Genomic DNA, 60,948 nt, shown 5'->3' with positions numbered 1-60,948 from the left:
AAATACTTTATTATCAGACAATTATTATTTTAATTCCCTTTCCCTTTTAGGATTGGTAGAAATACGTACATAGCTGATAAATTTGATACTTACGGTAAACTACGCTACATATTCAACGGTAAAACATTATATCATCCTAGGCATTATTCACAGATGATCATATTATTTTTATTAGTTTTCGTGATTTAGTGATTTTCCAAATAAAGGAAAACGAAAGTGTTCAATAAATAAATGAAAACAAACGGGAGCTACACTGTTAAGTAAATTATAAAATGGTACAATTACGTCACCTTACTTCGATCGTACATTAAATATTTATATTTATTTATGAACTAGGGACCTATATACCTTATATTATATATTACATAAAGCAATCCAGCATATCCTTTTAAAGGACGCTACTGGCTTGTATTATATATTTAAAGTATGTAGCTAAGTTATTAAGTTGCAATATATTTTGACCAGTGACCTCGTTCAATTCATATTTTCATTCGAACACACACTCGCAGAAATTAAATAAATATTTAAATCTGATATCAACTGGAGTGTATAAATACATTTATTTATCGTTGATTTTACGTTTTTAGGTTAATAATTTATTATGTTACCCTCCAACAAAGTGTTGAATTTCGTTATATAAAATAATTATAGACTTTCTATAAAATATCAAAAATGAGTAGGAAAATTGTAAAATGTACTATATAATAATTATATAGAATTCTGAACACCAATAGTTTGAAATGTATAAAATAATTATACATTATAAAATGGTCAGATAAAAAAACTTAAACCGACAGAAGTTGGTGTTACAAATCGAGTTCCAGTGCCAAGTGTACCTGGACAAAGGTCACAGAGATAATCGAAATGTTTTAGCTGTTGTTATAGAAGCAAACATAAATAATACATAGTCATTAAGTCATTCGTTCATATTTTATTATTTATGATAATTTTTATATTATTTTAGGTAACAATTGATGAGTATTATCGTCCAAAAAACTAGGGCAAAGACTTAATAAAAAATACATTTGCTTTACGGACAAAAGTAATCTAAAAGTATACGTAAACTGGACAATATTTGGTGAAAATGTCAAAAAAAAAAAAAAAAAAAATGTTTTTGCATAAAATATAATAGTTTGTGCAGTTCAAAATGTTCTGCATCGAGTGTATGCTCAAATACATAAGTAATATAATTAATATAATTAAATAATACACACATATTAAAAATAAATTAAAATAGTGAACATTTGTATTGATTAAACATTATTCAAAACTTCATACTGTACCTAACGTAGCATCGGCATTCAACAGAAATCCTAGAAAACGTATGTATGTGGTCTATGCATAATTGAAATAACATCATATTACAATTGAATACATTACCATACAGTTAAAGGGATTCTATAGAATGCCAATGTTTCAACACTTTGCCCATAACATAAATATATATACCATAGGGCAGAGGTAAGTATATTACAAGCATAATATACGTCGTGTATATATTATATTATTGTATAAACAACTGCTTGATCGAAAAAATAGAATTTACGAAATGTTTACAATACAATACAATTAAAGAGAAGAGCAGAAGAGTCCAAAAAGAAATATAAGTTAAATGAATTTATAACATCTGCATTATTATAATAATATGGGGGACGTGCCATATTATTGTTGTTGGAAATCGGACAAGCGCGTGCAACCATGGCAACAATAATAATAATATATTATACTGTTTTGTACTCACATTATATTATAGTGTACATGAACAAAACAAAAAGTCTAATCTCCAACAACAATAATAATTGTTTTCAAAAACACCGTTCCGTTGTTATTACTGTAGACTAAAATGTATTTTCCGATAACATTCGTGGATAATATATTAATGTATATATAGATTCGAAATAATATTTTACATTTTCACATTTACGCAGCAAAGTTACAAAATATGAAATATATAATGAGAACTGGAAAAATATAATAAATGGGTTTATATTGTTTGTAGGCATATTGTTCTTATCAGCTCATTTTCTTGAAAATGGAAATTAGTTCAACTATTTTCGAATATTAGCAATCGGTTGGTTAGAACTTAGTTGTAGAACACACGTATAGGTGTTCGTGCCTCTCTCGTTTATAACTGTGAATTATTAAGTTTTGCAATAAAAATAAGCCATTTAAAGGCTGTTGTTGAGCACTCATCTTGATTGCAGGTCACCTTTCGGTGCAAGAAAATGTGTTATTATTCTTTTAAAGTTAAAAATGATCAATACTTTTTTTATGAAAAAAAAAATCATCTTAAGTAAAACACAGAAAATTTTAGTGTTTTTAATAATAAATTAGATCTAATTGGTACTTTCGGGGAATCAATAGTAAAAATTTCCCAATAGTTTTCTTAATAGTCGTGAATCTAGTATATAGCAGAATAGCACCAACTTGTCCATCTTTTAAAACATATTTCGAATAAATTAGTGTAAGTGTAGACCACTATAATTTTTAAAAATTGAATTTTAAATATATGAGTTGTATCATTAATAATAATACATAAAGATTCGTTTAATATTGTTATAAAACTATGGAAACAAATTTTTAAAAACTAATTCGTTATGACATCTTATATGATCTTAAAAAAATCTTGTTCAATCTTTAAATATTTTATGCTAAATTAGATAATGCTACATTGAAAAAAATATTGTTAAAATATGAAATGCTTATTTCTTATATTGTCTGGTCTGATTAATTTTATTACATGGACATGGGTGAAGATAGGCCCTTTCAATTTAAATCCCTCAAAATTCACTCTGTACTTATAAAGAATAATTGAATATAATCTGTCATAAAATATATTAGTACATATTTATTTATTTATTGGTAGACTAATTGGGAGAGGATACCCCATAAAATTATATTTGTTTTTTAAGTATTTTGATGCAACGTAGTTATAAGAAAATAGTAAGTTGTTATATTTACTGCGAATATCTTTTGATAACATTGCGCACATTAAATGCAAACATGAAAATATTAATAAGATTGCAACTAGGATTTTGTACAAATAATTATCATAATTTATTGATTTGTATAAAATATGATAAATAAGTCAATATGTATGAAAATTTTAAATTGTGGTTGTAGTATTGTAATCTATTGGCTATTATAAGTTATAATAATAGAATATATATCTATATATAATAATAAAAAACAAAACAGATAACCAATTTAGTTCGTGGAACGTTGAGATTGAAGAAGAAAAATTAGTAAAAGCTTTTTTTTATTTATTTGCCAAGTCGAAAATTGTTATTGATTAGTCATTAAAATAAAACGCAGTAATATCATATATTTGCATAAGAAAGAAAATAATTCAAAAATTAGTACAAATAATGATAATTAAACTCATTTGCCAATTACTTAATGTATTAACATTTGAAACATATTTTTTAATAATGAATTAATATGAAAGAAAAGGAAAATGATTTAAATTAAAATGTACTATAGAGAACTTTTACTTTTTATTCTCACAAAGAATAAGTTTTTTGGGTTTAAAAAAGGTATTATTTATTTATTTACGATATATATTTTTATTTATTTATGCGTCATAATTTATTTAAGCAGTTAATTAAACTTTTTTTAATACAAGTTATTTTAATAATCTATTAAAAAGTAAACATAGAAACTTATGAAAAATTTGAGCTGGGACTTCAACCTCAGTTTTAAATAAATTGATTAAACTCCGCCCACATTCTACTCGCATTTATTGTTATAATATATTTATAATTCTCTGTAATCTTCGGGTGTGCAGAATATCTATATTATAAATTAAAGTTGATTTTATTTCATCCTCAACTTTTTTATTAGTAATAACACATGTTCGACTGTTCCACTCATCGTAATTTATAATGATCCTAATCGGTAATTTATGCAAACCTACCTATTGACATAATTTAATTGATAAAGTAAAATGACGCAAATATAATGCAATTTGAACGACTTTGTAGCAAAATGCTTTTGACTAGATTTGCATGTTGAACTTATTAAGTAAATTACATTACAGTATAGTAAGCCATCTGGTTCTCAACTATAAACAACTTATCCAGAGGTTCGTTTTTAATTAGTAATAATATACTATATAGACTTATGTACTAATTGGCAATTACGTTCTATGTCCAATCTCGTTTTAGTTGTGTCTCTATAGATACTGTCTCCATTTCTATTTTTATTTCCTACTATTTCTAAATTACGTTATCAATACACTTTTATAATGGTGCTATATTTTTTTACGATTTTACCGACAACGAAAGACTTCACGTGTCCATTAATTATTTAAGTATAATTGTTATTTGTAAACTGCGACATAATGATTTATTAGTAGAGTACCAAAAAGTCCGAGGTAAAAAAAGTTCTAGGAAAAAAGTTCGAAGCATAAAAAACTATCATAAAATGTTCTGTAACAATAAAACCCATATAATATATTATATAATTATGAAAAAGAAAATTTATTTGATAAAAAATAATTTTTAAAAAGTTAGGTAAGTGAGTACCACTTTGCAGGTATCGAGTGGGTCATCGTGATGGATGTGTTAAAATTGAATTAAATGTTCAATCATTCTATACGAAAAACAATTCTGAGAGGAAACTGTCTGTCAGCCTATAATATCACCAATAAATTATTATATTTCTTGTAATATTTTTTGTTATTGGAATTAAAGTAATTTTTTTACTATGCGTAATACCATAAGTTGAATTAATTTTCATCAAAAATATTACATTTTAAAATGTGTATAAAATATAAAAATATATATCAAAGTTTTATAAACCCACAAATAATGATTTTGAACTATAATAAAACAATGAATACCGTTCTATTCATAGTTTAGATATGCAATTTCTTCCAAATTTAAACTTAAAAGGCTTATAAAAAAATGTATGCTTTTGGTTTTAAATATTTTTAAAGATCTATGCATGAACAACTTATGTGGAATCTTGAATAAAAGTTTCACTAACTAAGCAATTTTATAAACATGTTTTAAAAAAAAATTAAATGACTAAAAAATATATCTAAAAATTTCTCTCTCTCAAAATTTAATTTCAAATGCTTATAAAAAATTAATGCAAATTTTCAGAAAATTTTTTTTTATTGTTTAAGTAGAAAAACTTAAATTGTATCTTAAATTAAATTATCTATTCTTTGATCTAAAATAAAAACAAGAATTTCCGACAAAATAATTTTAAAATTTTCGAGCTTTTATGAATTTCTTAAAAATCCCAAATTAAACGTTTATTAAAGATGTTGTCATTATAAATTCAATGTTTGGCTAATTAATAACTTTTGAGAAGTCTTGTATTAAATTTTCAAGCATTTTTACTCAATGAATAATTTTTTATCGACATTTATAAAAAATAAAATGGAAATATTTATAAATAGCCCAATTTAAATTAGGATTTTGATTTTATTAAACTTCTAAAAATATATACCGGGAAAATGTTTTTATGGTAAATTGGAAAAATTGGATTGGGAATATTAGATTTGGGAATAGTGAAACTGGGAAAAACAAATTGGGAAAACTGTGCTACAATCATATAATATATATATATATATATATATATATATATATATATGTGATATAATTTTTAAAAAAATATCTAGGGGCTTGAGCCCTCCCTCACTATTTTTCCTATTGGGTCCATTGCTGTTACTTAAAGTCACATTTTTGTTGAATAAGTATCTATAATATAGTTGTTTGACTGCGGCCAATTAAATAATCAAACCTATAGTACTAGGATTCACACATATTATTATTTATTAATTATTTGTGGTACGATCACTGTCACTTATCGTTTCATAAATCTATCTCGTCGGAAAAGTAGTATTATTTTTTAAACTTAAATTTGGTACCGGCTTGCGGCTCTTGCTTTTTTGAATGGTCCATTTATGAGTTAAAATATTTGATAAGATATTCTGGTAAACAGACACTTTGTACTTACTGTCTATTTTTTGATTTGCATACTGCGAACATTTAGCACTATGTATATTATAAATAATCGAAAAACGTAGTAATTCATATTATTTTGAAATAAGCAGCGTTGAAATTGGAGAACTGAGTGAGGTTCCTCGGCCCAATGGATGTTATTTGATATTGACTGATAGTGATTAAGGTTACATGTTTATATCAACTAAATTATTAAATCAAGAAATATTTGATATTTTTATTTAAAATCGTTGTATACGAAAAAATAAATACAAATTATTAAGTAATTTGTTACAATTATAGACATAATACTTAAAATATTATTTCAACTTAACGTAGTACCTATTATTATTTTTCAAATTAACCTAAAAAGAAAGTTATTATAATGAACACTTTACCTAATTATAAATTAAGTTGTTAAGTTAATAAGACAATTAGTTACGATAATCGACGGAAAAAAATAACTTTTAACAAATTAAATCTCACCTTTATTACTATACTCATTTTATCAGTATTGATTTGTTATTTGATTACTAATTGTTTAGTTTTTAAATAAACGAAAAATATCTGAGATCATTATTAATATTGAGTTCAGCGTTAAAATGTATAGTTTTATTATTTGGGGTAAGTATAAATACTATAAATTATAATAAATTTATATTTTGATATTTAATATACTATAAACACCTACCGAATTTAACGGTAAAATAGGCACTGAACTAAAGTTCAATGGTTATAGTTTATTGTATAATATTATTAATTAAATTAAATTTCTTTATGTTATTCTGATCACTTACTATTTTATTGTGGTACTTACCAAAATTGTATACGTCCGTAGTTCAATCAAAGAGTATTAATACACTAAATCAAAATTATCAACAGAAATAATATACAAACTTCGGTAACTTAATAATTTGACTTCAATTTAATATACTTCGATTACATTTAGATATCACTACGTTAGTTGCGTATATTATACTTAACTCATTTCTATATAAAGTCTACCATTAAAGAATAAAATCCATTTATTATTCGTTTAGAGTATTTAGACAGTAAAAACCTTTTTGTTTTATTTGTAGAAATTACATTATTTATTTATTATATTTTTATTATTTTAACACTATGTTATCTTTTGTTATAAATAGTATTTCATTTTATGTTTTCAAAAATGTAATAGATTTTAATGCTTTCATTTGAAAAAAAAATAAACTACAACGTATAAAAAAAAAAAAGGAAATAAACGCTCAAAAGAAAACTATATCTTTACTAAGTATAAAAAAAAATAATGAAACAGAAATAATTTAAATCATAAAAATGTTTGTTTGAAAATATTTCCCTTTGGCAAACACACAAAACACACAGTAGTAGGCGTTTATAGAATACACGGGAGCAATCCATTACAAATCACGTATTCTCGTTTACTATAAGTGTTTTCAAACATAGATCTCTCAGACTTTTGTTTTAAAATGTTTACTATGAATCGCACGCACATAAAGATAATGGCGTACTCTTTGTAATAAACAAAAAAGTACTTTTTAAAAACATAAAAAATTAACAAAGGCAGTTGTTAAATGCTATCTAAAATTAGTTCTAAACTCCTAAATGATTTATTAAAAAAATTAACTATTTTACTTTGGAAGAAAACGGACGTTTTGGTGGTTGATCCAAAACGAATTTGAACACGAATATGGGGTCGACATAAAGAATTCATTCGTTGAACAAAACAAGTATATTAGTATAGGTCCAATTCGAAATAGTTTTTGTTTGTTCTTATAATGAGTATAATAATATGATTTTATATCAAAACCAAGATATAGTGTATAGACATCCAAGGGCGTAGCCAGGGAAGTTTAGGGTTCAGACCCCCTCTCGAAATTTTTTCTTGAAATAAGATTGAATATGTTTAAATGCCTATTATATTTAAAACTTGTATAATATAACATATTTATACTCTAAACAGTCTAACCCCCCCAAATATTTTTCTGGCCACGGCCTTGTAGACATCCACATTAAAATACATCAACTAGTTCACTAGTTGTTTTTTTTTTTTTAATGTTCAAATTTCTACGCTTCTCCGGACTATAATATGACAAACTATTCGTTCTTGTTATAAGGCCATTTTTACACCACAGAAATCGTATTAATACGTTTTTCACATTTTAAAATAATATTATATGAATAGACCAGCAGTATACGCGAACTACGCGGCTGGTACATAATATTATGAGTATATTATTATATATTTATACAATATTGTTTAGTGTTGTCTGACCGTAACGATTTTTCATGTCTTCCGGAGGTTTCGTGAGGTTAATTTCATTACGCCTGCGTTCAATTTACTGGTCACGCAGATTTTATAATATTATTGTGTTTGGAAAAAAACACAATACACAATACCATTCGACTAAAGAGCTGTTTTTTTTTTCGCTTACTGTATTGACTGTAATGTTGTACCTATTACGTTATAATATTACGATAGTCAGCAATACGCGCGCGTATTACGATCGCAGCGTATATCCTATACGACACAGTGCGTGGGCGTGCGGCGGCGTAGTTTGAAAATGTTTTGCAGTGTTTTTTTTATGGAACGTGTTAAAATATTTAAATGCTTTTAGTTCGGTTAGAAATCGTTTAATCGGTCTCAAATAATATGGGCACACGTCGTGAGTGTATAGTATCTTAGAGTAGATATATTAATTAGGTACCTCACATTTTCAATGGTGGCCGAGTCAGAAAAAATTACACTATGATTTATAACAACTAACCGGAAGATTTTTTACACTTATGAATTTTATTATTTTGTTTATGCGTTCGTTCATAGATTTTGATTATTTCGACGAGTAATATTTATAAGTATAATTTCTTCTGGATGTATACATATTTCAGTTTTCACGCATCATTCTTCGTCGTGAAGACGGTGAGCAGCACAAGTCTTTTGGATTGTCGCGTTCTTGTGATAACACAGACTTCAAAGAGCATCTTAAAAATCTTATAGCTTTTATAAAATATTTTTGTAAATTTAACGATGCTCCAAGGTAAACTATGAAGCAAAATAACGAAAAGCAGCATATAAGACACATTTTGTTACGTTACGAATAAATTTGTTTTTTTTTTACAAAACTTAAAGAATTCACTAAATGAATTAAACAATAATATGTTGTCAAGAAGATTTTTTTGATTATAATTTATAATAATTCATATTTACAAGTTAAGCCATCTATATATCTTGAAATACAATTGTATATAACAATATTCTATTCGTTTAAGACAAATAATTGACGTCAACTGATAATATTAATAAATATTTTGAATAATTAAATTATTTTTTTGATTAACTAATGTTAATCAACAGATTTATCAGTAATTAATAGGTATTCATTAATTTATAAGTAGGTAATGCTACCAATAAATAAACCGATATTGAAAATACGACCTCCTTATAAAAATATGTTAATAATTGTTAAATTTATTTTTTATTATTGTGTTGTTTTCTGATAAGTTATATTATGGATATTATTTTAGTATATTGAGTATTACTACCTACTATTAAATAGATATTACGTTTTTATTGTATCATTTTATTTTAAGTTTCAACTATATTTTACGTAGTAAGTATAGTTATTATTATGATATAAAATAATTGTTTTTATGATCTATAATTATACATTTACGTGTACTCGTATCCATATATTAAAAAGGGTTAGATACAAAATATTTACAAAAAATAAAAATTAACAATTATCCAATAGAATATAATAGTTTAAACCATATAAAATAACTTTTCAAGAATTTTTCAGTACTTTTCAACCAAGCATAAAGTATAACACATTTTTGTAAATTAACTAATATAAAAGAGAAATAATATTTGAAACATTGTCTAATAGTAAATACCTTCAGTCCCATAAATACTTTATAGATAACTCTGTATATCCCCGTTCGCATCGATTTAGTAATAATAAAAGATATCAAAATCAAATATTTTTCAACGTTTGTTTTGTACTTTATAAAACTCGAAAAAAAATAATTTAGTTAAGGATTTGCTGACATTTGGCTTCCGATCCCTCTAACCACCACTCACTCCAGATAATTATAGGCATCTGTTATATTGCAAGATTTCCTACAATATTAATTATTACATTCTATTATTATCTCATTATCCTGTCACACTGTAAAACCACGTAAACGTTGAGCTTTCGCGTTCATCGCCGTCCGCCGATATACTACCAGTACGCTCACAGTCATACAAAAGATATAAGAATGATGCAAAAACCGAAAAAACATAATATTTTTTTTTTTAAAATAAAATTTATAATATAGATAATTAAACCAATTAGTTAATAAGAATTATTACTGTGCGTTTTATTTCATCCTGTTCCTTCTGGAAGCCTGACATTGTATAAGATATAAGCGTTGGGGACAACGATTTAGAGAACCTACAAACAAGGCGTATCTCGTATGGTCGTCGTGTAAATAATAACCTATAACTTATAACTTATAAGTATATCTATAGTATATCTAGTACATCTAGTACTATCTATAGTAATAAAGTACCTACTGCACATATCAGTGTTATACCTACAGGTTTTATACAATTTATAAAAACTAACATTTTGTTCGATAGAAATTCGCGTTCCTACGTGTTAACGAAACACGTAAAATGTGTTCACTAATGTATCATCCACCATTGTTGTCCGCGAAAACCCTTTTCTATGCTATTGTCACGACACCGTTATCAGTGTGTTTGGTTGCATGCGTTGTTATAAGCGCCTAAAAAACTATGTACTTTCGTTCCGTGTATAATAAAAAAAATATATGATAAATTATACTCAACAATAAAGTCCTTTGACTATTATATACCCATCATGATGTGAAGCTTAAAGGGAGGTAATGTATAACGTAATCGTTATTTGACGAGATCAACGATAAATCAGAGAAATCGATCTTATCAGTTATCCTACAAATAATAGGTATAGACAAGTGAATTCTGTTTTACGAACAATTACGTGAATAATGTGATTATGTAGGTGGCTTAACCGGAAATATTATAATCAAGGTACCTCCTATGTGTTGTAAATTGTAAGTTGTAATTATAAATTTGTAAGCGATGAATCTTCATAAATAATTAATAATCAACATCGTGGATTATTTACAAATTAACCACACTTTACAATCTTATTACGTTTGACTGCGCTTCTTGCATAGACAAAAATGTTCGAATTCATTGCATTCGGGTTAAAACGATTAATATAATCTAATATATTACAACTTATTATTGTGAATTATATAGTTATAAATTAATCGTTATAAAAAAAAACCGGCTTTTCAGCTGGTCAATTTTTAGCATTAATAGTTACACCATTGAAAAATGTATTAATTTATAGCCATTGTAGTTAAAGACTGAAACAATAATAATAATGTAATATATACACCCAACACATTTAAAAATATTGGACTTCATCATTATAACCCACTGTCATAGATGTACTTATTGTGTATTTATATTATTACTTTATAAGTAATGCGGTATGTTGAATAGATTTTCGTCAAAAACGTACATTATTATTATAATAAACTTTGTTCCGTAATTATAAGTCAATGGAACATCAGAGATCGGTCCGATTTAAATAAGGTTGCGGTATAACTAGTTCAATATTAATCTAAATTAATACTAAATTTTTAGTCAAAGTTCAAAGTTTTAAATTCAAGCTTTCAAATTGATGAAAATGTTTTTTTTAATATTTTTAAATTACTAAATGAACAATAATTGATGAAGAATATTATTTTAAATTATCATACCTTCTAGCTGAGCATTTTTATTAATACTTATAGAAAATACTTGAGATAAAAAATTGAGAATTTCAAATGTTTATAATCATTAATGCATCATTTTTGACCTGCGGTTTTAATAGGATCATTCAAATAGTGGTGGTCTAAAAATGGTGTTTTGAAAGTTTCAAAATATTTATTTATACTTATTTATATTTGTAAATTGTATAATATAGTAATATGTATAATATTACAGTACATTAGTATTATACACACGCCACATGCCCTGGAGGTTTTATTTTGTTCTCATAATATTGTGTTCATGACAGTGATTACCTACGTGTGAATTGTAGGTATTCCGATTTTCGCTTACACTCGGTACTCAAGAGTTTTCATGTATGCTATAAGGTCAAGTGACAATGAACTATACTTTATCCACTACAAGCAAGTCCAGCAGGGACTTTCAATATTACGGGCCTTAAAACCGATACCTTATAATGTTATTTGTTGCAGTTGTTTATGTTCTACGCTGTGACTTCTACTACTGCGTCACATATACAGGGCTCCGTCAGCCGAAATGTCATAAAAGATTTTAAAATATTAGAAATTAATCTATTGAATTAAATTAGTTGGTTAGTCATGAAGATAAGGTATCAACTTCAGCTTAAGGGCAATACGTATAAAACTGGTGTACCGACCGTTTTCCTTGCAACGTTGTATATTTCAATGCAATTTGTTAAATTAACAATAAACGCAAGTACATTATTAGTACATAGAAATACCAGAAAATCGTCTTATGATTCAAATTCTTGTTTTCACATTACGTAACGGTGTATAATATTGAGCTACAGGTATTGGATTTTATTGAATTGTTCACTATATAATATAGTGGTAACAACGAGTATAATAAAGGCTTAATAGAGTGTCATAGAACGTGCATAATGGATAAATTTTAAATTGTGATTCAGTTTATTTATATATTATCCCATCGTTTAAATGTAAGATGCGCTAAAGATAGTTTTTTTAAGTGATACACGTCTACTCCTTTGTACCTATAATTTTTGGCTCTATTTATATTTATTTATTATTTCAATTCAATACATTGTCATATACATAAGTAGGTATTTTAATTAGTATCTATTAAAATACCAATAATCTATTTTTCTTGTTTATTTTTTATTACAGTATTATAACAATGCTAAAGTGTGCTGATATCGGGTGCTCGAACTCATATAGAAAAGGGTTTCTTCTTAGAACCGATTAGGAGGAAGTGACTTGTGGTTATCAAAACGAGGAGAGATTGGGACCAAAATAATTACTCATGTTTTTGTAAAGTATATGTTAGATAAAATATTCATCCTATATTGTATTTATTTTTAATTCAATTCAGTATAAAAAATATATAATACACTGTTTTCAGTTAATATAAAGTTTTAAATTATATTAGGTATTTTATATTAGATACAATACACGTATCATTAGAGCCTAAATTAAAAGTTACAATTTTTTCTTATTACAGATTTAATACATTATTTTAAAGATACGTTCTTATATTCCTAGTTAAACTTTATTATTATTATTCATTAAACTTAAAGACTAAAATCAGAAATTTGTTATTAGTCAAGTAAGAATTGTTTTTTTTAAATATCCTTTCATAATCTATTTGTGGAAGTTAGAAATTTCAATAAATGTAAATACAATTTTTGTCAATGTATAGAAAGTACATTGTTGTAAAAAGAATATTTTTAAAATAAAAAAATAATATTTCACCATGTTTGTGACAAAAATACAAAAATTCAATTCCTATTAAATTAGTTTTTTTTTTGATACATTTTTATACAGGACAAAAAAAAAAATTATTGTTTTTAAAAATTATTATATAATGATAATGCCGATAGCGGTAACAAATAAACATTATTTATTGTATAGCTACTTAATTAAAATAAAATATTTTTAACAAATGCGTAAGTTAAATAAAAATAAAAAAAAACAATCTGAGTATCATATAATACCTATTAAATATGAACTACGTATTAATTCATTATGTCTATTAATGGCGGAAAATGTTCTCAATCAGTTCATATGGCGACACTTTTTTTATTAAGGTAAACTAGTGGTAGATAGTAAGTACCCACTGCGTGTAAATAATGTATTGCCGTGCATGCAACAACACTATCAAGTAATCCTTGTCTGTTTTTTAGATTAATATCCTCAAAATGCGTGTACCTAATTTTATTTAGTAATTAGTGAAATACATTTTAAAAACAAAACATTTTCTATTTCATTGCGTGATTATTGTTTACGACGCCGAAAAATTGAACAAAGCAGAAATAGTGTTTAAAAAGTTAAGTTATTTTACAATTAAGATAGCCATCGAAATGTTCGTAATTGCGTACAAAAATTAGTAAAATATATATAAATCGATAGTCCATATCGTTTTCAACGCCCATTTATAAACAACATTTTAATGGGGATTATAATAAAATATTCTTTTGGTGATTGGCGTGAGGGTCAAGGCACGTATACAAGGGGAGGGGGTCAAATTGTGCGGCCGGCGCATATCAATGCGACGTTTTTAGGATTTTTGGGGGATAAAATTAAAAATGAGAAAAAGTTGATCTCAATTAGATTTGACGAGTTCAAATTTGTATTTAGAATTCTTATCGCTTCATTATATCAATCGGTACGTTGGAAATAGAACACGTCTATAATCTTATGTTGCGTGTATGTTAGACAAAGACAGAAAATCACCGTTTCCAATCCCCTTAAATAATATACCTAAATCTAAAAACATGCGTCAAATACGCTGCGTACTGTACGCACGTCTGTCGCTTTGATATGGACCCTTAGTTTTTACAAAACATACACCGATACTGCTGTTTACATACATATTTAATATAGCATATTTATCGCGCAGGTAATATACTACGTGCAATGCTACGACTATTTTATATTATTATCTAATATCAATAATTGTAATATCTATAGTAAATATTGTACGTTATGGGTCATTGTAGTTATTGATGTATTATCTATGTATTATAATATTGTGTTGTGTTTGTGTTAAAAAAGGAAATTTTTTTAAAAATAAAATGTTATGCAACATGGTCGTAAAAAACTAAAAAGAAAATGCTTATAGAATATTGCTTAAATGGAATTCATATTTTGTTATTTTGAATAATTTATAAATATGTACACCGTTTTGAAGATTACTCTACCGTAGTTAAAAAATTTGAGTCAGTAGTGCAACAGCAGGAAGAAGTTTCAGCCAGCTTGTCAAAACTTACGTTTGCTTAACTATAATTAAATACCAGCTATAAAATTTGGCAATATTGAGCATAGAAAGCAACATAGCACAAATAATTGAGTTTAATAACATAATAACTAGGCACATTCATAATAGTACTTAATGAAAAATAGCAGAAAATTATTTTAATGTTCTTTACTTTTACTTTACTTACTTTTATTTTTATATATTGTGATAAAAATATAAACTTTATAAAGTATATATAAGTATTATTTTTGTATTGAATTATAACTTAGAACCACCTTCTATTCTATTATGGAAATGAAAGCAGTCATTGAAAACTAATATTAAATGAATACACTACAATATATTATACAAAATTAAAATGACAAACATGTAGGTATAATCCCTCCTCAAAATATTATCTAAAATAACAATTAATGAATTATGCCTAAAGTTTGTAACTATAAGTTAAATTGTATCATAGTTTATCATAATTTATGACTAATGTCTTATAATCTTATATTGAATGTTGGCATCAAAATGTGATACAAATAAGGTAAATCACGAGCGCAGCAAACGACTTTGTAATACATAGTTGATTCAAACTTCTACAAAATGGCCTTTCGTAAGTGAAGCAGACCCACAGTACTTATATTTAATCCTGGGTCCGCCACTGATACTATACCTAATTATATTATATGAATTTCGTTTCTGTGCGTTTGGGGAATAGATTAAATTATATTGGTTATTGAATTAGACTCATCAAATGATAAAAAATATATCATATTGTACATATTATAATATACCTATGTATAATGTATTAATGTGTATTATAATACGTATTGTGTCCCGGTTTTTCTATGCGATTATACTATAATTATTAATTACGCGTCTCGATTATCTGATATCAGTGTACATAATTATCTAATTCAATAATCAATATGAGTAATATGACTATTAGCTACCGAATAATACTTTGAAACTTATGAAATCCTTATGTATATAATATATATAAAAGAACAAGTTTTTTTTATGTTCCAATTTTGTAACGACACTATATTTAACATTTTTCAAATTTTTTTTTCACAGAGTTGTTCCAAATACCTCGCTGATTTTCATCACGTCACCCGAATTTTCATTTTTTTTTTTGTCTAAGGGGTGGGAGAGGAGGAATTGTATTTAAAGGATACGGTTACAAATTATAATTTTGATTATAGAATCATTTTTAATAATAATATGTGCATAGAACCATTAGAATCATTTGTAAATATTATTTTTATTATTATTATTATTTTTTTTAAAAAATTAATTCAGCTATTAATACAATTTATTTAGCATTTTATTAAATAAAGTAAGATACATTTTTTTTCTTCCTTAGAACACATCAATGTCTTACACATCAATGATTTAAGACTTTCATTTAGAAAAAAATTATATACGGGCGAAACCAGGTAATTCAGGTAGTAAATGTATACGAATACGGTTGGTTATATGTTTCGTTTGTTCGTTGGATCAATAATATTGTATTTTTAATTTTTGCAATTACTCACGTTTTTTTAAAAGAAATTTGATTTTGTAAAAACCTACGCAGTAATACAATATAATCTTACGTGAGCTACGTATAGGTATAAAGAGCTTTTGATTTATTATAAAATATATTTATTATTTAAGTATACAAGTAACTTTAAATATTTAAATTAAACAACATTTTTTAGTTACTTATCTACTTTGTTGATATTTCCTGTACTTAATTTGCATACTACTGTCAAAACGAATAGAAACTAATTATATTACTATTTTTGCCCTCAAATAAATTCGTAGGAAATTTTAAATATTTTATTATTTTTCATTATAATTTTTTACTTAATAAATTAGTTTTATATAAACTGTATTTTTCTTTTTTTTCGTGGGAGGAGTGGTTTAAGTTATGTTATTGGGTGGAGTGCAAAATTATGTTGCCCCGGGGAGTAACTTTTTCTAATGCACCCCGGAACCCGACGAGAATAACGTACATGCAATATAGACAAAGTCGGTCTGCCCCACCCGGCTACACACGACTACTTGGGGGTTGCACGCGGTCTTAGATAATTTTCAATATTCGATTGTGATAACCAAATGGCCAAATATTATAATCACATAGGTATAAGCTTTGACTAAGATATTCCAAATTGTTATAGAACTAATAACTTCTTATTATAGCATTCAATTGTATTCTAATATTCAACTATATGTCTATATGTACTTAAATGTTTCTTGTAATGTAACCATCAGGCTCTCAGTTGTACTCTACACTAAATAAATAATATAGTCTGGTTTATTAAACATATTGTACATATGATTCAAATAAGTTCCGTGCACACAATTAGATAAGTATGAATGAGTATTTTCGAAACTTGCAATTTTAAAATCCAAACTTAAATCATCGACAGACGATAAGCCAACAATATCTGGATCCTTAAGCTAATTAATTAACTAATTAAAACTTGTTTTTTTAAGAAGATATCATTAAATTTATAATTATAAATAAAGATTGAGTTATTTATATAATATGATCGGTCAAAATTTAGATTCCTTTGAAAAAAATTACAACACAATTTTATATTTTTTAAGCTTATACAAAATATTACGACTTTATAATATTCATAACTTATAAAACTTCCTTTAAAATTATAATATTAATAAAATCCCGTGAGATGATTAAGATAATATTTTTGTCTTTAAGTCTTATAATAGGTAGATTGACTCTTATATTAAAGCTATCAACATAAAAGAAAATCTGCTGAATGCAAATTTGCTATGTCCTATGTTGCACGTTAGTACGCGCGCGGAGGCAATGTGGGTACGACATTCATTTGAACATTGCTTAAAACTTATTAAACATATATTAATAAATAATATCTAAGCTTTATTATTGTATTTATTACTATTAGTTAAAACAAGCAATAAGTGGCTAGTAAGATCAATCTTTAGGATTAAGATATTACTCACAACAAAAATAGTGTCACTAGCATACCTTTCTATTTATTATTTTTTATTTTTATTGTTTTTTTACGTTCGTTGTATAATTAGAAAATCAAGTAAAATATATCAATATTTTCAATTTTGCTAGGTAAACAATTTATAAAATTTTATACTATCCTAAAAATCCCGAATTTTGAAATATAAAAAAATTTTTATTGGCACTTATTTGTTCAAACGCCTTGACATGGAATTGATTTCAAGTTATAAAATATTTAATTTAAAATTGTATATTCAATTATATTGGTACAATAGTACAAACATATTGTAATATATTTTTTTATAATGATCATATTTGATAGATGTTTGATTCATATAAATAAATTTGGCTCTAGTTATGACTCGAGACGATAGAAAATTTCGTATTACGGTCAACCACGAGGATGCGTCGAAGGCTGCGATCGGTGGCTCGGCAATAATATGGTAGCGTAAGCGGCGTAGGTGGACACAGCACACTGGTTTTTGCCACGTGCCAAATACATGTAACCGTTGTCACCCCATTTCGAGCTCCACCAGTTTTTCAAAATCCAAGCGTTCTTCGTGTACCCGACCAGCAACATTGCGTGGTTAACGATGCTGGACGAACAGGCTGGGTCGTCGTAAACTCCGGATCTATCAACATAAATAGAAATGTATGATTGTCATTGTTGTATTTTATGATAGATAATATCGATATAGTTGTGATTAATTGTGTTTGGCAATTTAAAAATATTTTCAAATTTAAATACATTGATTTACCATGTTTAGTTTGAATTTTTAAAGTTCACTCATATCCATTTGTTATTTACAACTGTTTAAAACGTTTAGAAGATATAGGTATAACCACTTAGTGGTAGAAATATCTATAGTGACATGTCTAGTGATAGATGTGTATGACACTGAAATCAGTTACTACAATAATTATTTCAACGACGTAGTACTTTCAATGTAGACTTGTTGCGTTGTTAAGAAATGTAGGTGAAAACGGAATTTAAAAATATATTTGTACTGTACACAGGGTTCGTAGTACATATAATATTTTTTATCATTTACTTTATACTGTATAATATATTTATTAAAAGTGTAAAACCGAAAACTGTGTTTGAGTATTGTTGTGCAAGTGACTGAGCGCGGAATTGGTTGTTCTTTGCCCTTTTATAGACATGATATGCCGCCTTTGTGATAGAATTTGGAGATTGCGGCGTTGCTCATCATCAGTATCTTATTTACTAAATAGCCCATATTTGTACAGCTACAATGATTGTGATTATTTTTAAGTCTAAGGGTAATTTAATTAATTGTAATTTTATCTTATAGTTGAATAATTTAGTTCACAATAATATGTATTTGCTTAGTCTACGTTTGTGCAGCTTTACTGATATTTTATAAAAATTTATATAATAATATATAATAATGTATATATCATTACAGTACTTAGTTATATCAATAATCTTCGACGAAAATTGATACCCGTTTTTGGGAATCTGCTTGTGGTAGATTGGATACGGCGTTCAGTATTAAAAGGTATATAATAATGTAATGTAGGTAATACTATATTTTCTGCTTCTCTTTTGAAGTATTTACACACACACCATATATAGTCCTTTTTAGTAAAAAACCGACTGATACGTACTTTTTAATAACATTTTTTTACTATTACAAGATAAGTATAATTTAAGATTAAATGAGGTTTAGCACAAAACAATAAATACGATAAAATATACAATGCAATTTATTAAATCAAAAATGTATATAAAATGTGTATCATTTATCGCAAAGTGGCAGGACGTATCGACATTTTCAAAAGTCTTTGCATAACCTTCACATAAATTAAGTTATGGATCTATAAAAAAAGATACCACTTAAAATGGACATTTAAAAAAAACATTTTTGAAAATTTGAACGCTTATACATAAAAGGAATAACAATTTAAAAATAAACTCGTTCAATTTTACACATTTATTTTTGATGGAGTTTTTATTTCTGCTACACAAAAGTTTAATTAATTATAATATGGCAAATAGATTTCTTGTGTTCATTGTTAGAAATATCAGAAATTATTCTAAGCCATTTGATTTTTATTTAATAACAAACACTAAATTTAACTATTACCTATTCTATATAGGTATTAATCACAAAGCTGGGGATACTAGTCAGGTATGAGTATTCGATAGAGATTAGATTTAATAGAAGTTCTATCAAATCAACGCCCTGAAAAGAGTTTTGTAACGCAGTGAAAAATCCTTCAAAATTCGGATTAAAATCTTAGTTTTACGAATATGAAACATGAAACTAAAAAAAAATATCCCATCAATTGAAATTGATAATTGGATAATGCCTTTTTCTGATTTCAGGACTACAACTGATTTTTAATCGACTATTGAAAGCTAAATTAAAATATGTACCTACTTCTAAGTTTTTTAAAATACGATAACTTAATCACTCGTTTTTCTAATTGATTGCCTATTTTAATAATTTTTAAAATATATTATAACGTTGAAAATAAATTTGTATTAATGATTAATGAGTCAAAAGAAATTTAAAAAAAAATTATAAGTTTACGTGATACTTTTAATAAAGAACTTTGTGTATATCAAAAATCAGATGCTTAAAAATATGTATATAAATATACTTACGAGTACAATTGAAATGTTTTTGGATTTGCATTCACTGATACGCTGATTGGTCCTATAAGCGCCACAGCTACTTTCAGCGCGTGTTCGTCGGATGGTGGCAGTATTGAAATTTTTGAAATTTGAAGTACTGCTCTATATTTTTTGAAATGACACAATGTTTTCTGAAATGAAATTGGTAAAATTAAAAATGTGTTAATAATTTACTTATGGCTAAGTAAAAATACAGCCTAATATTATAATAAGTTATTGTTTAACACATAATTATGTACTATATTTTATGTATTTCTTCACACTAACATTAATTTCTAAAAAAACATAATTCAATAAAAATCAATTAATTTATTTAATTTATATACAGTACACTTATTTTTTATTTAAATCTAAACGAACTAAAGCCGCAGCAAGTATTAATAAGTTTAATTTTTATTAGTTATTTCAAACTTTAATGAAACATCACTTTTTCTCATTTTTATCAATTATTAGATTCATATAACAAAAAAAAAAAAAAATAATAATAATAATAATAATAATAATAATAATAATACAATAATATATTGATACATTTAACGATTCAACTCTAATTTCGGATACAGACTACCCAATGTATTTAGACCAATAAAAAAGAAATGTATTAATTTTAAAAATTAATAACAATATTGTATTTGTATAGAAAATTAGAAACTAAGAAAAATAATATTGATATTTGAATTTAATACTTTCAGTTCACTACTTCTCAAATTCTTGATTATTTTATTACCTAATGAAGTATAATGGATAATAATAATAGTACCTAATAAAAACAGTCAATTTTGAATATAGTTGGTTTAGGCGATAGCAAACAAATAAATCGTTTATAAAATAATACTTTACAAAATTCAAATATTGGAACATAGCCAAAGCTTTTCTTTAGCTTCTGTTATTTACCTCTTATAGTGATGCTTTATACGTAATTTCTGAAAAAAAATAATAACAATTGTTCTCACAAATAAATTGATTTTCAAACTATATTCTGAAATCTAAAAAAAACACTCTTATGTCGACTTTAATCCAGAATTGTGAATAAGTAAAATTATGAGAGCCAAAAGTGACAATCGGTACCAGTTTAGAAGAAATTTAAATAATATGTATAACTGTACATATCCCACACATACACACACACACACACACACATACACAACACAATTATTAAAATTATTGTACAAATTTGTTTTAAAATTAATTTTGAAATCATTTATCTATAAATTCAAAAAATATAAATCAATTTTGTGTGAAGAAATATCAGTAAAAAAAAAAAAAAAAAAAATATTAAAAATAACATCATGGAATTAACATTGAATTTATGCAGTGATATTTAAATAAACAAGTCAAGCGGATTTGACTCAGTGAATTTATAAACAATTATTATATTTTATAATAAGACAATTTCATTCAATAAGGATACAATGGAAAATGTTGCGTAAATTAATGAGTTGAAAAAAATATTTTATAAATCTGCACAAACCAAAATTATATACAACATAAATCAATACTTGGAAATATGGGTAAATGAATTCTTTATCTGTAAAATATACGTCAAGCTTATTTATTTTGTATAAGTTACCTAAAGTACCTAACTGTTAGATTTCAGTAGTATGTTAAACATAACCTAATATAACCATTATATCATATTATTCATATTTAATGTGTCGATTATTTACGGTTATAAATAAATATAAGTTAATTATAAACAATTTGCATATTTAACATTTGTATAAATTAAGTGTTAAGGCATTTAAATATGTATGAGAGGTGGGCACAGTCACGCATAAAAATATTGGACATTTTGGCTACGGCAATATTTTGTCCAGCCTTAGTTTCTTAGGTATATTATGTAAATATATAACTCATAGGTCGATGTAATTGTATTTTTATAAATATTTTTGCGTGTATCATTATACATAAAATTGTATCAATATTATTTTATTAACAGCGAATATAAACAATTAGTTCACAAACGTACTATCTAATAAGATAGAAGGAATGAGTGAACTCCAGAATTTGGTTTTTATTCACTTTGTCTTAAACAAAATGAATATTGACTTTGTTTAAGTTCGCTTGTTTTGGTTTATTATATAGTGCTTCTGCAGGAAAAGTTAGCAAAAAAACTAAATTATTGTTTTACAATAATTAAACATAATTAATTTTAAAAGTTTCTTGAAAAGAAATGTAGTTATGTAATTTATTAATTAAAAGTTTATGATATTTTTCATTTAACTCTAACTTATTGTATTATCTATAATATTATACAAAATTTAATATGCAATTAAACTTTTTATTATTCTTCAATAAATTATTGTCTAATATATTTATTAGCTAGTATTCTAGTGCTATAATCATGAAACAAAATATAAAAATAATTATCTATTTAAAATTTAAAAAATAAAAATACATTAGTATACTGGTGTCTTAGAAATCCTGTATCACCATCATAATTATCCCAATAGAATTTCAGTATATTAAAGTAAAAAACAAATGGTAGGTTATGAATTTATGATTAGACAATATCGATTATAAAAAGTTACATTTTTCCGATAAGCACGCCTCAGAAATATAGTTTTACTAGATTAATGAGGGTTTAAATCGTTATCAAATTTATAGATTTTATGAAACTTAAAATGTAGAGTTCAGGTGCGATACAACATAATATTATGTTCCTAATTAGTGATATAAATATTCCTTAATTGCAATCCCAAAACATTAAAGTTTTCATGATATTATAATTTTACTCGAGATACAATATTATATGATACATTCATAAGAATAATAATAAGAACTATAATAAAAGCATAATAATGTATCATTAATACACTAACTATATTCAAAAAACATAATATATATTATTATAAATCAATTTCAACGTATACAAGTATTAAAAATCATAAACATTCTCATATTATATTAGGTATTGTATTTTATTTTTATATACTTTTTAAAATATAAAATCTTCAGTTAAATTGTAAAATTAAATATGTTATCACTTTTTTTCCTTCACACAGTATAATATATTCAATTAAAATAAAAATAATAATAAATAGGTACATATTTGACTATAAAATAAATTGGTAGGTAATAAAAGAATAACGTGCATATTATGGAAAATATTATTTATGCATAAAAAGTATACAATTTTAGATATAGGTAGATATGCACTTTTTTTTTCTGAAATCAACAAAAAATGCAAAAGTATACATCTAACAAAGAGTTAAAATTATTCAGTTTTTTTTTTTATATTTTTATTTTAAAATGAATTATCAGCATTTTAGAATTGTAAATGGTATTTGACACATAGTTCGCTTTAACATTACAATATAAAAAAAACGAAACCTCAACAGTTTAAACATTTTAATTCACTAGATATTATTATTAGTTTTAACTTTGATAATAGGCCAATTCACTAAATTATTAAACATAACAGAGTTATGTTATGTTTAAATTTTTTAATGTTACATGTCATTTTTTTTAAATTTTGCATTAACATTTTTAACAGTATTATACTTATGTATTTGCATTGTCATTTGCTACATTATAGTAATAAATACTATAAAAATATAGTATAATAATTTTTTCTACTTATTAGATAGGTATATGTGCTTGTTTTATAAATGTATATTAAGTATAATACAATTATGATCTAATTTAAAATATTTAAACTATTTATTCAAACACCTATTAGCTCTAACACTTATCATTAGTAGTAAATTAGTAAATATTTCTGTAAATAAAATTGCATTATACTATACAAATTAAATCCGTTATGATAATTAGTAATAATTAAGAAAGTTAAAATCAAGAAAAATTAGAATTTTTAGTATCAGTAAGTCAGCCTACTTATTAATGGTAATTTTTTTTTAATTTCAAAATAACGTTTTCAAAATGGAGAGAAAAAAATGAAACAATCTATTACACTATGTTGTAATAAAACTATTTTTGAATAAACCAAAATCCGCTAATTATCGTTTTTGTACACTCGTATAATTAGTATTTTTTATCTCTACATGTTTACTAGAAAATAGTTAACAACTATGTTTATCGAATCAAATACACGCCTGTTGTAATTATCAAAGAACACGGAAACGGAAAATAATGAATAATAGTGCCCGAAGAGAAAAGAGCAAACACAACCTTATTGATATGACTATAACTTCATGCAGAGATAAACGCAAAATATCACCTATGACCAAGTGGTGTAACCAGAGAACAAGTAGGTGCATAATATAAGTGCTTTGATAATAAAAACCCAAATCGCTTTGAGATTATAATCAGATTTTTAGAAACTAAAGAGTGACTAAGCGACGTGCCAACGTGAATACGTGATGTTCGTGATTGAGAAATGGTGCTTTGCGCCAATTTTAGTAAATATAATTATTGCCACTAATAAATAGGTACATTTAAATACGTATGTAATCTGCACCAAGATGTAAAAAACAACTCGTTATTCGCGCCAAATCTAAATATTAATTATTCACGATATAAAATGAATTAATGGTTTAATATGTATCAAACTTTCAATTATTTTAAATGTTAGAAATTACCTGATAAATTTACCAAGCTCAAATCAGTTATCTATAGCACATAGAACATGAATGCATAATATTGACTATTAATAGCATAAACAGCTTAATAATTATTTGCCTATAATATTCACGATTTTTATATATTTTATTATTAATAGAAATATTACTCATTTAAGTACGTATACTTACAATTATAATTAGCTTAAATTATTTTTTTTTACTTTATGTAAACAGTTTAATATCTTTTTTGAAATGTATCTATTAAAATTAACTGATCGATCAATGATTTAAAATACATATTGATAACTGATAAGTTAAAAAAGTACAATATAATGTATATAGATACAATTTGTATATGTAAAAGATTTCACAGATTACACAATGTCCTTGTCCTTTTATTTAAATTTATATGGTACAAATAGCCAAAATGAATTTAATTTTTAGCTGCGACTTAAATTACATTACTTTTGTGCAAATTACATAGGTATGCTCATATTTTATAGTTACCTAATCTATTTATATATTATTTTGTTTTTTAAATGTAAATTTTTTGATGAATGGATTTATTTATTACTTTTAAGGACGAAAAAACAATACACGTCTAGTACCTACATCTGATAAAATAACCTACTCATATTGAAATTCCTATCAGACTAAATAGTTACTAGACATTCAAGATAGACACTGAAATCACTGTCATCTATTGTTTATTTTTCCCTTCCGAAGTGATGTAAATTTTTTGTGTAAAGTATTACAGCTTAAAGCATTAAGCTTTTAAAGTGTTTATGTTAAGATAGTTAAATCTTTAAATAATATAATACAAGTAATGAAGTAGTAATAGTAACCACAAAAACACTGAGCAGTGATGCATAAAACATTAAGACTATAGTAACCAATGATCTATACTAAACGGTTATCATTAATTTGTTTATTATTCGTACAACAAACAATTATTATTTGTTCGAAGTCCACTTGTGCGATAGCATTATTCCGAAATTATTAAAAAAAAATTTAGTTTAAAGAAAGTGGCGATATATTACATTTATTAGATACCTATAATTCTCGTACCTATATAGCTGAGTGATAGTTGTTTAGGATCAGTGAGAGCCTCAAATGTATAAGACTTGATTAATAAAAATTATTACAGTTAGTGTAATGTGCTTTATTGGTTGTAGTACAGCTTGTATGTTTATTTTTATTTTCATAATATTTTAAAAAAATAGTATAATTTTGGAAGTTTACCATCCATCGATAAAATAATATAAAAATAATCATTATACAATTCACCTCCGATCCAATAAAAACTAAAACATTTATGACGAAAAGTTAAAAATACTTTTTATTTCTGTGCGGGGCTTGGTCAAACAACCCTATATATGAACATTGTGGCGTATAGAGTAAACAAAAATTGTTTATACATCACTCTGTTGTAATATTATTGCTGTGTTTCCACAAATACGGCCAACCAGGATGATGACAATAATTAAATGTACACGGCGGAGATCAATAGCGGTCTCGCACATTTATCAACAACTAATTTCGGTACATATTGCGTCAAATCCGATTATTTACACTGTTGAGCTCAGAATGAAATTGAATTCAGATTTATGAACAGGGATGGATGGTCCCCGTTATCGAATTTCGTTCACTTCTGGCAGGTAGATATTTTATTAAATTATATGTTTGCAGTGATGGTACATGCACAAATAAATTTATTATCACTCATATACATATCGACAATTATTATTATTTATAATTTTGACTTCCTCCGTAGTGATGACACATCTATCATAGCCATAGGCGTGCGCAGACTCTAAAAGCGGATAGTGTCCATATTTCCATCGGCCTTCTGATGTCTGATCACTGTTTTATAATCCCCTTTTCATACATAGTTTTATATAATTTTAAATACTTTATACTAAACATGTACTAGAAAATTAAAATAAAGTATAATTATCTAACAAATATTAACTATGAATTATATAGTTAGAAATCATAAATATATTTTATGTATTTAGAAAAACATTCGTCTATTACCCATATTATTGAATTCATATATTACTACATTTAAATCTACCTTCGATACCGTTTTTTGTTCTATGAAATGCAGTAATAATGACTTCAAACGTTCATGACCCATTGTAATGCATAATTTGTTTTTACTATGGTTCATTTTGAAAAAACGTGTTCACCCGTAGATACAACTAGTTACATGTATGATTGTAAACATTTTTAAAGTTTTAGAAACACAAGTATATACTGTTGAATTTCCAGTTTTTTTTCAACCTATGAAAAAAACTAATAATGATGATTTTCTTTACCCATTCATAAACAGATTTACTAATAGCACGATTTAGTTGATAATTTTTAAAAATTTCAGTTCAGTAAATAAATCTTCTTCTGAAACCTTAAATGAATTTAATTATTTAGGTACATTGAAGTATAGGGCGCTTCGGTCCATGAAAAATCACAGAGCGTGCCTGGGCACGCTCGGCACGCCCTGTGCGCACGCCTATGATCATAGTGGATATCGATTAAAGTTTTCAACTTCAAACTTGTCATGAAATGCCTAAAATTATGAAGGTCGCCGGTATATCTACCCGCCTATAATATATTATTAAAATAAATAATATTACAATTAGTAGAGATTTTATTGATGACAGGATAATAAATTTAATATTAATATTTTTTGTATATTTTATCATATATATATGCGGCTATATACCTATATGTAGCCTGGTTCTGTAGAATAAATTAAGCGTTCTATGTATACTCGGTTTTTCGCGATTTTTCACAATAGCTATCTTAAAACATCAAAGGTTTATAGCTGTAGGCAACTCCGTCTGAGTGATTTCATTAATTTAATAGGTACCAAAATAACTTATCTAAATAATTTTCTTTCTTATGATTATTTATATACACATTCCAAAGTTTATTTGCTCTTGAACAGGTATCTAAAAAGCAAATTTAAAATTTAAAACTACAACTGATCGATTGAACTTTTTCTTTCGAATTGTACGTTTTAAATTCCAAACGTTTAGGATTTTGAGTGTAGTGCGATTACTATATTTATTTAGATAATGATTTGTGTCTGAAGAAACTTTAGAAGAAAAAAATGTTCTGATTATCAACTTCAATGCAGGTTTCAAGTAGAAAATTGAATTAATTTTGTACTTTTGATAAGATTTTTGAAAAATTCGGATAAACTTAAAAGAAATACGATCATTTTGTTAATATTTTAATGTTACTAAAATAATATCTATTTGATAAGCTCGGTTACCAAAAGTTGGATATTTTTTGCTTAGATCTGTTTTTCAGTGTATACAATCATTTATCATTGAATTCAAATTCGATACATCCATTATAATATAGTGTTTACTCAATGATTAAGTATATCCGACTACATAGACCTTATATTTGAGTATAAGGTTTCTGCTCAATTCCTATACAGAATGTAGGTACTATACAACAGAACGGTTATATTCTATCCCCCTTTTGTTGGTATTGACCACGTACATATTTTTTTTGCCTGATTTATTTTGATATGATATGAATCAACAAAAAAAGTAATATTTTATATTCACTTCGATCCAAGATCACAATAATAATAATTATTTTTAATAATGCAGGTACAGAACTGATTTATTCTGGACCAGCTATAATTAATAACTTGTTAGTTGATTTTAATTCCGTTATCAAATTTGCTATAATAATTCACAAATGTTTTGTTTACCTGCATAATGAATTGAATTGTATTAAAACGTAAATAAATTAAAGTCACTCTACACTGAACTGATAAACGAAAATTATATCGACAACAAATATAGGCTACTCTTATCTGAATGCAACTATTATTGTAACATTTCGCATACCACAACCTATTTAATATTTCATTCATTTTGAGCACTTTCATTTGTTTTATAATAACAAATTATTAAACAGACGTAACCCACTACGGTTTTAAAATTATATAAAACGTGTTAATAAACAAAAAGCCATATCGGATACAAGCACCGGGTGTGTTTGGCACTATTGTCTCGTTTCGCTCACGTTGGCAGAATATTAAATCTGAGAGCAATAATAAATTATCACATTCCAGAAACGATTTTGATTAGAACCCTGTTGAAATTGCTTGCTGGCATTTATTTTTAAAATTTAAACCCTAGAACCGTAATCATAAGTGGTAGTTATATGCTATTTAAGGTTATTAATAGTAGTAATAAATTGGATTAAAATTAAATGGTTCTAAATTTTAAATATCAGATACTTCAATTTGAAAATGGTGATTGTTATATGACTTTACATTGGACGAGTCTTACCGAAACCATTAAAATTTTATAAGTGAAGTAAATACAATTATACAATAATAATAGACAAGTCTAATGCTTACCTATATAATATGTGATTAATAAAAATAATGCTTTAAACTTTGAAATATGATAGAAATAGTACTGCGAATAAAACATAATATGTCAGAATATACATTTCAAAATTTGGAAGAGATGTGAGATTTTTTTTTAATAATTATTATACAAGTATTTTATTATACATTTATGGAATTGTGTACATTTTTCAGTTGACAACCTTATTGTACAATAGTTCTAAAAAAAAAAAAAAATCACAGAACTAAGAACAACAAATACACTCTGAAAAACTGCCCTAAACGACATGAAAAAAAAACCAAAAATCATTAAAATCGTAAACACTCATACTTGGGTAATAAAACATCATCATTTTAAAGCCAGCAACAATAAAAGTTTCAACATTTTTGTAGACCAACTACAAATTTATAACAGGGTCAACCAGTTATAATCGTTTAGATAAAATATAAAAAGGGTTTAGTATAAAATTATAACTTTTTTTATTCGTCTTTATTGATCTCTTCTATTTGTGTGTTATTCACATGATTTATAAATAACATGTTTCGGGGAGAATGGTATTTTTATTTATTTATATTACAATTATTATTATATATTTTTCATAAAAATAATTAGGTATGAAGTATTATTAGTAGAGATTAAAATTATTGATAGTTTTGAAATGTTCTCTACTGCACTACAAATACATCTGATATACTACATATCAATTTTCGTACAGTAATTGTGGCTTCCATTAAACTAAAATGAACGATGAGATCGGTTATTAAATCTATTATCTATATAAGTATTATAATATTTGTTGTCATTTTTTTTTTTTTTTTTGTAATAATTTTGGTCCTGTTCAACACTTAAGAAAGATCTACTATTGGTGATATAGGTGAAATAAATCAGATTTCTTAGTCAGTTTTATGTAAAATAAATTGAACAATTAATAATCGAGTATACTTTGAGATTAATTATAAATACATTGGTCGTATAAATATTTGTTTATTATTATTATAATAATACAAGTAAAAGAATTGTTTCTGAGAATAATTGATAATTTATACAAAGTAGGTAAAACTTTATTCTAATATTATAAAAATATAATATTTATACAATTTAATAAAGTTATTAAATTAACGTATATAATCATTTTTGTTTTTACTGATTTCATAAGTACATATTTAATTGATACATTCAATGTTTTAAAATTTACGATATCTGCTGATGCTTCGGTGATTAACTGTAAGCTATTTGATAATAAAAAATCTAGTAAAATTTCGTTAGAAAAAAAAAAAGCTTATGTAGGAATCTGACCTAATATATGTCCCCTGTACCTATAACCAGTTTACCGTACGTGGACCAAACGTGATGAATAATTCTTTGGTTCGCGCAGTAGAATAATAATGTATTCGGTCGGAACGCATTTCCATTCGGTCGCGGTGTGCTGCAACTAGGAGGGTAGTTGAACGCGAGGCAATCAATAACCCGCAGCCGCAAGGAAAACAGTACATCGCCCGCAGCGTTTCTGTCCATCCTTCGTGAAACCTCGCACCCTCACAACTTCTAGTTTACTCACACCCCAAAAAAACTCATCACTGAAGGACTTTGAAACATTTGACACATCGTCTCGGTCATTTCGTGGGTCGAGGAGGAGGTTGAGGGGGAGCAGGCATGATCGGCCAACGGTGGATTTACGTTCGTATATACACCTACCACGAGTATATGCGTTAAGGGTAGGTGCCATGTCAACGGTCGGCTCTGTCAATTGCACCCTCGCGATGCACGTACGCGCGTTTCCACACTCCATCACCAATCGCGACCACTGCTGCTGGCATGCCATTATTATTACAGTTGTTGTTGTTGTTGTTGTTGTTACTGTTTGCTGTTATATCATGCCGTCGTTATTACTGTTGTTGTTGTTTGTTGTTGTTATTTTTAGCTGATGGCCCAGCTGCGAAGTTACGTCTAACGCCGATTCATTGACGCCCGCCCGACATGATTTTGTAGCACAAGCATATTCAACTTATATGGGTAGTTTGATGAAATTAAGCTCGCGATTTTCAAAATTTATTCGTAAGGCGTTTTTCGAACGGTAAACGGTAAAAAAAAAGTCCAAGAAAAAATGTATTGTCAATTATATATTTACCATTGTTCACCAAATTATTCGTTAAAATCATAGTCCATAAAAAATATTTTATTATTTATTATTAAAAGTCGGTTATATAGCCATAATTATTTATATTTTGGAATATAAAATATATCACTCTGAATGCTTTAAATAAATCAACTTACTTGAGACAACTTTATTGTCTCAATTCATCCATGGATAAATAAGATAAATACGATATAGAGAAAAAATAAAATATGACAAAAAATAAGTAATAACATTGCAAAAAAAGAATTGATTGAACTTGGAGAAAAATCTACAGAGGAACCAAATCGTATAGAAGTTCGAATTCGAGTGTTATTTCAAAGAGCCGATAACGAACCACACTAATAACTGTTACAAAACATTTCACTCAAAAAGAGGTTATCATTTTATAATAATAGTTGTAAATAATGACCAATGATAATGGTAAATATATTATTAATAATAAAACATAAAAAACTTATTTTTTTTAAAGGAACAATGATTAATTTAATAATAATATAATATAGCTATGAATGTTATGATAATGGTAAATGTATAGTTACCTTAACTAATAATAAATATAATAAAAATAATAAATAAATATAATAAAAAACAATAAATAATTTTTTTCTCGGACTTTTTTTCGTAATATTCTATCATCCAATCAAAACATTATAAATCAATTACCACACAAACGTTTTTACCTGAAAAACGACGACTCGGCACATATACAGTTGAGAGCGATAGGGTTATTATAATTAGTAATTATACATAAAAAAAAATAATTGGAAAAGAAGAATACGTTGGTAATTTAAATATATCAGCAGTCTTAATAAGTAGTGACACGGTACACTTCAAATACACCCAACACGTCCACAGTTGTAGAGTGTTCTGTGCATAAAAATGTATTGATACCCAATAGAAGATTATTAAAGTTCAAAAATATAAAGAAATCATTGTCCAACGGTTGCAATGTAATTCTTATTTTGAAGATAAATAATTTAATAGTTTAAACACTTATAGCTCAAAAAATATAATAAAATTTCTTTTTTTTTCTGGTGGCAAAGAACAACTGGAAGATTAATTATATAAATAAAAATTTTTTTTTATATAATTTTTAATTATTAATTTCAAAATTGTCTTTAATATAGACATTTTTATGCAGTATTTTTCGGTATTTTGGAATTTTTAGAGCATATTTAACACATTTTTAGTGCATCAAATCAATAATCCTGATAATTACCAATATATTATTTACATTGCTCTCATTTTTACGGTGGGTTAAATCATATATATAATAGAATTAGTAATTTATTTTATATATAACAATGTGAATAAATTAATTAAAACTAGTTTGGAATCCGGACAGGTATTTTGAATATGTAGAAAACGATAAAATATATAATTATGAACATTTTTTCAATTTAATAAGTTAAGAACAATAAAATAATTAAAACTGTTATTGATTTACTAAACAATTTGAACTCATATAAATTAATAAAGCTGTATTTGAAATAAAAAAAATCATGTAATTGATCCTAAGACTCTTCAAATTTTTAGTTTCAACTTTTTTAAACCTAACAAACTACACCACTCCTTTATGAGGTATTTCCAGAATATAGATATTTAGAAGTAAACTGTAAACATTTTTTAAAGTATTTTAAATGATATATATATATTACTCATATAGCCATCGTTCATTATGACTAAAAAATAACCCACTACAGCTAACACGTCCAAATAACAAATAAAAATATCAAATATTATTCACAGAATGTCAAATGTCTATACTTAAATTACGAAATAATAAAACCATACATCCGATTAGTTATTAAAAAACCCCAAGATCCCAAATCGAATAGACAAACGAAATAAAAAAATACAAGTTGACGTCTTCAGCAAATGGAACTATGCAAATTCAAATCAACTTCGATTTTTTAGTACCTACTAATAAATCATAATGGAAATAAATGGAAAAAGCTAATAGCCATTTTATTGAAGATTTTGATTATATAAAAATTAATCACGATCATAAAATAATATCTACAAATATTAACTATCGCGTTCGTACAAAGATAAATATTTGAATGATTATATGGTTTAAATAGAAAATTAAAACTTTATTCAATCATAAAACAAATTAATTTACACGAACTTTAACAATAAGTTATTATTCAAGTACAAGACATTAAGCGACATATGATATTTCTGGTTAATTTGGTTCAATCCATTTCGAAATTTCAAAAAATGTTTGTTCGTGCGTTTTAATTTACCCGCCTATAGTATTCGTTTTATTCAACTTCAGCATTATATGTCAATATTGTTTAAAACTAATGCTAGTTTATTAATATTGAATTATTGACTAGTTATTAATTAACTTTATTTGTATCCTGTTATACTCATGATAAATTATTAATCATGTAATATTTTCATTCGGATTACAGTTAATTCAATACCATTCGAGCTGTATGCAAACTTTATAGTTTATAATTTATTTTACGGATTATAAGATTTTTGGGATCCATAGATAATTCTTCTAGCCTTGTAGTTTCGTAAATACTAAGTACAGGGCGGCACTAAGTAGATAAAAGTACTCAACTAATATAATTTAATTTTCAAATAATTTCGAATGGACATACAAACTTGTATATTAGATGGCGAAAAGAGTATTTAATTTGTTATCTTACGGTTGTTTTAGTGAAACTGATGATAAATAAATTTTACTATTTTTTACAATATAAAACTTAAACACACTAACCAGCACGGTACATTTGTTTTAATAAGATGTCACATTCCTATCGATTTACCTATAACTTTTTGTTTTGTCTCCAGTTATACACGCGCCTTTTCTTTGTATTACATCCAGTAAATATTGTATTTTACCAAGTATACTAATACATTAATTGTGGTTAATAATCTAAATGTATCTTTACTTATAAGTCTATTTAAGTATAAGCGAACACTGGCGTATAATAAAATCATTATTCTGAACGCTTGTCGGTTGGAATGTTGGATTTATTTAATTCGATATAATTTGAATTGTTTTAATTAAAGTTTAATGTCACTCAGGTAACCAGTGGAAAAATGCATGTTGTAAATGTTATTTACGAACATAGCAAATGTAATTTGAAACTATAATCTGGCAGACAGCCGGCATGGTTTATTATGGACTTACAAAATATGTACGGCCCACGCCATTGTTAATTAAAATAAGAATTAAATTCGAGATTCGAGAGTGTCTTCACGCCCATAACTCAAGATAATAATAAAAGTTTACAGTAAATACAGTAAATATTTTTACTACCGAAGAAACCGCGGTGGTTAACATATAAATCGGTGTAGGTATAATATTTAGGTGTCTAAGTTAACGCTTTATAAAATAAATAATAAAAATAATAATGATAATAAATGAATACCAATGATGCTAGTATACATTTATTTTATATAGCAATTATATTTATTGGGTATTTGGGTACCAAAGAACTAAGAAATATTAAAAAGTTCTCGTCGTTCACCTAATTATCGATAACAAGTTGTATTTTATCACCAGTTTATAGGGTAATTATTTGTTTTATACATTTAATAAGATGTCTGAATTTCAAACCCTTCCTTCAAAAATTCCAGCCATTATATAGCTGAAAATATTTTAAGAATGTTGAAATAAGTAATTTGAAAACTATTTGCATAACGTGTTAAAATGATAAAAATATACATAGATCTCTATTAAGTCCACTTTGAATTTCCAGCATCATATTCTGATAATTAATATACATTTTTACTTTTAATTTTTATTATGATAATAATTATACAATTATATTACAATGTATGTTTTTATCAATTTCAGAATACAAAGAAATATTTTTGATAAATTTGAATCTTATAAAAGAAAACCAAAATAAACGTAATTTAATACTATTGACTTTTGTTAAATAATAATAATCATGTGTATTTTAAGTAATTTCAGAAATATGTAGATAATAGATGTCTGTTTATGTTTTTAATTTTAATTTTAATTTAATTTAAACTAAAGCTAGCATTTGACATCACAGTTGATCAAATTATATGTTTTTTAATACAAATAATATTTTTATGTTCTTATATATATTATAATTGTAATTATAGTATAATCATTATTTGAGAAAATGTACATTGTATCTAAAATTAAAAATTGATGTAGCTATAGTATCTTGTATCTTGTCATTTGGGTAATAGTCTGTTAATCTTTTAAATAAATTATTGTTGTTGTTTTTTCTAAGAATAATAACTGGGTAAGGTAAACTGGATATAAATGCATATTTATATATATATACCTTTTTACCCCTGTGAAACGTGAAATATTTAAGAGAGTATTTTTTGTTATGTAATTTTATTTGCACATTTCTAAAATGTTAATGAAAATTGACTAATTAACGTGATTAATTTATGTCAATATTTCAGAAATTGAATTATTAATAATTTCTATTATGTATTTAAATAGTTAGGTACCATGAAAAAAATTATTTCAGGAGTGAAGAGTGTATATTTAAAATAAGCAGATGGTTATGTTCCAAAATAAACACTTGCTACATAATATAGTGCAATGTTTTGTTAAAAATATATACACATACCTATAATCTCAGGATACTTTTTTTTTTTATGTTACCTAACTCTCGTCGTTAAAATATTATACTTCTAAAAGGTTAAACAAAAATATAATAAAATCATTCAAAGCCTGGTTATTGCACGGTCGCGATAAAACGGCCACGCCATATATATTATATTCATGTATACCGTATATATATATATTTATAGTATATCTCACCGTGTTTGTCCACATCAATACATATTTCAAAATTTGAGTTAGGTTCAACAGTCTTGACATTTGTGCTTAACTTATTGTTATTCTGTTGGCCGTTCACCGTATAAAAGTTATTTCGTTGAAACAATATAATTTTAATTTAAAATATTCAAAAGGAAAATTGTTCTAAGAACGTTAGTTATCTGCAGTAAATAGTACAGTTAATATATTTAAAACTATTTGAAGTTTATAGAGGTAGATTTAGTGAAACGGAAACTTTAGAATGACAATTAAAAAAAAAGTGAACTGCGGTAAAGCATCAATCGTGTATGTACGTGATTTGTACATCTAATTATGTGTCTAATAATGTGTTGTGTAATATGAAAATAAATGTAAAATATTTTTGATTGAATAAAAGTTGAACAATATAAAATGGCGAACGGTAATTGAAAATAATATAATAAACTGAATTATATATCTCTTGAATTAATTTTTCATGCAACAATTTTCACAGTTATTTTCAAAAAGTCAAAAATAAGTTAAATTTAAATTTGAAAAATAATTGTCTTCTGTAAAATGTACATGAACTATGGAGCTTAACTTTACCTACCTATTCGTGATTCGTCATAAAGGTACATTTTAGTGTTTTACTAAGATATTTAATTAAATTTATTAAAGCGATGGAAAGAACTCGATGTTAAAACAATAAGTAATTCAGAAATAGGAACTATATTATCCAAGGTTAGGCCCATCAAAGAAACTAAAATTACAAGTTTAAAAGTTAAATAATAATAACTTTTTAATATTTTATGAATTACTGTTTATCGTCAGGAACTTGACATACCTACCAGTAATCTGAAACCAGTGAATCACCTTGTTTTACTGATCAAAGCACCCGGAAAAAAAATAAACATGAGAAATAAAAAATAGCAAATATGATTTACACATTAATTTACTTTTGGAAATTAAGCAAACAATTTAATTTTATAAAAATGAATGTGATCGGACGGTATGTAATCACCTGAATACCGTTGTGCATAAATATTAAAATTAAACATTTAAACCATTTTGTGATTCACATAATAATATAATAATTTATATAATTGGGTGCCTTTATAATTTTTCTTGTATTATTATAATTCATAAGCTATGAATCGCTGTGAGTGTTTACGTTATACTATTGTAAATAAAGATACAAATGAACAATACATTCTATAATGTTAATTTTTATTATTAATGTCTACCAATTAAAAATTTTACTTTTTAACTGTTTTTTTTAAATTAAAATTTTTAATTGGTAGACATTAATAATAAAAATTAACATTATAGAATGTATTGTTCATTTGTATCTTTATTTACAATAGTATTAACGTAAACATTCACAGCAAGAAACCAGCAACATACCTACCTACGATAATAGTTATACGAACATCGTAATATTATATTACACAGGATACAATGTAGAAAGGTACAAGAAAATAAAGAATGGGATGGAAGGAGAGAGATTATTTAGTGACATAGATAACTCCAAAAATGGAATATTTATTTCTTATTGGATTGGATTTTCGAGTAGATCACGATTCACGATACCTACCTTAATCGTTTTAGACTGGCCTGACAGGTAAAGCAAGTGGAGACAGCCACAGAAATAGAAGATAAATTGAAAAGCTTTGTTGGATAAAATGTAAGCTTTTATATACTTAAGACTTGCTCGTACAATAGTAGATGATCTTAAACTTGCTATTATTTTCAAACTCTCAGGTCTTAAATACATAATTTATAAAATTAAAATTATTTCTTCGCGAACCGTCGTTTTACTTCATACCTTTGTGTTAATAATTACCAAAACAAAAACTTTAAAAACTTTAAAAAAAGATTTACAGCTTAAATGTTTTAAATCTATTCTATAAATAAAATAAAAACAAGCAACTGCACAAAAGGTTATTATCTTTAATCAACGAAAGTTAAAAGGTAATTAATTTTGCATAATACAATTTTAAATGCAAAATATAGGATTTTTTTATGTACATTATATAAGTCGATAAATTTGACAACATTTCCTACCCAGTTAAGCTAAATTCACTCAAAAATATATCTTTTATTCACTCAATGTATGTGTATAGAAACTAAAAAAACATACATTTCTTGATATTATACACATGCCTAATGTCCATGTCATATTTATTATTTGTTAGTGTTTCTAACATGCCAACTATAGATGAAAATTTGTTTTATTTGGCGGAAAATTAAAAGTCACAACAGTATTAAATAATATTTTACAACTATTTATTGCAATTTTTATTAACGCAGTATAATAATATTAAATTATTCGGCTAGTTACTACCGCCTACTTTATAACACGGTAAAATGCAATAATTAAATTAATGAAATACTGCGTGAACTTGTTTCTATCAGCGGACAGCAGTTATACATAATTTAGGCGTTTTGAGGTTCAAAAGAAAAATGATTCAAAACGAAATTGCAGTATCCTAATGACTACACTACTATACATGCATTTTACATAAGTATGAGCTTTTAATTTATATTTAATTAAAGTCGAGTAAACTATATTGCATACATAAACAATCAAAACGGTTTATTTATATTTGATTCTGTTTAAATATCATTATATAACTTGCGTCGTGCTCTAACATCAATAAACCACGTAATATAACATTTTATAATGTCAATATGTCATAATATATATAGGCAACGTTATTTGCTATGCTGCGGTATTTTGGTAAAAGCAAGTATCTACTTGTATTTGTATTTTCGTATAACGTGTAATAAGTTCATATCATGGTATTACTTTGCAAATAATTTATACATTTATTAATATTAAAGTGTTATCATTTTGCAATGTAATACTTCATTTATATTATTTAAAATCTATGACAAATAGGGGCCAATAAATTAATTTTCAATTCACACCATTGAAACAGAAATAATAATTGTTCAAAGTAGATGATTTCGAAAAAAAATTGTATTTTTTCTTTCAGAAAATAAGCCGCGACTAATTGACCATTACCAAACATTTTATATACATTTTAATTATAATTGGTGCTCTAAATAATAATAGTGGTTAAATATTAATATATATTTATAATATGTTTTGGATTTGCTTACACATAGTATAGTATTTTGTTACACTAAGTTTTGAGTTTTCAATATTTATTTATTTTATAAATAAAAATGTTTATTTGATGGCTGTTTTGTCTTGATCTAGATATTTAATTATATGTTTGAAGTTGATTTGTGTTTCTATTAACACATTATTTATTTTATTATTTTATGTATCAGTTGTAATAGTTTTTTGTTTCTGTTAAAAGTATTATTGCGACCGAAATTGAATATTGTTTAGTAAGTTGATTTTTGGTTATGCATTGCATTAAGACGGCCAATTTCTGTAAAAATGTATTATAACTCTAATTTAGAAGTAATTCACCAGTAATTATGTATGCACTTTTTATTGAAATACTTTTTAATATGCATTTGGATTGTTTTGGTGTAATGAATTTGTTTAGTACTTAATGTAATGTTTGGTTTTGATATGTTTTTGTTATCAAAAGTATTATGTATTTTGATTTTTCTAGTGATAAAGAAAAACTTGATTTTTTTCTCATTTGTTTAGATCATTACAGTGTTCCTTGTACAGTGTTAGATTTTGTTTTTTATGTTTTTAAGGCATTTACGTATAAACCAGACGTAGCTGTCGTTGACGTTCAGGGACATTTTTGCTAGGTATCTGTTTAATGATGCTGTCGGTAACAATTAAAAGTAGTGTGGTGCTGATAAGCGAACTTTGAGGTATTCTTTTTCGAGTAAAAATCGATTTGAGTAAAGTTCATTAGTTCTAACGTCGAATCTGTCATTTAAAACATATTTATATAAAGTACATTATATTTTCTATAGTCCCCATTTTTTTTAAACTGTTTCAAATTTCTAAATCTCTATGTAGTGTTAAAACTGGCGAATTTCCGAATGTAGATGAGAAACTCTCCGAATAATCAACCAATCCCACGTTATATATGAACCGAATACAGTCACTGGGACATTACTCGAATTTAGTCTACCGACTTCAGTAGATACTGTAGCTAACAAGCTTACTCGTGATAATGGCTAGATTATACTTACACCCTACCTACCACCGAACAAAAAGCCCCACGTTACAAACTTAGGGGAGCTCCCGTCGAAGTGAAACTGCAGTCTACACCTCTACACAAAAGCACCTCTGAAATCAAACTATCAGTACTTACTACTATCCCGTACATACGTCGAACAACAATGTGTATTTTTATCTCTAGAGTAGTGGTATACTATTACATGCGTGGCTATGATGCGCGGATCGCTAGTGTGGTTTCTGTCCTAATACGTTATAATTATGTAGCTATCTGTTTATTGGTCATGACTATCAGTAATTCACAAGTATTGCATTTAACTCCCTCAGATTTGACGATCTATAAACAAAATTACAACTGGAATATTCTTACTAGAATTCCTAGCTCGATACATAAAACTAGATTGATAAGTCGTATTAGTTAAACAATAATTGTTATATACCTACAAATTAAATATATTTTTTTTAATGAAAAAATAGATTCTTTAATATCTACTCGTTACGGTTATAAGTAAAAAATCAAATGATATATTTACTGGGATATTGAAAAACTAGAAATTGAAGTCGGGGTTGTTTCGAATACGGTGTCTAGTGATTTTTCGAGATCTACATTGGCTGTATTTTATTTCACTACATTATGTATACACAGTAACTTACACTAATTATTTATTGACCAGTTACTAAATAATATATAAAGTATAAGCTATCTCGCCGTAGTTTGTATTTTCATCCTCCTACAGTCCTACCCATAAACTCCTAATTATACAAACATGCTTTATATAAACTTTATAATTTACTCAACTATTTGAATACTGAGAAATGAATGATTCAAATTTAAAATATTTACATAAATTAGTTATCTTAAGAAACACGAAAACAAATGTTTGCATTTTTTATTATAATTTATGATTTTACGAGATTTTAAGTTGAAAAAACACTACTTACAAAGTATTATAATAATGTTGGGTTTCTAAAATATAAGAATAATTTTCCAAAATCATTTTTTGTAATCAGTAATAAATTCAAAGGCCAACAAAAATACAAATACTTACTCCAATCTCATGTATTGCACGCACTATACTCACGATCCTGTCCGTGCCTATCACCCAAATTTCAGATAATTTTGATATAGCCTCAATGAACTCGTCACACCCTGATTGTAGACTTGGCCTCGTGGAGATACAACCGTATACACACCCCGTTAGTAAAACATTACAAATATTTACAAAACTTATACACCTCTTTTTATTTAAGAAGAATCTTTACTCTACGCGGTGATAACTGATGAGCAATTGTTATACATTATATAGGTTCAATCAAGATTTTCGGTTTTAGCCTAAATTTTGGATTAGGATATTACTTGTTTTATTTTATAGTCTATAAGGGAGAATACTATTACTACTACTACTACTACTACTACTACTACTACATATTCCTATTGATCAGTACGACCTACCCAACTGGAAATCACGTACACGCTAAAAGCCCCTTCAAATTGTTGGGATCCCCTTTATTTGTTTTCCCGTTAACGTTCGTTAACGTTTTTGTTGATATTTTTATTCACGCGAATCGGGTGGCCATTCTGTTTGACGTGTTTAAAATATTTAATGAAACCACTATGTACGCATATAATATATAATTAGCAATCAATATAATTAATTCATGAAATTGCACCTACACGTATTTCTCCAATATTACGTGATATCTAAAATCATGTACAATAATGTATTTTTATTATTTACTTTTTTTTTTAAATAATATTATAATATAAAATAAAAATCTAATTAAATGTATAAAATACAAGCTTTAGTTTTTAATTTTTTTTATAAGACACTATACTCGTACATCCATTCTAGGTTAGGCAGTATTAAGCTACATTCATGATTAATGTTTAGTTAAATATATATATATACATATATTAGTGTTTATTTAGATTTATCAAAGGCAATTGATACTATTGAACATACTATATTAAAAGAAAATTTTAATAAATTTGGCATTATAGGACCATATTATACGTTATTATATGTTCATACTTATCGAATAAAAAACATCATGATATAAAATAAATAATTCTCAAAACACTTTTATTAAGCGGTTTTTTCTCAGGGGGTTACATCATCTCGCACGCTCTTTAATTTAAAAATAAATCAAATAAATGATTTTAGGATTCTTGGTAAACTAATTTGTTATGCAGAATACAGAGTACTTTTTAATGAAGGTAACTCTTGAGAAGAGGAATTTTCACATACATACAATGACTATAAAAAAAATACAAATATTACTGTGTATGAAAAACTTAAAATTCTTACATTTAGAAAAACCTATGTTTAGTTTTATCTCATTACATAGTTTACTCTAGTCTACAAAATTTAAAACAATATATAATTATTAATTGCATATTTAATTGTAAATTTTAACTCGTGGTCCCCCTTACAAAATTGTTCAACAGATCTAACCAATTAATTCAAATACTACATAAAAACTGCATTAAACATTTTATGTAGAGTAAAAAACATATGTCAATCACTAAATCTAAGCAAATTGACGAGCCGGTTGCAATAACGGTTGTTAAATAAAAATGTTAAAGTTATCATGGAAAAAAAATATGAGATGATCACATTTAATAATATCCATGTTTGTCAATAAAATTACGAGATAATTAATATTTTCCTTTGACTAACAATAAAAATAAATTTCATCTATTGAAACACGTTAAGTTTTATTGAATAAAAAAAAGTCTATACATTATAATTACTTGGCCGTTTTAATGAAATGAAAATAATTGTAATATGATTATGAACTATCAAGTTTGAAAAAAATGCAATAAGTAGTGAAATACCTACGGTTATTATAAAAATATTGAATTTTATTAACATACGAAATGCGTGATTTATGTACAAGTCTACGCCTTTTTACAGATTACGCAGACTAATTAACCAAATGGAATGAGTATTAATATTAAAATATTAATTATTATAATATAATTATACATTTTTATTTTGTGATATTATCTTGAGGAAGTGCGTATTCGTTTATCATTCTGGTATTAATAATAATATTTCTATCGTAACGTTGGGGAAAAAATGCAAACAATATACGCCCCCTTCGCATAATTTTGGGACCACTCTGGAAAGACGGGCGAGCGACGGGAAAAATAATGTATAGTATATATACAGTATACGAACATAAATATATATAATATGAGGGTTGAAATAAGCAGCTGGCCGACTAAACAACGTTGGAAGTTTTGATGGGGTTCGAGCTTTATTATTTTAAGCTACGTGGTTCCTCGAAGCAATGCTTCCAGACGGATATAGTTGGACATATGTATGCATACAGACGTATAAGTTTTAGTCAAATATATGTACCACCTCCTATACATGTAGGTACGTCTACTACCTCAAAAACTATAAAGTAAAATACAGTGCTTAAAAGAATAAACGAAAAATATACGAATATTAATCGCACTAATAAGTATTTTGTATAGGTTGCAGCGTCAAGGAAAAAATTATAATATATATGTATTATAATTTATAATTTCATTTTTTTTTTTTTTTTTTTTAAGTAGAAATAAAATCTATAACACGAGGACACGACAGTCAATTTACTTGATTATACACTTTTTGTCAATTGAAATATTATGTTTTTACTTTTTATAATATTCTTAATACTACATTAAAGTTGTCAGTAGATTTTAGAATTATCTTGGTTCACTTAATTTCCTTTCTTTTTAAAAAAAATAATAATAATAAGGAAAAAAGGTTTTTTCCCGCATTATTATCATTTTCACAAATATCGATGGTAAAAGATAATAAATAAAACTTAAAGTATATTTTCAATAATATGTATAGACATGTAGCCTTACCGTATCAATAACTTAATGAGTTCATTCTAAATAAAATTATAAATAATATCACTAATCGCGATGTTAACATTGAAAAAAATTATTTTAATTTCCTATTTAAATTTTAAATTAATAATAAATCATATTAATAGCATTTGAAAACGTATAGTACCTAACTAAACGGATGAATAATGTGTTAAACAAAATAATTTAATTAAAATATTTCCATGACTAGACACAGTATTTATTACTTTGTAATTTATTTATTATTTGTTCTTGCTCACTATTTTTATCATATTATATATTTTAGGGTTTATAATTTATTCAAATTGTCCTAAAAAAAAAAAGACTATTTCAGTTAAAAAATATAAACTCTTTAATTTATTAGAAATAAAATATATTAATAATAATTTGAATAACTAAATTATTAAACAAATTTAGTCTTATACTTAAATATCTATCTATATAATACAGGATCAATAGGTTACTATACAATTATTATATACAAAATTGGTAATTAATGTTTCAGTCTAACGGTTCCAGACAAAATTGGTTCCTATATTGATATTATTGACTAACGGGATAGAATTTCCATAATATCGGTGTCGCCGAGTTGTCATTAAAATAAATACGTACAGTCAACTTTTGTATGTAACGATGTAACATAATACATCATCACGAAAGAAACAAATCTAAAATATATTAGTATCTTTATTTTATTAAGTATTGCATTTACTTTATCTACAATGAAGATTAATATCAATTTGATAAAAAAAAAAAATTATAATAATCATTTTTATATATTTAGATAATAATATTACAAAATGTAACATTTGCATCACTCAATGTCTCGAGTTCTTCAGTTTTGGCTGCAGGATACAACTGATGTAAGTATATCATTATCTCAAATCTCTCATCAGTGAAAAATCATTGAAATAAAAATATATTTCTCAATGGTATTTCACAATTTATTAAAACACGTATGGTGTTTCGAAAGAAAAAATGGAACTACTGACAACATAGGTATACCCATCAATCGAAGTTTTCAGATAATTAAATGTGAAAAAAATCATGTCTAACGCTTTATTTTGATAATAGTATCCTTTATATCAATCTAGTTGAGCCAGTAGTAGCTGTGGATTTCAATAAATATGCCACGCAGATGAGTACTAAATTGACACTTGAGACAAGACTTTAAAAAGTAGAGATAGTAAAAATTTATAAAAACGATTCAAATTGATTTGCAAACCAAATAATTTGTTAATAGTGAGTTTTCATAAATTAGTTATTATAAGTAGGTACCGGACCTTATTTAATTTTACAACGTTTTTTGAAATAATTTCATGATTTGCGTTTCATTCCCTTCAAAAAGCAACCACTTTTAACTAATAATAGATGATAGTGATAAAGCACACCAACATGGCAACATATATATTAATTTTTATTGTAAAATTTCTTACCAGCTATGGGATATAACACGTATTATTATTTATTTTATTACTAAACATTATTCTTTATTTATTCTTGTATGTATTTAATTTATTAATTTCAAATACACCGTCCACATGGGTGCTACAACAATATTCTAAGGTATGCCAAAATATATCTGACTCCGTATAAATACTACCAATAATAAGTGTTGGCGAAAGTACCAAAGTTCAAAATATATGTGAAATTATTATAAACGTTTCGGTTTATACGTCGTTAACTGTGTGACTTATATATTAAAAAAAGTTCTTGTATGAAAAAAATTTGACGTACTCACCTTTGCTTTGTACGAATACTCAAGTCCTTGCATAATTCCTCCGACTCTCCGGAGATACTGCAATGTGTTTTTTAACGATCCACCGGAACAACCGAGATTTCCATATGCGATTGAACAGTCGATGATTTGTTGCGAGCTAAACATGTCCCAAGACAATAACATCAAAAGTAAAGTCTTGTATGTTTTGGGTTTCGTTTCCTTTTGGTTTTCTTTCAATTTTTTTTTATACTCGCCTTAATGTGTGCAACTCTCCCGTGGCTTTAAACAGCTGTCCTTCAAGCATGGAAGCTATACTGAAAGCATAGCACGCACCACAGTCCAATTGATTCCATCCGGGTGTGTTAAATCCTCTTTCCCGCCAGTCAACCTGTCGACCGGAAAAAAACCTTTAGTGGTTTTACGGACAATGTCATCCTTATACGTAGCCCGCGAAAAAAAAGTAAAATTTACATAAAAATAGACGCAATTCAATGTCCATAACATTATTAAATACAAATACATTGCTATAAAATTACCAAAAAAAAAAAAATCACCTTCATCTCTATATTTGTCAAAAAAAAAACATTTTCATTACCTTATGGAATATTTTATGCTCGCTCATTTAGAGTAAATACACGTCTTTACAAGTCAAAAAATTCAAATTATTTAAAGTTAAATACTACAAAAATAACATTTAAACAAAAAAAAATTAATTTCTCCATTATATTTAGGTTATTTGTTAAGCTAGAAACCATTCCGAAAGTTTTTTTTAAACTTTGCAGTTTATTTTATTGATAATATTTTTGATTTTTAAAAGGTTAATTTTTATTATTACCATCCTAAGAAATTATAAAAAAAATACCATTGTTTTGATGCCATTACGGTGTATTAATTATTCATTTATCCTAACAGTCCTAACTATGCCTATTGTAATAACTAATAAGAATAATTAATTATGATTACGTACCTCTTCAGGAATTGATTTCGTATGATGTTGAGACGGATCAGTATGCATATCTGTGCTTTTGGTTAATTTGCTTGATGAAAGACTAGTAAAATGTTTATTGTACAGATGCAAAGGCTGTAAAATTTACAAAATTATCATTATATGGAAAAATACAACTTTTTAAAAATACATAACATATCATTTGTAGACATTATTTACATTTAAACGACGTTTAATTTCTTTGAATTAAATTCATATTTATTAAATAGATGTTAAATAAAAGTCACTATCCGATTAGAGTCTTTAGTTCTCAGGTGACACCCTTCGAATTCGTCAAGTATAAATTATACCTAAAAGTGAGCAAGTAAGTAACTCTGTACGTTAGGAATCGGGTGAATCGTAGGTCATTGTATGAATATATTATTTGTATTTAATGATACATAATTGTGTACGAAAAACAAAACTGAACGGAAACGGCTGTCTATATTACTTATATGCGTATTACTATCCTAATATTTGTAATATATTTTCAAAATATTTGACTAAGCCTAAAAATTTATATTAACACTAAATAATTAAAAAAAATTGTTTTAAGATTACTCTACAATAATTTAAAATTATAAATAATATGTATATATTATTATCTTATAATATTAATAACTATTTATTTTTTTCTATTAGAAATTTACAATATAACTATAAGATTACATGTACCTATTAAATGTATTAAATTTGTAATAATAAATTACGTAAAATGTATGCATTTTTTTCTATCTGAAATAGTACATTTTTTACGTGACCATATAAAGTGTCCCACAACCTACTACTTTATTTGTTATAGATAAGTTTATAATTTCTATAAATATATAATATTATGTTGGCTAGTATTTCATTTTTAAGTTACCGAATGCATTTTTGTTACTTTATTATACTTCAATCTATATAAAGGCACTTAATATTGTTATTGTAAATTATACAATTATACTTCCCACGTAGCATTTTCCATTTTTCAACTTTTATAAGCGTTGAGGTCAAGTTGAATTATCCACTACAAATTCAACTAATGATATTTTTTTCATTTTTTATAAAAATGTTTTTGATTATATATTTCTTACATAATTTCCAAAAATGAATCTATTAGTTAATGTAAAGTACTTAAGAGTATATAAGTACATAAAACAATAAAAGATACCATTGTAAATTTATTTATTGTTATTTTTACACCATAATTTGATATGTATATATATATATATATATATTAGGGTCATCCAAATTTTATTTTACATAGCGGGGATTTTTTCTTATTCATTCCATTTTTGTCACATAATTTAAAATATTGAGTAATAAGAAGAAGAGCTGGGAATGTTATAGGTTGTTAAATGACACAAATGTCTGGTAAGAGTCATTATTCTACTTTACAACCCTTATTTTGGCAAATGTATCTGTAATATAAATAGCATAAAATAAGTACTCTTAATAAAAATTTGTTAATTTATTATATTTTATTTTATTTTAAACATATGCATTTGAAAATCTTTTTGTTTTGAATATCTAATAGAGTACTTATTCGTCTTTGAAGTTTGAAGTATGTGTCATATAAACGAATTATGTACTTGGTATGCATTGTCCTAGAACAGTGATTAGTGACCTTTTTGCAGTCTTGAAATCTAAAGCACACACAAAATAATGCACTATGCATTAAAACCCTGGTCCTAATCATCAGCAATGTGAATAATGTAAGTATATCGATGTCGTATAATATATTATAGTAAGTAACCTGAGATAACGTTAAATGTAAAATGTCAAAACTTTTTTATCCTTTGAAAACAGACTGTTTACCAGAAACTATGTGTCTTATACAAAAATGTTTTAGTTTATTTTTGTATATACACTTTGTGAATTCATAAATAACTGTATATATGTATGCCTATAGTGTAGGTAAACAATTTTTAAACTTTGAGATACATTTTTGGTCGTTATCTGTGGACTCAAGGGACATGCTTTCTTTTTCTTTTTGCTAACTTGCAACTACTATATTATATATAGGTAATATAACAATAAAGTTTATGCATTAGGTATCAGTATAATTTTGATAACAATGAAGTCATCCGATAATAAATATAATGTCGATATTGATAATATATATCATGGGTCACCAAATGGCGGCCAATTACAACATTATTTGTGTTATTATTGTAAATTATTATTTTTGTTAAATATTATTGGTTTTTAAATAATGTAAATATGTATTTAGAATTTTGATGGCCCGTGAAAAATTTTCAGATCCCTAATGTGACCCTTCAAAAATATTAATTGGAGACCCTTGATATATATGATATATATATAAATTAACAAAGAAAAAGTGTGTGTAAAATGTAAATAATGCTGTTTTTTCATTAAAGGAAAAAATTTAATTGCTTGAGTTTTTGTATTGTACTAGTTTACATGTTTAATTTCTTCTAGGTGTCTTGAGACCATTGTTTTTAATTTTAAAAGTAATTCAAACTTACTTGTGGAATTCATTGAACGGAGAGTAGAAACTTTTATGCTTACGACTTCCAACAAAAAAAACCCATTAATACAAATGCTGATGAAGTCAAGTTATACGAACAATTGATAATTAAAAGTGAATTACTTCATAACTATAATTATGTGTCATATATTTTAAAAGAAATTTTTTTTTCTTAACTCTGTTATCCTTGTTTTAATTTATTTTTTTAAATACTACAGTGAATACATATTAGTCAAGGCATGTAAGACATATTTTAGGCATTATTACATCATAATTGTATCTTGCTGTTTATTATTTTTTCAAAATAATAAAAAAACCGTATGGGGTAAGTTGATTTTGTAAAATTGGTAAATGTTGACAACATATATACTGAGAGGTATTTTTACTAGCTGCCTATTTAACTCGTTCTACAAGCAAATACCCCGGGTTGGAAATACGTCTTGATCTTATGAACAGATACTGATAGTCTCTAGTCTTGAGTTTTGTAAGTTGAAACTTAAAAGTTATTTTTTATTATCTGGTGATGATGATGAATGATAACATTGATAACGATGTCTTATGTGTCATTGATACCATTGATGGCTGATTTTGAACTGGGAACACTATTAAATTTTAGATTTTTAGTGTCAATAGTCGTCAGTGGACCCGTTAAGTGAATTCCTGATTGTGTTGGTTACGGTCCCCTGACGTCAGTCGTTAGTCTAGTACTTTTTCAAGTGAAAGTAACAAAGGTCGCATTTTAGTGTCTAGTCGTTTCTTATTATCGGTTAGATTAGGTACTTTATGTCAACGCTCGTCCAGTGCTTTTTTGTATTCAAAAATTGTATTATTTATTTATTATTAAAATTTAAGTAAATAACTCATAAGTGAAGCAATCACAATATTTATACGTGTGTCAACTTGCTCCATACCTAATTTGATTATGATTTTTCTAGTAAATTAGAGTTTATTAATTCAAATAATAATGTTAATTAATTATATATTATACATATCAGTGAAACTTTTGGTGATTTTTGAGTGCTGAATTCACAAAATTAAAAATACAAGTATACAAAATAATCCTACTATAAAAAAAAGTTACGGGCTCCTCTCTGCAGATAAGGTTAAATATTTATAACTTAATGTTCAATAATATTAGAAAGTTTAAAATTATTTTTTCAAAGAACAAAGTAATAAAGATTATATGTGTATACTGTATGTACGTGTGAGTGCGTGACATATTGAATTCAAGATATGATTTACTGGTATAAATGAATAAATTTGTCACAATTTTGTAGGTATTAATGAATAACATTTATCTACCCAGACTTGTATATAAATTTCGACCCGTCACGCGTATAGTAAGTTTATACAGTAATGTAATAAATGTATGGTGGAGAGAGTATACATCGAAATGGGATTTTATAAGTGAATAACATTTTCCCGGACTTATGTATAAATTTCACCCTTCAGATACAGTACAGTACACGATTTTTTTAAAGCGTTTCGACACATATTTTATACACCTATCTACCTAAAGTTCTAAAAGTTATTTTTTTTCTTACTACCCTATTTTACTAGAAAATTTTAGTTTATATAATAATTATAAACGATTATTGCATATATTTACCTATTTAGTTAAATAAAGGTAGAAGTTAGGTAAATTATAATATAGAAGGATCTATAGTACCTACTACCTAGATGTACATAATCACAATCAAGTATCATAAACTTTTTTTATACAACTCACTAATCGCTTTTATTATACTTGAAATGTAAACCTATAGACAATTAAATTTTTCACATCTGTAGATGTATATTTACTAGATTACATATAATAATAGTTAATACTATAGTATATAATATATAACATAATTATAATTTATTAATTTCTAATTTGGAAAATTAACAATAAGATATTGGTTACTATAGTGTATAATTATATTAAAATAGTTATGAAAATATTTATAAAATATATAATATTTTAATATGCATAATAACAATTGTTTATATACTACTAATAATTATTCGTTAAAGTTATAAGTGGCCATGACAAAATAACAAATTACACTAATAAAACATCCTGTTGGTTAATGGTTACTCTATTGGTTCATATAAATTAATTAGAGTTCGAATTGTTTAACAAAATTAATTAACCTAATTTAATTATTGTGGTTTTAAATTCAATTTTAATCTATCTGTCTAAAACCCCATGGGCAGTTTTCAAGTAGCAACAGAACTCCACATACAATACAACACAACCTCGAAATCACTATTTTAATGTACTTACCTTACATTTTCATTATCCACAACTTAGTAAAAACTTATAACATATAAAATATTACAACATTACTCATTACTAATTTATAAATATTATTATTTTTTTTTAAGTATTAAGTTGTTCAAAACATCAACAACTATTTTTTTTGTTTAAGTTTGAACTTAATCACATAGAAAATTAAAAACCTTTTTTAGATTAAACAAATAACTCATTAAATATTTTTTTTCCATTTAATCATTATTAGTGATTAATTTTTTTTTTATAAGCTAGGACCAGTTATTTCTACCTCATTGATATATATAAGTTAACACTTATACACAGACACGTATACAAAAAAAAAAAATTCGGGGGATTTACAAAATTTAGCAATACAAATTGTGCCTCAACATAATAAAACAATTTTTTCCTCGTTAATCGAAAATATTTCGGGAGCGGGGGGGGGGTTGAACTTCCCTGTATACTTGCCTGCTTATACATATATTTATATATACATGTAAGCGAATTCATTAGTACTTTTGGTAAGTAATGCTTATTTTTCATTTATTTAAAAATACTAATATATTAAAATAATAACATTTTTTTTTTAAAACATATTATTAGATTAGAAACATTTTATAGGTATAATAATATAATCAACAAATAAAAACTGTAAAATTAATCAACACATAAACATTAATTTAAGAAAGAAATAAATCGAAATAAAAAATATTCTATTTAATTCATAAAAAAACATTGAAGTATTAAAATTAAGAAATAAGTTTAAACCTCAAAAACATTATGATAAGTATTACTTTGTATTAATAGGTATTTGATTATTTTTTTTTTTATATGGTTATGCATTACTTGTATAATATTATATTAACCATCGTGTATTGCATTTGCAATTATTATATGTTTAAAAAATATTGTTTGTGATTTGAACTAGAAATCGATTAATTATATCTATCGGAGCCGACCTCAGTACAAGAAAGTCATAACTAAAAATTGGAGGCAATTCGTGTGTACCCTAGCCCTAGCGGCTTCACAGTGACAGCCGAATCTTTTACAGAGCTGTGAAGCTACAAGAAGAAAAATATACCTTTTATTATCTAGAATATATCTATGTGATTCATTAAATTAAATTAATAATCAAAAATATTTTAGGTAATTTGTTGCACTTAACTTGTTAAATAATATATTAATACAAATATACAATTTATAATACCTGTTAAATAATAACAAAATGTAACATAAAAACATCAAATAGGTATATAAAATTATGAAAAAATGTTCATTGTCATTTGTTCTATTGTTCAAATTAAAAAATAGTTTAGACCTTATTAATTATTATCATGAACTACAGACTTCGATAGATCTTTAGATAGATAATTATGAAATTTTATCACTGAACAATATGTTATTAAATGTATTAAATAATGCCAACATATTTTTGTTACTATTGCATTTACATAATATAAATATTATGTATAAAATCATTTTTATGTAGGTATCTAATAACAATAGATTTCATTTATAATATTTAATACGTAATTAGCTTACATTAAAATTTCTATTATCAACTATCATTTAACTATCTACCCTATCTAAATTGGATTAGAGGTACCTATAACAATATAGAATAATACTAAAATTGCTAAATCGGTTAAAATTTGAACTATACCTATTTTAGTAATACCTCATTATGCCATATGCAAATAAATATACGAGATTTTATTTACTATATTCCGAGCTTTTTATTATTTATAAGCTTATTTTTCAAAATGTCTGTTCTTATGCAATTTCAATGATTTTAAGAGTTTAATTTTTCAACGATTAATTGTAATAATATACAATTAAAATGTTATACTCTATAAGTTCTTACATTTTTGAGAAAAAAGTCATTGAAAAAAAATGACTTCGAAAAACATTTAAACGGTCCTAGTTAGAAGATCGAAAACGCCGAAACCTATTTTTAACTGATGTCCAAACAGTTTCGTGGACTATCTAGATAAAATAATTGGAAATGTCTCGTCACAAACATAAAAACAAACCAAGTTCCAATAAATATTATAGGACCATACTTATCAAGTAACATATTCAACAAACCATTATAGGTATTCGAAGTGTTATAAACAAATTATAACAACATTTGTTCAAAATATCAAAATTATTTTTATAGATTGAAAATTGTTTACCATGTCAGCTAAATGATTCAAATCCAGTGTGTAATTGTGTTTTCCACTTTTAGCCTCTTCGTTGTGTCTATTAATGTGATGAAAGTTCTCCTCCCACGCTGAACGATGGTGGTGTTCATTATTTCTTATGTATGTTTTATTATGTTCCGCCTATAAAATATAAATTACGAGTTATTAAGTAAATATTATCTTCTGATTATTTAAACATTATAATAAGTAATAAATTAAACGGATAGGTCATAAATTAACCCTTCGTGTATATTGTGTTAGATATGACACAATCTAGTTGTACAAATTTGTAGTTTCTGGATTTGCAACATTACTGTATAAATGGTCAGATTCGACACCAAAAAGCAAATAATTTTGATGGACAATACATGTACATCCATCTAGCGGTAAAATTATTATTTAAAAATGAAAGAATAACAGCTTATAGAATTATTGTTAAGTGGCGTGATAACCACATTTTGAGTTTGGAAAACTGATTTTGCGTAAAAATTTGAGTTTTTTTTTACCTTCAAAGTATTACCTTTCAAAATTCTCTTCGGGTTGAAAATCGAATTTTTAATTAATTAAGTTTTTACTGCCCTCAAAGGTGATGACAGACAAAAAAAAAATATTAATATTTATAATATTAATAAAGTAATAGTTATATTTTATTAGCATTATATCTAAATATTTTTATTAACATACCTATTATTAACAAACATAATATTGTTGAAATTATCTACAGTTTAACTGTAGACACCACTATGTTTATATTTAGCCCATTGTATGATGACGGCATTTATAAGAAATAAAACAATTCGATTTAAATAATGAATTATACATATTATATGTCAAGTGTTATTAATTTTTAATTTTTACTTAACTAGACAAATACAAAACTAATAATTAAACAAAAGAATCCAGGTATTCTATTGTTATTATAAGTTTGAAATAAATGCTAAATCATCATATGAAACCTGATTTTTAAGCTCGGTCAGTTGATTTTACGCTGCGTTAAATTATGTAATTTATTGATTCTGGTATTTACGTAACAATAAAAGGTTATGAAAAAATTTAATACAGTACGAATAGTTCGTTACAATATAAAATGCATACCTACATTACAAGTTTCTGAAAGATTGTATAAAAACAAATATTTGAAAGATAAGAAAATTTTTTATAACATTTGTGTCTATAATAATTAGAGTAATTTTACCGCATACAATAATTTTTTTTTTTATTAAATACTAAATTTTAGCTAAATAAGTACCATTTTAAAGCAACACATGTATTGGTTTTACTTATAGATTTTGATGTATCTTATAGTCACCTTAGGAACAATAAAAATATTTAACTTTGTAATTTCTATTATCGAATTTTTTGTAGTCTATATACGGAAGAGGGAGGTCAAAACTACAGAATAGGTAAAATAGTTATGGACAAATGTTAAATTTATAAAAATAATGATTTATACCTACCTAATACTCAAGACTAAAGTTTCTCAATTTTTTTCCTATAATAGTTAAAAAAAATAAATTTAGTTTTGTTTTGGATAGGTGGTCTATACTTTTTTTATGATTTAGAAATTCAAATTTTGAACTAGATACTTAAAGAATTTAAAATTTCTATTTTTTTTCATGTTATTAAAAAATATTATGCTTAGTTAAAAAGTTAAAAACTGTAATACAAAATAATTAAATAACTCATTAGTTTTACTTATTTCAATTAAAAATATTTAAAAAAAAACATTTCTACAATTTTTTTATTTTATAAACATTCGAAGTAAGAATATTATCGAATTGATATGATTGAGTATTAAATTGAAAATTCACAATATTTTCTACAGTAATTCAGTATTGACTTTAAAGTTAATAACAATAATACATGATATAAATAGGTATATGCTATTTAACAATTAATAATATAATAAATGCAAAATTTTATCACACTTACCATATTATTTATAGTTTTAAAAAAATAATTTACATTAATTGGAATATTTGTATAAAATAAAATATAATAGGTATTTACCTACTTGAAAATATAGGCTACATATATTATATAATAAATATAATACATTTTTTGTAAATGAAATATAAATATATATACTATATATTATATTATAAATATAAAATAAAATATTTATTGTTAAGCACACACATACATATAAATATAATATATGTATTATGTATAATATATTTTATTATATTTTATTTACGTTGATAAGTACATAAAAACGGTTGTTCTCGAAATATAGTTTAAAATCAAAAAGTTTACTCATCAGGTCCCGATTTTTCGTTAAGTCAAAAATGTCCCTAAAAGTGTTGTATATATAAATTAATTTGTAAGCTCATAGATCAAGAACTTTGTTCTTTATGTATCTTGGGTCATATAATTCGAGAATAACAAGTTTATTCGTAAAATCATCAATTTATGCAAATTCCTTAGTTTTGCTTTGATTATTTGAGACTAACAACTTTGGGCGATAGATAACATTATTTATTATTGATATTCTTCAAGTACTTGCAATCTTCAAAGAGGCAATAGATATTCTAAATAATTGATATCATCGTTCGACTAAATGTATATACACACTACACACATTTAATGAATTATACACTGATGAATTATCATCGTTATTTATTATTATATAAGTATAAAGTAGGTATTATACGTATATAGTTCCAGCCTAGTCTTATAAAGTGGGTATTTACCTAATACCTTGAGTAAAAGACAAAGGTAATTATTTTTAAATATCAACTCAAATACAAATTTTTAGTATTAAAAAATATACTTTGATGTAGTATTTCTCAAAGTATCTGTATGATGAAGTATACTCGATACCTATTGTCTATTGTACAACGAAGTAGTTACCTACTTTCTTTCTTTTTAATTTAATTTTAAATATTTACTATTTTTAATTCAATCATATTAAAAAAAAAAAGACAAACAGCTATTTGTATAAGTCACAACTCATAAGATTAAACTATATAAAATTATTCAAATTTTTTAGAACCTGAATTTTAATTTACACACATACTTATTAATTTATACATCATACAAATAATTAATATCATTACAAACCATACATTTAATTCCAAGAACTTTTATAAGAAGTATATTAAATGAAAGTAAAAAAAATTAAATTGGAGACCTTTGTAATAATATTTTTAATGATTTTTTTCAAGATAAAGCAAAATTCAACAAAATCGATATTGTTTCATATATCGCGAAATATATTTAGTAATATAGGCTGACAGGTCATCGTTGATCAGAATCGTTTCAGTAGGTATAAATTAATTCATTAAATTCAAATTTAATATACGCATTACAGTGAATTAATCAATGACGTGGTAAAATTGACAACTTTTGTACAGCAGAGCGATTATCTATACTTTTCTTCTTTTTATTGCGCATTTAAAAAATAAACTAAAAAATAGAAAATTTTAAATAACTTGAAATAAGTCTAAATATTTTTAAAATGTCATAGAAAATAATAATTTAAATAATGGTGGAATATTTTAAGTTTCTACAATTATTTTTTTTTTTAAATTACAACAAAATAACAAAAATTATTTGAGTATAAGTCGTATTATACATTTAATATACAATATTACAATATCGTAATAATATAATTTTGATCACTCATAACCATACGTAGCTAATATGTGATTTTATTCTAAACATTTTTTAAATTTCTAATCATAAAAATGTATAAAGAATCTTGTTTTTAATTTTCAAACCTAAGGTGTTAAACTTAAATATTTATGGAAACACCTGCCTAAATTTTGATGAATTTCGTAAAAATATTATGTACTTTAACATTTATAAAAAATCTGACCATGTATTTTCGATATTTTTCATTTCTGTTAGAAAAACCTTTATGTAAAATCTTAAATTAAATGTCATTTTTACCTAGAACAAAGTATGTACCATAATATTGTCGAAAAACTAAAAATAAATGGTAAATTTCAAATGCATATAAATAGCGCAAAATAATCCAAAATGTTATAAAAATTATAATAAAATAACAATATATATACATATATGGTATGTTATCTTATCGTGTACAAGTGTATCATAAAGATCCGTAATCTATTTAATTGTTAAATACACGATGTACTTCTACACACGTTTTCTCAGTAAGTCGGTCATATAACGAAACGAGTTGTACTCAAAAGTAGCCAACATCAGATCTGTTGGACGAACTTACCTTAAAATTGTCCCAATGCGGATCCAAATGAGCGGAATGTTTTGGCTTCGCTCCGCTGACGGTTTCGAGGAGTATCGCGCAACAAAACAGCGGCCAAAGTGGAGCTTGCCTGGTACCGTGCCTGCAAGTCGAACAAACCACAAACGAATAATTACAAACGCAAGATTGATTATTATCGATGCACTTACATCGTCTACTTCCCATCAATTCCCACGCGATACCCGATATCGATAGAACTTTTATATGCGATACGGCACGTTTGGATTTGACCGCCGGCAATAACAACATATGCGGGCTACATCAGTCGGGGTCGGTCGACGTGTTCTGCGGAGAGGTCTCGACGATATATTGCTTAACCACAATGTAAAAAGAAATGCAAACAAACATTTTTGCACACTCGACGAAAATCAATGTCGCCGACGACCGGATAACGTGTGCCCATACATTCAGGTATATAATATATTATATATATTTATTACATTATATAAAGGTACAACGCGTTTTCCGTCGTGTTGCTATACCGTTTCTCCATATTCGAGAGAGGGGAGGCCTATACCGACTATCACAAGAATATTTCGCGATTCGTGGTCTTCGTTAATATAGGTCATTTATTACATATTGTATTAGCTACTTGTATTTTTTTTTTCTTAAAAACTTTTCTGTTTTTATACAGACGCGGGACGTTTGAACATTTTTATACCTAAGTTATTTTCATTTGGATTCCGAGTGGAGCGTGAATGTATCTATTTATTAATTTTACAATGATGTTTTTTTTTCTGTCTGTCATCTCTTTTTGTGATAGTAAAAAATTGTATTGATTTTCAACTTCGAGATGATTTCTGGAAGAAAATTATATAGTCTAAAGTAAAAATTATAAAAATAAACGAGAACAATTTTTTTTCTATAATTAACGTAAATAAAAAAAATATTCGTTGGGTTTTCTTAAAAATGTAATACAATACTCCACATGAGTTGTTCTTATATCTTTATAAAAATATTAAAAACACATAATTGCTGTTTTTTTTATTTATGCATTAGAAGTTCAAATTAGAACAATTTATAAAATTTATAAACTCTTCAATATTTACAGTAAAGATTTAAAAATGTAAAACAATGTTCCTTTTGAGTAGTTCATACGAAAACTTAAAAAATATAAAAACTCAATTAATTTTTACAGATATTAAATTTGTAGTTCGAATTTGACGAAATAGCATAATTAAACGATGAATAACGATGTTGATTATTTGTTATAATTCAAAAATATTATTAGTGAAGACATACAACTTGTATATATATTTTATTATACTAATGTAGATTAGTTTTAAAATAATAATATGAACTATAAACTTGTAAACACTATTTTACAGTATTTATAGTAAGGGTTTACTAACTCCAAAGTTAATAACAATAATGTAATATGATATAGATAAATATTATTTTAATAATACATACTAAAAAATACGTTTTCATCAAAAATTATATCAACCTACCATAATATTAATAGTAAAGAAATTAATCGACATATTAAGTATCCATAACTCTGCATGTAATAAATAAACTCAATAAAGTATTTGAGCAATTAGATTTTGTTTTTAATTTTAAAAAAAGGACATGTACCTAACATAACATATTTGAAACGAAAAGTATTTGTAATAAATGAGTTTATTAATTAATGAATACGTTTTCTAATAAATTTAACACCAGTAATCCGGTTAATAAACGTTGCATAATTTAATTTAATTTTATATTGAGTGCCTAATTTAAGTTGGATAAATTATTCTTGTTTTGTTTTCATTATTATGAAAACTAAATTTAATTTCTTTATTTTTGTAGATATAATAAACTTTACTTTTTACCATTTCGTTTAGATCACTCTATCTCGACATTTTATAAGTAATGTTAACAATTCAAATTTAACTGGTATAGTGATATGTATATGTCGCATCCACTTAATGAAATCGCTCACTTCATGAAATGTATCTATTTAGTGAAAATGACTTTTTTTTACCTTTTCGCGAAGTGGATAAAGTTCATTTTATCCACATTATGTAAAATTACTATTATATACTTTTGGTATTGAGTAATAATATGATATAATTTAATAATATAATACAGATCACTTTAATTTAATCACTTCATGATAAGGTCAAAAAATTATCCATATAGTGTAATAAAAAGTCATTTTCACTAAATAGATACATTTCATGAAGTGGATGTCCATTTCATGAAATGAGCGATTTCATGAAGTGGATGCGACATATACATAGAAATATAGAATTAGACTTTTTTGGATAATTTTTATTAAAATAATTTTTCAAAATAATTGATCAGTTCCTGCAACAGTTATAGAGTGACGAACAATTTTGAAAGGTTGGATTTTTTTATTAACGTTATTGGCACGTTAAACATATTATTATTGTTGTATATTAATATATTTACTCTGCAGACTACAATAAGAAATATTATTTAGTTTAAATTTAGTTTTATTATTTAATTTTTCCAACCTAACCTTGATTTTTTGTCAAATAAAGTTATCACAAATTTAAAAGTAAATTTTATATTTTTATTGAATTATTGACACGTGTATGTGCGCATGAGAGTGAAATTATATTAGAGATGTGACACGTAAAGCAAGTATGTATTATTTACAACGCCAAAAATTTATTTTTACCATTATTCTAAAGACAATTTGGTAATAGTTATGTAATAAAATAAAAAT

General features: G+C 25.6%; 1 protein-coding gene across 1 annotated transcript; it reads right to left on the bottom strand.

Moving 5' to 3' along the window:
• Positions 1-18,359: 18,359 nt before the first annotated feature.
• LOC113559892 (cathepsin L1) lies at positions 18,360-58,687 on the bottom strand. Its single transcript, XM_026965675.1, has 8 exons — positions 58,418-58,687; positions 58,230-58,350; positions 54,029-54,178; positions 47,104-47,217; positions 46,391-46,524; positions 46,158-46,293; positions 20,604-20,764; positions 18,360-18,600 (listed from the first exon to the last, which is right to left on the bottom strand). Coding segments are annotated over exons 1-8 (1,059 nt in total). The 5' UTR covers positions 58,420-58,687.
• Between the last annotated feature and the right edge of the window lie 2,261 nt (positions 58,688-60,948).

Source organism: Rhopalosiphum maidis, chromosome 3 (assembly GCF_003676215.2).
Source record: "Rhopalosiphum maidis isolate BTI-1 chromosome 3, ASM367621v3, whole genome shotgun sequence".
Classification (NCBI taxonomy): Eukaryota; Metazoa; Arthropoda; class Insecta; order Hemiptera; family Aphididae; genus Rhopalosiphum; species Rhopalosiphum maidis.
This window is presented reverse-complemented; position numbering and strand designations above follow the sequence as displayed.

Excerpts from the sequence above, each read along its gene's own strand:
- LOC113559892 (XM_026965675.1), bottom strand. Across the intron at positions 54,179-58,229 it reads CGCATTGGGACAATTTTAAG|GCGGAACATAATAAAACATA; the intron begins GTAAGTTCGTCC and ends TATATTTTATAG. Across the intron at positions 20,765-46,157 it reads AGTATTCGTACAAAGCAAAG|AAAACATTGTGTCATTTCAA; the intron begins GTGAGTACGTCA and ends ATTTCATTTCAG.